We start from the raw sequence: 72,089 nt of genomic DNA, 5'->3' as shown, positions 1-72,089 counted from the left end.
TCTACATGAAAAGGATCCTATAATTCTACTCTAAGTCATTTGATTCAGTTTTTCAGTACATCTTTGATGTGGAATTCATTAACTCTATCTTGATTAATCCTTTTCATACCAAAAAGTATTTATTCTTTCTAGCTCCCAGAAAATAGGAGCCTGAGCAAAGTGATTCAATGAAACAGGTGTCAGAGAAAATCATCTCGCCACCATAGTTTTTCTAAATGCCATCAATATCCTCACATTTATATGGAGGACAGGAGAGGACAGAAGACAGGGGTGAACGGAGAATGGTTGAGTATGGATGATGCTGTAATGCATGAGGGGGAGTGGATGGGGGATGGGGGTTGAGGGAGTATGTACGAGAAATAAATTTATGCAGTCCAAAGGGATTTCTTCCCATCTTCTTTTCTGCATGAGGGGATGGAGAGGGGGGATTGCCCATTTAATGAAGCGGCCTGGCTGTGGGTGTGCTGTGTCTTGCAACACTGCTTCTGACCCAGGGCAGTGGGCAAGATGCAGGGATGACCCATCATCCAGGAGAGCCAAGATAAGAGAGAGGAAGGAGGGTGGATGAGAGTGAAGTATGTGGGGATGAAATAGGTGGGAGTGGTTTTTATGCCTTTGTTTTTTTGGCTACCTCCCTTGTAAGGGGGAAAAATCCTTTGGTATATTTATGTATGTATATGGAGGTGAACTCCACATTGGACACAAGATTTCTTCTGTTCAGCTTCAACTATTTCCTTTTTTACAAAAGATAAAGGGATCACAAGAAAGGACTGTCCCCTTCCTCTTCCTCCTAACAAACTATCTACTTAGGGAAAAAAAAATCCATTATGTTCTGGATCTGGTGTGGAGAATTATTGGGTAAAGGTTGAATAATGCTGGTGAAAGTACCGCTTCTTGGAGGACTCCAATTTTGAGTCTTTAAGTCATAGGAATTTGGTTGTTTTGGGTTACTCTGCACTGTCTACCAGCTATGAAGCTTGTTAGCTATTTCTTGTTGTTGTTGTTGTACATATATATATACCAATGGCTATTTCCCCCTTACAAGGGAGGTAGCCAAAAAATAAAGGCATAAAATCCACTCCCACCCATTCCACTCCCACATACTCAACTCCCAATCACCCCCTCTCTCTCTCTTATCTTGGCTCCTCCTGGATAACGGGTCATCCCTGCATCTTGCCCACTGCCCTGGGTCAGAGGCAGTGTCGCAAGACATAGCACATCCAGAGCAAGGCCACTTCATTTGATTTAATGGTTATTGTTGTTATAGATGTCTCTATGATCTTTTTGTTTATTACAAACAGATGAAAACTTTACCAAATGCTCTGTTTATGTCTATTGCCATCATAACTGTTCTTTCTGGTGGACTGGCCCTCCTTGAATCCATGTACGTTTGAGGAGATGGGTACTTTAATTACATTTCTTTCTGTGATCAGTCTTTCCACCATCTTGGTTATGGGGTTGCAATGAGACTGGTCTATAGGATGCTGTTTTTTTTTTGTTTTGTTTTTTTTTTCAATATGACTATTTTATGGGCTCTTCCAGATTGCTGTAATTTTGTAGTACAACCAGGAGTGGTTGAAAACATCAGTCATGGCCTCTCATAGCCTGAAAGCAACAGTCTGGGCTAAAGTGTTCTAGATAGATATTTGAGATTTTATTTGAGTCATCTGAGTGGGAATTTTCCAATATCTTACTTGCCCTTTCCATATCTTTGTTGGAAAAGGAAGGAATGGTACTCTCCAGGTTGATTTTCTACATCACTAGTTATTTTCCTATTTTCTAGAATTGTAGATTTAATTTTTTTTTGGAGAAGTGCTTTAACATTGTTTATAGTTTACGGAATATCAAAAGAATAGGAGACAGGACCCAATAAGCATTGGTCCTTTCCTGTATACTACAATTAAGTAAATACATCTCTTAGTTGTTTTCCCATCTACTCTATTTGTGTGCCTTCCATAGTTTTCTTTCTTCTTCTTCTTTGTTTTGTGATGGCTTTGTTTTGTTGTTGTAGAAGTTCTTTTGTTCTGTGAGTTTAAAGTTTTATTCTCCCCCCTTTTTTGTGTATGCGGGTGGGGGTGAGGGGAGTGTGTAGGGGAGGTATGCTTTTAACTGATTTATGGCAACAATCTCCAAGTTCTTTTCTATTCCCTGTGTAATGTTTCCAATTAGCTTTTTTATATTTGGTGAATCCCAGGAAGGATTTTCACTGTTGGGAAGAGAAAGGTTTGAACATTAGTAACGAATATTTCAACCACCTGAGATTTCCATATATCATTCTCATTTCCGAGACAGCAAGACTTACAAAATATGCTCAATAATCTCAACAAGGGAAGCCTCAGAGCAGATTTGAAAATAAGCAAGCAGCTATAGTACTTGATGGTGAGAATCTTGAAGTTGAAGAGAAGAATGTTTTAGACCAATGCTAAAACTGACTAAAGATAATGTTAAATGAAACAGAAAACATTAATGTGACTGGTTAGAAAATGACAAATATAATAACACCATGAGTCTCTACCTTAGTGCAAAGTTTACAATCTGTGTCAAATTCACGTCTCAAACTTTTAAATTGACAAAGGTGATGGAGACAAAACTAGGGAGTCCACTAAGAGCAAGGGAGATATAAATGCCAAGAACAATGATGAAAGACTGAAAGAGGGCAAATTGGGTACGAGAACATATTGTAAAGAGATTTTGTGGAGGTGATAAAGGAGCCGAAGTGGATTTGTGGAAAAAAAAAAAAGAATGGGAAATGAAACATGGAGGAGGGAGACCAGATAAGTAGTAGAAAGACAAGACAGAAGTTAATAGGAGTGATGTGCCATAGAACAGTAGTCATGCAACTCAGGGAAGTGGCTGAGAGATGCTCTTGATTGGCATTAGATTCCAAATAGCTGACTGATAGACAAATCTATCATGTCTGTAGAAAAAAGTATTGCATATGGGTAGAATATTTAAGTATCACCTTATCTTTGAAGTAATTCACCACTCGTTCCACTCCTGCCCAGGTGCCATGTGCCCAACGCAGTTTTGCCACATGAGGTGCTACCTGATGATTAGATAATAAATACTTAGAATAAATGTTACACAGGTATAGTCACTGTGGTTAAATGTGCAAATGTATGATGTGGTGCTAAAATCAATGGCAATTTTGACACACCTATCACAGTATAAGTACAAATATAAAATTAGCTTAATACATGCCTAAAGCCCTTTCTTCATTATAAAGGGAGTGAGCAATTCAAAGTACACACCCACACCTATTTCACATGCATTAAAACTTATTTCATGCCCCTCCCATTTCACCACTTCATAGATGAAGCATAATCCCTGCCCCCCCCCCCCTCCCAACCAAACTGATTGGGTTGAAGGCATAACAGGGTCTGACAGGACAGCTGTAGTTAATTCATCATCACTGATTCAGTATGTGGTGAACTCCCTCCTCAACCACTCAAAATAATCTATGGAGCTGATAACACTATCCCTTTGTGCTCCATCAAATTTTTATCAATTCGCATATTCCCTCCATTCATTCCTACCTTTTGCACTCTTTCTTCTATGCTCTAGACATTCCTTATGCATCAAAGGCCCTATCTATCCCATCCATCCACCTCAATTTTGGCCTTCCTCTTTAATCTACTCCATCCATTTCTCTCCACATTCTTGTGAGCCTTTCATCACTCATGGGACCAGCAACAGGTACTTGCTTGTGGTGGTCCTTCAAGATGGACATTGCAGCTGCCCATTTTCAAAACCTTTAGGAAAAGGGCAGGATGCTTTTTGGTCCTTTAAGGATTTGGAAAAGGCTTATGATAGGGTAGACAGAAATGCACTGTGAGAGGTCCAGATATATGGATAGGAGGAAAGCTTTTAAGAGCAGTCAAGTTTTTACAAGAGAAAGCCTGTGTTAGAATTAGAAATGGAGAGAGTGAGTGGTTTGAGGTAAAGATGGGACTTCACCAGGGAAGTGCCATGTCACCATGGCTGTTCAACATGTACATGGATAGGGTGGTGTGAGAGGTAAATGCAAGGGTAATGGGCAGGGAATTGAAGATGGTTAAAGAAAATGGAGAAAAATGGGAGATAAGCCAGTTGTTGTTTGTTGATGACACTGTGCTTATAGTAGGATCAGAGGAGGGATTAAGAAAGTCAGTGACACAGTTTGGGAAGGTATACCACAGGAGAAAGTTGAAGGTAAATGTGCAAGGTGATGAGATGTACAAGGTGATGAGATGTACAAGGGGAGAGGATGGGAACAATTTAGAAGCAAGTAATAAGGGAGAAAGACTGGAGGAAGTGGATAGCTTTAGATACTTGGGGCCATATTTGGTGGGAAAGGGAGGAGTGGAGGTAGAGGTAGATTGTAGATTGAGAGAAGCAAGTAAATGCCTTGGGGGATAAAAAGTGTAATGAGAAGTAGACATTTAAGGAATGGATGCTAAGAGGAGATTGTATGAAAGGATGATTGTGCTGACAGCACTGTATGGGGCAGAAACATGGAACATAAGAGAGGAAAAGTTTCAATGTGCTTGAAATGAAATGAAATGAAATGTCTGAAAAGTGTGGTAGGGGTTACTCTGACTTGCCACTTATTATTATTATTATTATTATTTTTTTTTTCATAACAACAGCTAACTATCAGTAACTGTTCCCCTCCTCCCTCTTCTTCCTTATCCTCTACCTATTTACACAGACAACATGTCAAAGTTTCTTCCCAGGGAGATCTTTGTGAGGGCCCAAGGATGACTGTTTGCTGCTGTGGTTCTGCTGGTTTCCAGTCAGTGAAACTATATAAAACATTATTGTTATTATTATTCTAGGTGGAACTATACCTGTGCATACAAATGTATAATTAACAATCATATATATTCTAAAGGAAAACATTCATGTGTCTCAAACAAACCTGTGCAATGATGTTATTATCTGCGAGTAAAATCTCCATATTCTGCAATGTTCCCTTATCTTCACTGGTCAGGTCTTCCAAGCTGTTGCTTTTCGGAAAATCTAATGAATAAACACATACATCAACAAGAATACAAATAAATAAATAAATGCATAAGAACATGAAACTAAAATACAAACAAATAAATAAATATACATGAAAAATAAACACGAAAAAACAGAAAAGTTATGTGCACAGCTACTAAAAGACATTAGAAAGTCCTATAACAGTTCTGTCACATTTTTCACTGTTGTTTAATACATTAGACTACACACTATTGAAGATCATAAAAGTAGCTTTTCATAACACAGGCAAGATAATGGGAAGAAAAAATCAAAGAATACTTGATCCACCCTAAATTAAATTATACAGGAGGAGGAGGAGGAGGAGGGTGGGTGGGGGGATGGGGAGTGAGGTAGTATGTGTGAGCAATATTTGACGCAGCAAGAGGGGGTTTCTCCCCGTCTTCTCCTTTTATGCATGGGGGGGACGGAGAGGGGGGTCACCGATTTAATGAAGCAGCCTTGCTGTGGATGTGCTGTGTCTTGCGACACTGCTTCTGACCTAGGGCAGTGGACAAGGTGCAGGGATGACCTCTCATCCAGGAGGTGCTAAGATAAGAGGGAGTGTATTCAGGGATGGAATGGGTGGGAATGATTTTATGCCTTTTTCTTTTTGGCTACCTCCCTTGTAAAGGGGAAAAAGCCTTGGTATATGTATGTACTATCAATCATTATTATTACTATAATTATCATTATTATAATATCTATCATTATTATGTATCTTGCTAGTGGGCAAGATGCAGGGATGACCCATCATCCAGGAGGAGCCAAGATAAGAGGGAGGAAGGAGGGGGTTGAATGGGAGTTGAGTATGTGGGGATGGAATGTGTAGGAGTGGATTTTATGCCTTTGTTTTTGGCTACCTCCCTTGTAAAATAAAAAAGCCATTGGTATATGTATTATCATTACAAAAATCTAATGGTAACAACACTGTTAATGGAGTAATTGGGTCTTTAAATTTCTTGGACAGTGAATGTTCCCCCAACTCCATGAAATCATCCAACTTTAACAATAAATTTTTATCCAACAGCACCCAACAGTTTTATCTAGACTTAAACCCATTCATACAGGCCTTTCCAGCTGAATAAAATCTTCTGGCATTAGATACAATAAATATGTGCCCTGAACCACCTCCTCTCATACTACTGTACTAGTAAAATGTCTATCTATATACCAAATGGCATCTTCTCCTTTATGAGGGAGGTTGACAGCCAAGACACACCCATCCCCACCCATAAAACATTTCCCTTTTACCTTAGTTCCTTGTGGAAGAAGAGTCACCCTGGCCCCTGCCCATTGCCTGGGTCAGAAACAATGCAGCAAGACACAGCACATTCACAACAGGGCCAGCCACTGTGCTTACAAGGTAACCCTACCTTCTTGTCCCCTCATCCAGTAATAAAGAATATGTGAAGAAATCTCTTTGGGCCGCATTAATTTGTTTTCTATTCACAACCATTTTCCATCCATACCTATCATAAGAATGAAGGACACTGCAAGAGACCATAATACCTACACTAGGTAGTTCCATATCCATTACCATCTGTCATCTCCATCCATAAAGTTGTCTAACTGTTTCTTAAAACAACCAATAGTTTCAATGCTCACTACATGGTTACTAAGTCTATTCTATTCGTTGACCCTATTAGTAAACTAGTTCCTCCCTATTTCCTTCTTAAATCTAAATTTGTCCAGTTTAATCCATTACTGCTGTCTTAACATGATGACCTTGTTTGCATCACCCTTGTTAGTCTGATCCACTTGAACACCTCTATTAGATCACCCACACTATGTCATATGTGTCTTTCCAGAGTGTAAATTAAGGTGCCTAAGCCTGTTCTCGTAAGACAAATTTCTGAACCCTCTGTACCGATTCTACTGAATTTATATCCATTCTATAGGAAGGAGACCAAAACTACCACATAGTCAAGGATGGGTCTAACTAATGCCAGATACAGTTTGATAATTACCTTTGCACTTTTATCTGTAACCTTCCTAGCAATAAAACATAATGCTCTGTTCACTCTATTCCTGACATTAATGCAGTCGGGACTCACTAGAACTTCCAAGTCTCTCTTGCACTCCATTCCCTGCTACATGAGACCTTAAATACTTAAAACTATTCACTCCCTCTTCCCTTTCTCCTTTGAAACATACCTCCAGCTTGCTGCCATCCTCACCTATTGTATATCTCATCACTCTTACCCACATTTACTTTCAACTTCCTACTATTGCATACCTTCCAAAACTCAGTCACTAGCTTTCTCACACCTCTGACCCAGCCACAAGTAGTGTCATAAGCAAACAACAACTGGCTCACCTTCCACTTCCATCCAGCTTCTTTAATCATTTCCAATCCTCTCCCCATTACCTTCACAACTACCTCCTGTACCACTCCATCCATGTTGCACATTGAACAACCCTGGCACAGCACCTTAACCTCATACAATTGACACCATTTCCAACCCTAACAGTTCTAATATTCATGTAAAAGTTTTTTGAATGACCTTATATTATATATATATATATATATATATATATATATATATATATATATATATATATATATATATATATATATATATAAGATAAAGACATACTTAGATACTATCAATATCGAATATAAAAAAAAAAAAAAAAAAAAAAAACATCGCCGCAGACGCGAACCTATTGGCGTCACAGTTTAGTTTTCGTAAGCCTGATTAAAGTCAGGTCATGTTCAGTTAGGTTAGGCTATGTTAGGTATTCCCAAATATCAGCTAGGTTTACAAATTAAAGAAACACTGACGGCTATACCAATCGAATTTTATATCATATATGGTAAAGGCGATACCGTTATGCTGGCGATTTACAACACTTTCTACATGTAACATGAGGAAAATTCAAATAATCCTAGAATGTGTCATTCTTGCATCTAGTGTGAAAATTATCCATTATATTAATCTGGGAAACTGCAAGTCTCACCCAACTATACTTACTTTTCCAAACATCTTTAACAACTGCACCAGGTAAAACTTCTTGTGCTTTTTTACTTAGTTCAGGAATTGTGGAGATAACGTGTACTGTACGTCTGTGAGCCATGATGTCTACCCCACGTAGAGCTACCCATCCAAGTGACCCTCTTCTAAACGGTTGCTAACCACATACTGAGAGGTGGTCTTGCATCTGATATAGGTGTTTCAAGGGCAATTGTCAACTGAGCATATCACGGTCGTGACATTTTCCGCACCATCTTCGACAATAACACTGAGAAGCAATTTTCATAAAAGTTTTGTTTCTCTTTTTTTGTGCGTGTTAAACACAATTTTACGCTGGTTCTATATATGTATTTTTTCTACTGTCGACCGTTTTAGTGATATAGAAATTCATACTGAATAAAGAAATGTATTGGATACGGGAAAATACACAATTGCCCCTTACATTTTTTTTTCAGGTTTATACTATCATCTAGGAGGTGCTAAGATGGGAGGGAGGGTGGAGGGGTGTGGAGTGTTTTCGGGGGTGAAATGGGTAGGAATGTTTTTGTGCCTTGTCCTTTATGGCTACCCCCTTGGTAAGGGGGAAAAAGCCTTGGTATATGTATGTATACTATAAATATCGTTCTTGTCCATGCCTACTTGAAGTTTCAGGAATTCACCAGATTCATGTTAATATGTGTATGGTTTCTTTGTTGGACCTAAACATGTATCACATAAAATTCTGAAAGGTGCGAAGAACTGGATTGCATATAGACGGTACTTTGGGATAGGTATGGGTAACCAAGAAAAGGCATGTTACCCTCATGAGGTATGGGGAAGTTAGCGATCAAATAAGATGCATGCTTGAGAGGTACAAGAAAATAAGTGCTATTTGTTGTGCCGAAAGTTTGGCGAAAACCAAAAAATTATCACGATGATTGCTACTTTTGCATGAATTTATATTGAATATATAATTCAATAGTCTGAGCCATTTATGTAACAATGAATATCTTTTTCATAATTTTTACATCTCAAAATTATACAATGGGTTGAATTTTTCACTTTGCAAGACCATGTCAATTTAATGTAAGTTGTCTTTTTGGGATATATGAGGGGGCTATATAAGATGTATATAATAATAGTATGATAACAATAATAAATTTCTCGTTTATTGCTGGGGCAACAAAAGTGTATCCAAACTTTTTTGTAATCTCTCATGGACTAGTTTATGATTTTGAAAAGCTTAGGGTACGTTCCATGCACAAGAGCAACCTCTCCCACACCCAACAGCCAGAACTTGTGACTTGGAAGTGCTCCTACATTTTTTTTTTTTTGGGGGGGGGGGACTGAAAATGAAAAATAAAAAATATTACTAATCTTATATAGCACTTACGGAAACAGTAACACAGCAGTGGTGTGACACCACTACTGAATCATGAGACACTAACTGACTATGATCATCAGTCAGGGCCAATAGTACATTGGACAATGTACGGGTCATGCAGTGCAAGCACGTGAAGGTGGCGCCAAGTTGCAAGATTAAGGACATAATTATGTTTGCAGCAAAGAATATTCTCGAAACTCATTAGTTTGTACCGAACCGTAAATGAACTTGCAGTTTTATCTTGACAATCAATGTATACGAAAAATGACTGAAAAATACAAGTTTATGAGCTTGAGAGTTTGGGCAACTGAATTTTGGGAGGGCTATGCCCTCCCATAGGCCCCCATGGCACTACTCAACACCGCCAACTCAACACCGCCGACTCAACGCCAGGACAACTCAACACAGGGACAACTCAACACCGAGAGAGGTCACCGATAAAGTTATTCATTATTTACAGCTCATGATTATTAATATTTTTTTGCTTGTATGTATATATGTATAAATAAGTTTATTTAGAACCGTATATATTTGTATGTGTATACTCTAACCGGTATATGTATGTACATATATAATGTGTATGTTCGAACCAGTATATGTGTGTGTATGTATATAATGTACATATTTGTGTAAATGCATCTTCATACATAATTAAATGTATGTTCCTGTGTTTGAATGTATAGTTAAATGTATTCTTATATGCGTTTCTATATGCATGTAATATATATATATATATATATATATATATACGCATACATATGTATGTATGTAGATACATTACACACGCACACACAATATATTTTTATGCGACGTTTTTGTTTGAAATTTCCTGGCCAGGAAAGGCTAATCAAGATGCATATATCAAAGGAGGATACCGTAAGTTAATCCTAAGGTTAAAAGAGACAAACAAATAGAGATTGAGATAATCTGCCCAGATTTATTTTGAAAGTATTTTTTTTTTTACTTAATAAATGGCAATTTTTCTGAAATGGCAATCTTAACACTGGCTGTTTTCCTTGGGGAAATATTCCCAATGGTAATTTCCCCACTGGGAGTTTTCCTAGAACCCATCTTAAAAGTTAAATCAAACTAAAGTATATTATATTAAGAGTACTTTTTTTATTTTGTATTTTAAAGGAAATAGAAACTTTAGATACTTAACTAAGTAATTTATTTGTTATATAACATTTGAAACATTAAAGATTAATAAATAAATACTTGGCTTGAATCTTAAAGAAAACTGCTACAATTTAAAAACATAACTTTTTAAAATTAAATATAAGCTATTTACAAAGGATACATTTTCAACATAAGTCTGAAAGGTAATGAAGGAATTTAATTAAAATTGTATGCAATTCCCCTCAAATATTCTGTGGGGGCTCGTTCGGAAAAAGTGTAAACAATATGCCGAATTCTATCATCTGCCTTCATATACTTCTTCAGTTTAGGAGGGGGTGGATGTCCCCCAATCAACTGCTCAAAAAATGCATCGCGATTTTCTTTGCACCTTCTGCAGTCCTCCAAATAGTAGGATGCTCCATTCCGAGTTCTGTCTGTAGTCTCCTGTTAGCTGCTTCAGCATGATTATTTGTCCGATCTTCCATTTGTAATGTCCTTTCGTACACATTCCACATTTCAGGGGGGAAGAGTGGAGGTCTTCTGCCGTTTCCACGTCGATTTGGTCTTCCAATATAGTTATCTTCGAACCAATTCAGCAATGTTGCAAGTTCCTCATTTATGTCCACAGAGAGGGCATCAACATAAGTATCAATATGAGCGAGAGGAACAAATGCTAAACTTAATATCATCTTGGCTCTTAGGGCAAAGCTAGCGTCGTTGTTATACATAGAAGTGTAACCCATGGCAGTTATCTTTCTGTGCATATTTTGTGATAAATGGAAAAAAACATCCTTTTATTTCAACTTCTGGAAAGACTTCTTTCATCGCTGTAAAGGCTGCGTGCTCAAAGTCGCAAATAATAGATGTTGGGCTTAGTGTGGGCTCGAGATCTTTCAGCATTTCAAACATCTTTGAATAAGTTGATCGCTGCTTTTTGGCAAAAGAGCATAGATAATTGGAATTACACCATTGAATTTCTTTGCAAGAATAATGTAAACCTGTGAAAATAATCTTGGTGCTATTTTAAAAGTTCCATCGCCATACCAAGTATCAGACGATTGTAAATGTTGCAACCAACTTTCTCTTCCAAAAAGCAGAATTCTGTGTAATCCAGGACCACTATCTCCAATCAGGAAATTTTCTTCTCTCCCTTCTTCTGGAATGTAAATCTTGTACTGGTGTGGCAACTCTAATTCTTGAAGATCTACAGGAGTCGGAGGGGGGGGGGCACTTACGGCTCTCCTTTTGCGTTTAATCGTTTTTCTCATAGCTGAAGCATCAGGTAATGATCCAAGTGTAACTTGTGAAACATTAGTTAATATTTCACTTATTACTACACTTGGTTTTTCAATGGTGTCTACGGCGCGTCGTTTCAAGGCTGTGTAAGCTTTAGCCACTTCTACATTGGATACAGATGAATTATGGGAATGCTTGTTTACTTCCTTGATAACAGACCCAAATTGTGTATGAATCCTTGCATTGCACCTAGAACCTTGATCACAACGCCAAAATTTTATATTATTATCTATTTTACTAAACTTGTCAAACACAAACATATGTCCTACGTATGCAAATTTCTCTTTTCCTCTTTGACTAAGTATTTCCATTTTGGGTGTGATGAAAAAATTATATATATATTTTTTCACAAATATCTTTCAAAATTTCTAAGTCGTAGACCGATGTAAAGAGATGGACAACCAACACTGGTATTGAGCTATGCTTGCTTCGTGTTACTACTGTGGCAAAGTTGGTCAGTTTATATGACAAAAGAAGGAACGTGGCAAAGTGTCAGGTGTGGTGGGCTGTCACAGCGGGTGGACCAAGTATCCGCCTGTTGTTCGCGTGGCTGAAACGTCCGACGGGATTAGGGGCTCTGTGTTTATTGTTCATTACGACAAAGCGTGCTGCTGCTTTAGCCCATATTAAATCCCCAGTCCTCTTATTGATGTTATCATAGATGTTGATAAAAAACGGACTCCATCGCCTTTCTTTCCTGCCGATCCAGAGCCCCTGATATAGACGGACGTTTCAGCCACGCGAACAACAGGCGGATACTTGGTCCACCCGCTGTGACAGCCCGCCACACCTGACACTTTGCCACGTTCCTTCTTTTGTCATATAAATTGACCAACTTGACTTCAAACTATGTTCCTCTGAAGAAGCCACTTAGGCGAAACTAGTCAGGAATAAAATTATTTCCCTCAGCTCGTGTTCCCTTGCCTCCTATCCACATTCGTCACAATGTATACACATTATTATTATTATTATCATATCATTATCATTATTATTATTATTTTTATTATTATTATTTTTATTATTATTATTTTTATTATTATTATCATTATTAAGGCGAAGTGGTTTATAAAGCAAATGGTAAATCTGATCTAACGAAGTCAACTATGATATTCACAAATATGTTTTTCAAAATTATCATACATCATCATAACATTTACATTTCTTTTCATTGTCTCCTATCTATTTCTTCATTCTGATTACCACACTTTTGGTTCTTTTCATTGTCTTTGCATTTTTTTTTTCATTGTCTTTGCATTTTTTTTTTCATTGTCTTTGCATTTTTTTTCATTCGGGACAACTCAACACCTCTCCCGGTGTTGAGTTGTCCCGGTGTTGAGTTGTCCTGGCGTTGAGTCGGCGGTGTTGAGTTGTCCCTTCCCGGTCTTGATAGCCTATGTAACTCACATTTTGTGAATCTGCACATATTATGAATACCCATAAAATATTTAGCACCAATAATGGATTAACAATTGGATGTACAGATAACGAATCCATTTGGTATGCACACATGAAGATTCGTAAAAATGATAGGTTCATAATGTGTGAATGTCTAATTTGTTATCTGTGCGCCCAATATTCGTTATTGGTGCTACACATTTAACGAATATTCATAATATGTGCAGATTCACAACATGTGCACGACAGCCTACACAAAGAACAGTAAGAATGATAGGATATAGTTTCGCCTAGCCTATCCCTAGACATACCAGTTACTGTTTCCTTTTCTTTCTGCCCTGTATCCCTTGTTTTCCTCTTCCTGATCCTGTTTATGCCCATTTTCTTAACTAACTATTGTGGTCGGACTTCCCATTTTCATCATCGTCAAGAAAGCCAACTTCGGCGTGTCCAGTCATTTCCTGATCATCTTTTAACGTTTGGTGTCGTATTATGGCCTCAAACATATATGGCTGGACGGATAATGAACGAACTCCACTATCCAAGATCTATATATACCAGGTCTAACCACTTCCGACCGAATTTCGAAGGTGTTGGCGCAGCGGGCCCGTGACGTCACCTGGCTGCTCAAAGTGGGGTTCGCGCGTCCCATCGCTGTCAGTTGTAGCTGGTGCGTCGCTCGGGTATGTTGCTGCCTCCGCTCGCACCGCTCCACGCAATTAGTTATATTCTGACAATGAAGATCTATATATATATATATATAGAGAGAGAGAGAGATCTTGACAATATGGCTTATTGTGACATTAAGGGTTGTGGTTCAAACCAAAGAGTAAGTAAGCCAAATGTTAATTTTCATAGTTTCCCTACAAACACTCACACACACACGCACACACACACACACATGTGAACGTGTACACATATAAACACACACGACGATATCTCCCCTTCCCGTAAAATACAAATATATAAACGCACGCACACACACACACACACACGTGAATGTGTACACATACTGTATAAGCACACACGACAATATCTCCCCTTCCCGTAAAATACAAGTATATAAATACACACACACGCACTTGCAGAAAGTGATTCGGTGGTGCGGTTGGTAGAGACTCGTATATCTAGGATTATAATAACAGCAGTACCTGGTTCGGATCCCGCCCAGATATGAAAAATGTCATCGTTTCCCTGTAAATAAACACACACACACACACAAGTGTACACATACTGTATAATCACACACACACGTGTACACATACTGTATAAGCACACACGACGATATCTCCCCTTCCCGTAAAATACAAGTATATAAATACACACACACATTTAGTTAAATAAGTGACTCGGTGGAGCAGTTGGTAGAGACTCGGGCGTCGCAGACGCAAAATCGGTGATACCTGATTCGAATCCTGCCCAAGCATTATTTTTTTTCAGTATCGCTGCGCTTCGAATCGTTACTCCAACTCTCGTGGGCGGGGAGTTTGGGATGTGTGTGCGTGTAAGTTTATAGATCGGACATACGAGCTTTGAGCTCTTTTCCGGGAGGGAAATAGCTGTCGATCACGAGTCCAACACGTGATTCAAAAGACCAAGGTGAATCACACACACACACATGTGAACGTGTACACATATAAGCACACCCGACCATATCTCCCCTTCCCGTAAAATACAAGTATATAAACACACACACACATATGTGAACGTGTACACATATAAGCACACACGACGATATCTCCCCTTCCCGTAAAATACAAGTATATAAAGACACACACGCACACACATACACACACACATGTGAACGTGTACACATATAAGTACACACGACGATATCTCCCCTTCCCGTAAAATACAAGTATATAAATACACACACACACACATACATACGCACACACACACACACATGTGAACGTGTACACATATAAGCACACACGACGATATGTCCCCTTCCTGTAAAATACAAGTATATAAACACACACACACACACACACTGATAATAGTAATGAGCTAGAGAGAGAGAGAGAGAGATAACGGGGGGGAAATATAATAGTTCCAGTCTTCCTTAGCGTTTCACAGTTTTCTTCGGTGTTTCACAAAGAGAAAACGGAAGCAGCCAGATGACGTCAGAAGCTGCGCAGAACGGCTCAAACGGTTAGACCTGGTGTATATAGACCTTGCCACTATCTAACTCCTCTTTTTCAGATTCGATCAAATTCTGTGACATTTTCCTCAAAAGAACTCGCGAGTGTGTGCGTAAACATCACTAAACATCATTAATGCCACGTCCACACGGTCGAACACTGTCCGCTGGGCACGAGGGCTTTGCTCGAACAGCTCGACAACGAGCAAACCATCAAACTGTCCGTTCCCGGCGCCATTTGTGGGCAGTGGATGGAGGGCTGACATCGCTGCCAAACGCACGAGGTGAGGTGCGAGCAAAATTAGCAAACCCGCTCAGTACAGACCGAAGTTACCTTTACCACCATGTCCGCACCTAGTACTAGTGTGTACTGGTCTCGACAAGACGTGCTATTGGTGCTATGCTTTTCCTCATATTTGTCTCTTGTCTTTGTATATATGGCTCCACTTTCGAAAGGAGAACAGAAAAGCTGCTTATGTTCATTCTCATGAAATTGCAAAACAATTGTTCATTTTCATCCTGCAATTCACGTAGGATTGTCACTGAGCTTCCCATCAAATCACGTCTTTGTAACCACTCCCGTCACCAGACATGTCTCCGTGATTTCTTCTTTTTCTTTTTAATGCAGGCAGCAATTATAATGCTGTAAAGTGCTACCTTCTTTCCAAGTATGGCGGGAACCATGGTTTTCGTACCGCACTGAACCACTCCCTCCCAACCTCTGCTTGCGGCCAACTAACCTCCAACCACCATCGTCAGCCGTGTGGACACTTCGCGGGCAGAGTCTGCGGACTTTGCCCAGTAAGGGCAAAGTCTGCCAGGCACAGCTCGACCGTGTGGACGCGGCATAAGGCGCAATGTAATGTTTGACTCCTATGACGTTCCGCCGATGCGTGGTAAATGGCTGCGCATCTCAGAAATCTTCGGAAATCCGCTCTTGAAACACATATTTTAACAACAAAAATAAATTACTATTACGATGGTGCAATCGACTGGAATATTTTACAAAAACGTTTCTACAAGGAAGTGGGTGGTCTAGAAAGCACCCTGACCATTAAAAAGCTACAAGTGTCGTGAATAAATTCCGACTAAGCTATTAGTACAAATTAATATAGACATCTGTGGTTACGACCTTAGTCAATTTAGTGAATTGATAACTGTAGAATTAGAATTGAGATTGAAATACAGCAGTTAACCGCTTCGGTACGAGTTAAATTCTCGCGCCTAGCATCGGCTGCCATATGTACGATTCATCACACTACTCGCATTATAAAATATAATCACTGCTGTATTACTCGTTCTATTTTACTCTGGGTAATAATAAACACAGGAAACGTGATCAAACTAGTTCACAGAATCCGGTGATAATTCATGTACAACTAAAAAAAAAAAAAAAAATATATATATATAATCAGGACGCCGACACCGGCATCTTCGTGTACCCACTGACGCCACATGACGCCTAGGTAGGGGTCATCGTACCGAAGTGCTTAAGTATATCAAGCTATATGAAACCTGTATTCTAGAAGGCATAGTATATGAAAGCATGTATATCAAATTATACAGCTTTACTTTTTCGATTTAGATACAGTAGCCTATCATTTTTTTATACGAAAACATTATATAAAGCATTATGTAAGAGACGCCATAGGACCAAGCATGGTTGACTACCCTCTCCAGGAATGTCGAGTTACCGATAAACTATTTCCATCATTAATCAATTTTATTTACCACCTGGTGACTCCTCCGTCTTGAATATTGGTTCTGGTGTATTAACCATCTCTAATTCCTTTGTATGGGGATTATCCATTATATGTATCGTGCAACATTTTCACTTCAGTAAAAGTGAAGTTGTACCTCCCATAAACCCTTGGCAACGAGAGGTCAAAGGTCACTAGGCGTTCGGCGAGACGCCAGACCCCTCTTTGTGTAGTCCGAGACAAGATTTGAAACTTACCAGAAGCGTTAATGATTCGTGATTTGGGAGTGACATGAAATTTACCCCCAATTACAGACCTCATATAAACCCGATAGTGTAAAGTGTAAATGAGGTGGAGCGTATGCTAAACCAGGAGAGGACGCGTCTCCCCTCAACACGTACCTCCATCCTTCCCTCCATTCCCATTCTATCCTCCACGCCACGCCCGAAGTAAACGCACACATCACCACTACCAGAACAAAGACGAAGAAAATCACGATGTGGCCCCAACGCCACGGTAAGTTAAACTACTATGTTTTATTGGAATATCCAATCAAAACAGAAAAAAGATAAACAAATAAATGGTGGTGCTACTGTTGGACAACTTCTAGAGTGTCTAGAACAACTCATCTACCTATCTACCTTTCATCTACCGGCTCTCACCACAGGACATGTACACATATGCAGCATGCATACACTCGCACCAGACATCGGAGCGAGATGGTATTCTTGACCTCACGGGACCACAAGGGTCAAGCGTTACGGTCAACTCTATTTTTCATCATCTAGGTCATGGACCAAAAGGTCTCCTGTCGGCATGCATGCTCCGCCTTTGTAATGACCTCGAACGCACGCAGCTGTTCACCAAACGACTATCCAGATATTGCCATTCAATAATGAATATTCCTCAAGGTCCTTTTCTACCTGTCCAAATTCGGACACACATTGTATAGATGTTACACAGCAATGTATCATCTCTTTTCTTTGTTCTGTATATCAATTTAAACCTATCTAAATATCTAGTCTCGCTGGAAACAGCAATTATGTAAATAGTTACCTTGTCGGCAACCTTGCCACGATTGTTGTATATAAGGACAATGCTCTCTTCGGAAAGCGGGATACATAGAATAAACACAAGAAACGCACGGCCGTGTACCTTCGCCTCCAAGCCGCTCGCAAGAAGCCACAGCTACCATCACTTTCTATATGTTGTTTTTGCAACCCAAAGCAACACAACTATAGCGTAAGGTCTACCGCCATATGTGGCCTTAGTACCCTGGTGCACCCTGAGGTCTACCGCGCGACCGCGTTCCTCCAGGACGCTCCCCTCACCTGTCCATCAAACATGTGTCCTGCCCAATTACATAAAAAAAGTGACCTGTCCACGTGACCTGACCTAACCTAACCTATTTGTGTCATTCTTAGAAGATGTACGAAGTGTGTATCGCTAGAATAAATGTATGGAAATATATGATAACATGTTTATTTTTTCTTTTTTTTTCTTTTAGTATGAATGTAATTAGAAATCCAATTATCTAAGTCATTCCTAGGATATGTACAAATCATGTGTTTATCGCTAAACTAAATGTATGGAAATGGTAGACCTCACGCCATAGTGCTAACGGGAGGTAGATCTCACGCTATAGTGTGGTAGACTTCACGCTATAGTGTGGTAGACTTCACGCTATAGTGTGGTAGACTTCACGCTATAGTAGCACCTAAATGGTTACATACAAAGACATGATGCTTTGCCATTGTACTTTTCAGGGTTCGATGAGTCCCTACCGACCACAGGTATGTAGTTTTTTGCTTCTATGAACGTTGTAAAATAAATTCACGGGAGTATCCCAGAATTACCTCGGTGGGGCGGGCACCTAGATTAAACTTACACCGTCAGCATTACGTATTAAAAGGGATGGGAAATTTTGTCGAAAGTCATAATATCTTCCTCAATGATAATGATAATAATAACTAATGATAATAACCATCCAAGAATCTTAAAGGAAATAGAAAATGAGATTGTTATTCCATTAGAAATTATTTTCAAGAAATCCATCATATCCGGAAATGTCCCAAGAGAATGGAAGCTAGCTAACGTTACCCCCATATTCAAAAAAAGTGACAAAAAGAAACCAAATAACTATAGGCCTATAAGTTTGACTTCAATCGCAGGAAAAATAATGGAAACTATCATCAGAGATGTTATCGAACATCATTTAGAAAGTAACCGTTTGATAAATGATAGCCAGCATGGTTTCAGACGGAAACGTTCTTGCGTGACTAACTTACTCGAATTCTACAACACAGTTATCTCGAATTATGACAAAAGAAACAATATAGATTTAATATATCTAGACTTTGCAAAAGCTTTTGATACCGTCCCACACGAAAGACTACTTACTAAATTAGCTTTGCATGGAATAAGTGGTAGCCTATTAGGTTGGACTAGTAATTGGTTGAATGGTCGAAAACAGAGAGTTGTTTTAAATGGAAAAACTTCTAGATGGAAAAGTGTTGCAAGTGGAGTTCCTCAGGGTTCCGTTCTTGGGCCACTTCTATTCATAGTATATATAAATGATATAGACCATGGACTAATATCTACTGTTTCCAAATTTGCTGATGATACAAAACTGTGCGGAGTGGCAAATGATCACTCAAACCAATTAGATATTCAAGAAGATTTAGATCAATTACAGCAATTGTCTGAAAAGTGGCTAATGAAATTTAACACAAGTAAATGCAAGGTAATGCACATAGGTAAAAATAACAGTTAGTACGATTACAAGTTATTTGGAAATTCGTTGACAAAAGTGGATTGTGAAAAAGATCTCGGCGTAATTATCAGTAACGACCTCAGATCATCCAAGTAGTGTATTTCAGCCTCTGAGAAAGCAAATAAGATTCTGTGACTGATTGCGCGATCTTTTGATTTAAAAAGTCCATCACTCATTAACAAGCTATATAAATCGTTAGTTCGTCCACATTTGGAATATGCTGTTTCCGTATGGTCACCGAATCTCATTAAAGACATTGACAGACTGGAAAAAGTACAACGGCGAGCCACAAAACTGATTCCAAATATCAAAAATAAATCATACGAAAATCGACTAAAACATATGAATCTGTTTTCCCTAAAAAGGCGTAGACTCAGAGGTGACTTGATACAGGTCTTTAAGATTTTAAAGGGAATTGACAACATCAAAAGTGACCAAATTTTCACATTGAATGAGAATCAGACAAGAAACAATGGTCTCAAACTGTCCGGAAATAGATTCAATTTGGAAGGAGGTAGAAACAACTTTGCCAACCGTGTAGTGAATGAATGGAATAAACTTCCTGCACAGGTAGTGCAATGTAGTTCAGTTCGAAGCTTTAAGAAGCATTTAGATAAATACTTAAGTAAGATGCTGTAATGATTATGATTTATTTTATATTTTTTTTTTTTTATAATTTGTCTGTCTGATTTTCATTTATTATTAGTTATATGTCAATTTATTATTATTTACTATTTACCTGTTTGTTTATTATTTAAATATACCTATGCATTTATTTATGTACTTTAGTTGTTATTTACATTATTATAGTTTTTATTTATTGTTTTAATATTAATATGATTTTTTTTCGCATCCGACCTAGATATGGACCAAAAGGTCTCCTGTCGGCATGCTCCGCCTTTGTAATCCTTTGTAATCATGATGATAATAATAATAATACATACATACATACATACGTACATACATACATACATACATACGTATACCAAGGTTTTTTTCCCTTTTACAAAGGAGGTAGCCAAAGTCAAAAGACATAATTCCACTCCCACCCATTCCATCCCTACATACCCCACTCCCATTCAACCACCACTCCCTCCTTTCCTCTTTTCTTGGCTCCTGGATGACGAGTCGTCACTGCATCTCGCACATTGTATTGGGTCAGAAGCAATGCAGTAAGACACAGCACATCCACAGCAAGGCCACTTCATTTAATCGGCGACCCCCATTCTCCGTCCCTTCATGCAGAAAATGAGACGACGGGGAGAAATCCCTTCAGGCTGTGTCAAAATATAATTCATACATAACCACTCCTTAACCCCCCAACCCACTCCCTTCTGTGCATCACAGTCTCATCCCTATACAATCATTCTCCACTTACCTTATCTTCTGTCTTCTCCCTTCCTTCCTCAACAGACATCTACCTCTTGTTCAACGCCCCTTTTACTCCATCCATCTCATCCTCAGTCGCCCCCTCCTTTTCATTCCATCCACCTCTGCCTTCCACACCTCTTTTACTAATCTTTAATTCACTCATTCTTTCCATGTGTCCAAACCATCCCAATAATTTTTCATCAGCCCTATCTTCCAACTCCTTTTCCACTCCCGCTCTCCTCCTCACCTCCTTGTTTCTCACTCTATCCAGCCTAATAACCCCTACCATACTTGTTAGACATTTCATCTCAAACACATTTCAACTCTTCCTCTCTTTCCGTTCCATACAGTTCTGTCGGCACAATCACTCCTTCATACAATCTCCTCTTAGCATCCATTTCCCAAATGTCTATTTCTCATTACACTTTTTAATCCCTCAAGGCATTTACTTGCTTCTCTCAATCTACATTCTACCTCCACATCCACTCTTCCATTTCCCGTCACATGCATCCCCAAGTATTTAAAGCTATCCACTTCCTCCAGCCTCTCTCCTTTAATCACCTCCAATTTGATGCCATCCTCTCCTCTTGTGCATCACCTTACATTTATCCATATTCATCTTCAAATTCCTCCTTTTGCATAACTTCCCAAACTATGTCACTAACTTCCTCAATCCCTCCTCTGATCCTGCTACAAGCAGTGTCGTCAGCAAACAACAACTGGCCTCCCATTTTTCCCCATTTTCTTTAGCCATTTCTAGTCCCCTACCCACTACCCCTGCATTCACCTCTCGCACCACCCCATCCATCTACATGGCTGTTCAGTGTGTAGATTTTACACATTGAACAGCAATGGCAACATGACACATCCCTGGCGAAGCCCTACCCTTACCTCAAACCACTCACTCTCTCCATTTCCAATACTAACACAGGCTCTATTACTCTCGTAAAAACTCTTGACTGTTCTTAAAAGATTTCCTCCTATCCCATATATCTGCGGTACCTATCACAGTGCCTTCCTCTCTACCCTGACATAAGCCTTTTCCAAATCCATAAAGGCCTAAAAAACACCCTAAAGCTTTCTCACATATCTGTTTTACCACATAAATCTGATCTATGTGACCCCTACCTTTCCTAAATCCACACTGTTCCTCACCAATTACTCCCTCGATTCCTCTCCTAATCCTCTCAATCATAACCCTCCCATAAGCCTTCCCAACTACATTCAACAAAATAATCCCTCTGAAACTACTGCATTCACACTTGCCCCATTTTCCTTTGTAAAGTTGAACTATACAGGCACTCCTCCAGTCCCCCGGCACTCTGTCCTCTTTTAAACAAAATTAAATAACCTCACCAGCCAGTCCACCATCACTGTACCTCCTTTTTCACCCCGCATGACACCCATCTAACCCACTTTGATATCTGCTTTTACCTCAACTTTTCTTATTTCTCCCCCATTTTCCTCATTCCTCATTGTCATTTTCTTAGCGCTTCCCACTGCAACTACCTTTCCCTCCCTATCCTCCTTCACATTTAGCAACTCCCTAAAATACTCTACCCATCTTCCTCTTACTGCCGTCTCTTCCATTATCATCTCTCCATCTGCACCTTTTACTTTTTCTTCTCTACTTGATTCGCCTCCTCTTCCTCTCTTAATTTCTTCCCAATTCCAAAACATCATTTTTATTACTGTGCTTTCACAAATTTGTCATACGCTTACCCCATTTCACATCTGTTCTCCTCTTTGCCTCCTCTATCTTATGATTTACTTTTCTTATTTTTTCTTTGTACCTCTCATATGTTAATCTCGTCCTGTTTTTCAACCAACCTGTGAATGCTCACTTCTTCTCTTCTACAAACATCTTTGTTTCATCATCCCACCACTCACTCCATTTCCTTCTATTTCCTCCCATCTTCCTTGTTTCACACACCATCTTTGCACACCTTGTGACTCTCTCCTTGAACCATCCCTATTCCTCCTCCACTCCTACCTCTACTTTATCTTTCACTTCTTCACACTCTTCTCTCAACTTCTTGTACTCCTTTTCCTTCTCATTTAAGGAATTTATTCTAAGCACCTCCATATCTTCTGTCCTCTTTCTCTTTCTCCATCTATCCTTCACTCTCAATTTACCTTCCACCAAAAAATTATCTGATATTCCCCAACTCTCTACCCTAAGAACATGTACATCCAAAACTCTTCCTACTCTTCTCCTGGTTACCAATATATAGTCCATTAAAGCCCTGTCTACCATCCATCCATCCACCACCTCTCCCATGTGTACTTATGCTTGACTTTCTTCCTAAACACTGTGTTAGCTATCATCAACTCTAAAAACATCACCATCGACTCTGCACTACGAATTTTCCTTGCACTCCACACTTACCAACCACTCCGTCTATTGGTTCATCTCCTACTCTAGTACTGAGATCTCCCAATATCACTACACTGACATCTCTCCCTAAACCCTTTATGCACTCATTTAGATATATCCAAAAAGCGTCCATTCCTTCTGCACTCTTCTCACTGCTAGGCCCATGTGCACTTACAAAGATCCACATCTCCCTTCCCAGTTTCACGTTAACCTTGAAGAAGCCTCCTTCCACTCCACTACACACTTACCTATCTTTTAACTTATCAGTACAGCCACCCCTTCTCTCCCTCGCCCTCTCTTCACTTCCGACACCATCCCCACTACACTCCCAAGCCCAAACTCACCCCTCCCTTTCAACTTAGTTTCACTCAGTGCTAACGCATCCATCATTCTCCTCATAAACATACTGCCTATCTCTTCCCTTTTACTCTCATCTGTATCACACCCATTTAGGGTTACAGAAAGCAGGATATCTAGTCTTATCTTCCGCCCGTTTTAGTCGTTTTTTACGAATCAAGTGGGAATATTCGATGGCAGGATTCTTTATCTCGTGTCACAGGGTTTGGCGAAAATAGAAATGTATATTCAGAGAAATAGTACACGGCAATATTAAGAGTGGAGGGGTGGGCATGCAGAGGAACAGTCGCAGTATAATAAAGTAAGTACGAGTATAACAGAGGAACAGTCGCAGTATAATAAAGTAATACAAGTATAATTTCTCCCCTACCACAGGGCCAATAATGATGATACATACATACATACATACATACATCAAGGCTTTTTTCCCCTTACAAGGGAGGTAGCCAAAAAGGAAAAGGCATAAAATCATTCCCACTCATTCCATCCCTGAATACACTCCACCCCCATCCACCCTCCCTCTTATCTTAGCACCTCCTGGATGACAGGTAATCCCTGCACCTTGTCCACTGCCCTGGGTAAGAAGCAGTGTCGTAAGACACAGCACATCCACAGCAAGGCCGCTTCATTAAATCGGCGACCCCCCTCCGTCCCCCCATACATAAAAGGAGAAGACGGGGAGAAACCCTTCGGGCTGCGTCAAATTTTGCTCACACATACTACCTCACCCCCCATCGCCCCGCCCATTCCACCTCATGCATCACAACATCATCCATATACAACCATTCTCCATTCACCCCTGTCTTCTGTCCTTTCCCGTCCTTCCTCAACAAACATTCCCCTCTTCCCCAAAGCCCCCTTCACCCCATCCATCCATCTCATCCTAGGACGTCCCCTCATGTTCACTCCCTCCACATCTGCCTTCCATACCTCTTTTACTAGTCTTTCTTCACTCATTCCTTCCATGTGTCCAAACCATCCTAATACTCTTTCATCAACCCTATCTCCCAGCTCCCTTTCCACCCCTGTTCTCCTCATCACCTCCTCATTTCTCACTCTATCTAGCCTAGTAACCCCCATCATACTTCTCAGACACCTCATCTCAAACACATTCAAACTCCCTCTCTTATGTTCCATGTTTGTACCCCATACAGTGCTGTTGGCACAATCACTCCTTCATACAGTCTCCTCTTAGCATCCATTCCCAAATGGCTATTCCTCATTACACTCTTTAATCCACCAAGGCATTTACTCGCTTCTCTCAATTTACATTCTACCTCCACCTTCACTCCACCTTTGCCTGCCACATTTGTACCCAAGTATCTAAAACTATCCACTTTCTCCAGTCGCTCTCCCTTAATGCTCACTTCCAGTCTACTGCCACTTTCACCCCTTGTACATCTCATCACCTTACTTTTACCCACATTTATCCTCAGCTTTCTTCTATCACACTCTCCCCCAAACTCTGTTACCAACTTCCTTAATCCCTCCTCCGATCCTGCCACAAGCGCAGTGTCGTCCGCAAACAACAGCTAGCTCACCTCCCACTTTTCTCCATCTTCTTTAACCATCTCCAATCCCTGACCCACTACCCTTGCATTTACCTCTCGCACTACCCCATCCATGTATAAGTTGAACAGCCAGGGCGACCATCCTTGACGAAGTCCCACCTTTACCTCGAACCACTCACTCTCTCCATTTCAAATCCTGACACAAGCTGTACTACCCTCATAAAAACTCTTGACAGCTCCTAGAAGCTTTCCTTCTATCCCGCATATCCGCAAAACTACCACAATGCCTTTCTGTCTACCCTATCGTAAGCCTTTTCCAGATCCATAAAAACCCAAAAAACATCCTTCCCCTTTCCTATAGCTTTCTCACATATCTGTCTTACCACAAAAATCTGATCTACACAACCTCTACCCGTCCTAAATCCACACTGTTCCTCACCAATTACTCCCTCTGTTTCTCTCCTAATCCTCTCAATCAAGACCCTCCCATAAGCCTTCCCAACTACACTGAACAAGATAATCCCTCTGAAACTACTTTCACACTTGTCCCCTTTTCCCTTGTAAAGTGGAACTATACAGGCATTCCTCCAGTATTCCGGCACTCTACCCTCTCTCCAGCAAACATTAAATAACCTCACCAGCCAGTCCACCATCACTGTACCTCCTTTTTTTTTTTTTTTTTTTTTAGACATTCTGCATGGCATCCATACAGACCAGGTGCCTTACCTGCTTTCATCATCTTAACAACTGCCTTTACCTCATCCTTCCATATTTCTCCTCCATTTTCCTCACTCATCACGGTCATTTTCTTAGCATTTCCCACTGCAGCTATCTTTCCCTCCCTATCCTCCTTCACATTTAGCAACTCCCTAAAATATTCTGCCCATCTTCCCCTTACTGCCTTCTCTTCCATTATCATCTCTCCATCTGCACCTTTTACCTTTTCTTCTCTACTTGATTCGCCTCCTCTTCCTCTCTTAATTTCTTTCCAAAACATCTTTTTATTACTTTCAAAATAACAATAATAATAATAATAATAATAATAATAATAATAATAATAATAATAATAATAATAATGATAATAGTAATAATAATAATAATAATAATAATAATAATAATGATAATAATAATAATGATAATGATGGTGATGAGGATAATTATGATGATGAGTTATAAGAATAAGAAAATCTTGTGGATATTTAAAAGTAAAAAGACAATGTAATTTGATCTTGTATATTTCAGTTATCTCCTTTATCTCATATTTGTTTTATGTTTACATTATTTCTTTTCAGATTGTTCCTATTATTAGAAATGTATGGAGATTACACTAAATACCCATGTTTGTCTGTCTGTGGGATAGTCGAAGTCGAACAAATGACATACACTATGAGGATAGTGGATATCTTGAGAAACACTCCAAACTGGCTCACACAATGTGGTTGCTGATTCATTGGTCAACCCTCATCAAATTTTGCTGCCACCTCTTCATATAGAAATTGGATTGATGAAGAATTTTACCAAGACCACCAATAAAGGATGTCCAGCATTTGCTTTCATTAGGCAGATATTCCCACAAGTCAGTAATGCAAAATTTAGTACAGTTATTTTCGATGGCCCTCAGAATAGAAACCTAATGAAGGTTAAACAGTTCGATAGAGTAATGAGCGAAACAGAGAGGAATGCATGGCAAACATTCAAATAAGTTATGAAAAATTTCCTTGGAAACAAAATGTTTCAGAATACGTGTTCACTGTTCAAGAACTGATGCAGTCAGGCTCTGGGAGCACGTATGTTATAATGTTAGTAAAAATGCATTTTTCAAGATCGCATCTGGATTATTTTCCTGATAACTGCGGAGACTACTGCGAAGATCAAGGTGAAAGGTTTCACCAAGATTATTAGCACTATGGAAGAAAGGTAACAAGGACGATGGGACATGGACATGTTAGCAGATTACTGTTGGTGTCTTAGAAGTGACTTACGTGGTAAAAAAGACGAGAAAATAATTAATGAAGTCTTTTCTTCCACACCGGTGTATACTTCTGCATATTTTAATGTTAATAAAACCAATAGTATTTAGTCATTAATAGCAATCTTCAGTGTAATTCAATAATCTGAGCTGATTGACCAAAATCATTATAATTTTTGATTCAGCATAACCGGACCACTCATATTCAATAAAAAAATAAATGAAAATATCCTTGCACGTTATTATTACCAAGTAAACTGAATTATTCATTAAATTTTCGATGTGCTTGAGATGAAATGTCTGACAAATATGGTGCGGGTTACAGGGTTGGATAGAGTTTTAACACGTGTGAAAGGGAGCTAAGAGATAGGGGTCATGAAAGATTATAGGGATGTTGTGATCACGTGGAAAGAATGAGTGAAAAGAGCTAAAAAAATAAAAAAGTGAGGAAAGCAGAGAAGGATAGCATGAACTTGAGGGGACAACCAAAAATGAGATGGAGGGGGGGGTGAAAGGGGCTTTGAGCAAGAGGGGAATATCATGGGATAGGTGTGATTGGAGGGTGGTTGTGTATGGATGATATTTTGACACAGGTCTTCTCTATTTCTGTATGAGGAGGCAGGATTACCATGTAAATGAAGCAGATCTGCGGTGTCTTGCTGCCTTGCTTCTATCCCGGGCAATTGGTGGAAGACATGTCCTTATATCTAAAAGGAGCATAGAGGAGAGGGAAACAATGGGAGTAGAGTTGGTGGGAGCAGGTGAGTGCCTTAGCTAGCAACCTCCCTTATAAGTGGGAAGAAGCTTTTGGTATATGTATATATAAATAGATTATTCATACTGCATTATGAATGACGACGCTGGGAAAGCTACCCAGCCTGGGGAGGTTTTGTTTAGGGCACACTTTCTAGCCCCTTCCCCATGTAAGGTATACAGCAAACCCTAATAAGGATGCTCATTTGTGTAGACTACTACCGAGCTGTTCTGCTCACTGTTCTCACAAATTGTGACTACTGAACTGACCCTGCCTACCATGCAAGCCGTGACCATCGACTTCCAGAGGTCACCGTTTCCTGTCCCCTCCACTGCCACATACCATCGCAAGAGGGGTGATGATTATTAGTTGAAAAATTAAATTCTAGTTAGGAGAGATGTTGACCAAAAATACGGTCAAGTTTTAGTTACTGCCTCACTCTTGGCAACTCCCAAGTGAGAAAGTCACCGTCCCATGGAGTTGCTCCTCCTTTCTAAGTACTGTATCCAGCCCCAGAGCTTCACCTTGAGATCTTGTTATCCTCTTCTTAGTATTGAGTTGAGGTGAAGAGTAGCAGGACTTCAAAATAGGATTCATGATGGGTGCTGCATATCTGGGGAAGTTAACCTTAATTTCTCATGGGAGCCAGGAAAAGTCCTGCATCCACATGGAGTTAAGACAAAAGGGAAAGCAAATGGATGTTGGATGGATGCGAGGGATGGGTGAAGGGGAGATGCATGCCTTGGCTGACCTTTATTATGGGGGAAGGGTTTTTTGGTGCTCATATATTTATGCATGGTATGTATAAAACATAGGCCAGAACTTACTATATAATATCAGAGTACTTTATGTTTAACCATGTTTGCTTTTATGCAAATTTCAACTTGTTTCTATATTTTTCATGCACAGTAGGATAATGAAAGCATTGGTTTATTCGCTGGTTTCATATATTCTAATTTAATGATTGTATAAAAAGTTACATTCTTTCATGGCATCACAAGCACACCCTTGCACACAGTACAAATAAACCAACTCCACTAGCTGACTATAATGTAATATCACAGTTGTGATTGCAAGTGGTTTGAGGCCATGTAAAAAAAAAAAAAAAAAAAAAGTATCTGTAGTATGGTGGGAAATAACACCTAAAAAAAAAAAAAAAAAAATTCCCACCAATACTACTGCTACCATACTTGCCACCATTACATGCAATATCATATGACATATTGAGCATGACTGCTTGAAATCTACCTTTGGTACTTAGGCCATTATTTTGCATTTATTCTACTCAATGAGTCTTTTCCCTGAAGTTGGTATATACAAAACAAAAGATAGCAGATAATGCATAAATGGCCTTAAATAATAACATAAATATCCTCATATATATACACACACATATATATATAGTATACAATATGTACACTTGCATATTTACAAATTTGATACAGTGAAATGCTATGTGTCCACAGAAAAGACACATTTAGGTCCATTGTAATTTTCTCAAAAGTGATATAGCTCGGCAGTCAAACTTTTCTCACAATTACCTAACAGCATTTCTCTTAATGCATCAAAAAATACTTCAAAGATGGGCTTCACATTTGGCATCCTGAACCTTAACATTCTTTCATACAGCAATATTATACATAAAAAAATATATCATTTCCATCTATTTTGGAAGTGTAGAAAAAAGAAATTATATCAATACTGTATGTTCTACCTGAACACTGAACTAAACCATTTGAAAGAGAGGAAGACCAATCATGACATCGGTTTCATAAGCTTGGATTACATCTTGCCAAATCAAGACTTCTGCAAGTTTACCTCAACGCCATGAACCAGAAACAGGAAGCACAGCTATTTAGCCTTCTTCCTTAGAAAATAAAAGATTGATGTTTAGGAAGACTATCCAATTTGTGTGTAATAGAACAGTTTCTTTTTCCTACTGATTATATCCATAACAAATTTAAAAAATGCTCCCTATTAAGCTGTGCCCTGAAAATGCTACCCTCTATCCTCACATACTCTACCTTCACAGGTTAATGGGAGTATGGCCCATGAAATCAAAGCCCTGCTGTGGCACCATCCCTCGATGAGGGAGATTTGATCGAGCCCACATTGGAGGCCCAGAATCCCTTGGTTCCTGCCTCATACGACAGCCCTTGCCCATGAAGGACTGTCGCTGCTGCTGGAGAGGAGCACCTAGGCGTGGGTTACCCTGCTGCCCTATGCTTTTCAAGTAATTGGAAAATTCACTTTGGTTTCCATTTCCCATTCCAATACCCATTTCACCATTTCCCATCTTATTAAATCTCCTGCAGTCCGAGTTAGGACCTGACCTGTTGAAACCTCTATTCATACCATTTCCCATCATCCCCATGCCATTCATTTGCTTTCCATTATTCATTTGGTCCATATTATTCATCATACCCATACCATTTAATCTATCCATGTTGTGGCCATTATTCATTCTATCCATGTTATCCATCCCATTACCAAACCTATCAACATTATTCATGTGCATACCATTCACATTTCTGTTCATGTTCATTCCATCCATATTCATACGGTCCATATTACTAATTCGTTCCATGTTCATCTGCTCCATGTGCATTTGGTCCATGTTATTCATCCTGTCCCTATTATTCATAAGGTCCATGTTATTCATTCGCTCCATACCATTCATTCTGTCCATACAGTTCATCCTATCCATACAATTCATCCGATCCACATTGTTCATGTGGTTCATTCTGCCCATGTTCATCTGGTCCATGTTGTTCATCCTGCCCATATTATTCATCCGATCCATGTTGTTCATCCTGTCCATGTTGTTCATCCGGTCCATGTTGTTCATCCAATCCATGTTGTTCATTCTGCCCATCTGATCCATATTGTTCATCTGGTCAATGTTGTTCATTCGATCCAAATTATTCATCCGATCCATATTATTCATCCGGTCCATGTTATTCATCCGGTCCATGTTATTCATCCAGTCCATGTTGTTCATTTGATCCATACAATTCATCTGCTCTACGTTATTTGTATTAGCCCTGTTCATGTTACCCATCCTTTCCATGTAGTTCCTCCTATCATTATTCATTGTATTCATCTGGTCCACATTATTCATCCTATTCTGACCATTCTTCTCCATGTGGTCCATTTTCTTTGCCCTATCTCCATTCCCAACTATTCCACCTTCATTCTGACATATTCCATTCACTAGACCTTTCTTGTTGCTAATATCACCATTGTCAATACCATTCACCAATCTATTGACACTGTTCTTACTATCCGTTTCTCTTCCTTCCTTTGGACTGCTTCGACCATTCTGAACATCTGCAATGTTACTCGGAATATGTTCAGATACTTCCCTCGGGTCCCTTGACTTTGTCCTCGGGTCCACAGTTCTCATATCTGTGTCTCCTCTACTGATATTGAAGAAAGTTGTAGGTACCCTTCCAGCTAACTCCCCTCCAGGTTTTTGTCGCAAGTCAACATCACCATTGTTATGAGGAGGTGGAGGGGAAGATCGCACTGTTCCTATATTAGCTGCAACAGTGCTTGGAATTTTGATTGGGAAACGTGGCTTATATTCTTCTGGGAGAGTATCTTGAGTCAAAATATCAATATCCTTTTGGCTAAGTTCCTTAGTAAGCATTGAAGAGAGTCGTTCCCTTAGGGTTGTTACATCTTCTGAGGGCTCTCCATATTCACTTAGCTTTTTCTCAAAGTCTTTGGGCAAGAAATCAGGTAGATCTCCAGAAAAAGCAATGAAGAGCTCAACAACTTGTTTCAGCTCTAGTCTGTCATAAAGAATACCTTCCTCTTCAGAGCATCGTTCCCTGAAAGGTTTCATTGTAGTAGAATCAAGTATATCCTTCAGTAACTCCAGGTTATTAAGGATATCGGGGGTTGTAGGAGGTGTGCTGCAACGAGAGGGTGAGTTGTTTGTTTGGTCCTTGGAGGTTCCTTGCCTGGATTCATCTGGAGTAGTCCGTCCACTACCAGGAGGAGTGTTGGCAGCACTTGATTCACCATCCTGACTAGACCTTTCTGTACGCTGCCTTTTAGTGGGAGGTGTGCTTCTTCCAGTGATGACATCTTCGTCTTGATTTAGGATATTTGCACGTTTCTTTGCTTCAGGTGCAGGTGCCCACTGAGCCAACATTTTACGTGGGATACCAACACTCACCATCATCTCCACCAGCTGTCGTCGTGCAGAAACTTCTTCAGCTCTGCGCAGAAGCCGGTAGAGATTTCTCTGTAATATTTTCTTAAAGGATCGTACATTGTGGTCAAAAAGTGTTGGTGGTGGGGACCTTATCTGCTTTTCAATTAGGTCAGTGACCTTCTGTCTGATGTCTACCTTGTAGCATGCCACTGTGATTAGAGATTTAACCCCAACAATGTAAGAGGACCCACCAACATAGGGTGTTGTTACATGATCCACCAATGCCTTAATTCCTGACACCACAACCTCTTGTCCCTCCTTATCCAGGTCAGGATATCTCGACACATCTGCAAGTAAATGTGCCACAAGGGCTGCCTCCAGGAATCGTACAGCATGGACAGTAACTCCTTCATTCTCTCCACCACCGAGGAGTTCGAGTATCACGTTGCGAACTTCTTTCACAACAGGCCATGCTGCTAAAAAGGTTTCTTTGTCCAGTTCACCTGTGGATACGAAGTGAAGGGCATGGCGATACACGTTGGTAAACACACGTGCAGTCCTTTTGACAACAGCAACATCATCATCCTGAAGTAACGTGGCTAGCCCAGCAACAAGGTTTGGCTCACTAAGCATCGCCACATACTCCATTGCATCACCTGCAAGAAGAAATTAAAAGATTACTAATCAACATTATTCACTAAAAAATCAAATATCAATGAAAAACAAACATGTCAAGGGCGTGCACGCGAGCTTGTGTGTGTGCGTGATTCACCACGGTTTTGGGTAATGCACTTTACACACATCCCCAAATCCTTGCGTAACCGAGTTGGAGTGCCGGCTCGCAGAGCAGTTATGCTGTAAATGTTCAGCCCTGGGCGGGACTCGAACTCGGATCGCTGAATTAGCGTGTGTGTGCGTGTATATGTATATGTATGTGTGTGTGTGTGCGCGCGCGTGCTCGCTGTTAGAAAGGAGGATATTGCAAGAGGCCAAGGCCACATTAGTAAACATAAAGGTCAACTCAAGGCATCACCACCATGGTCAGCTATCCGTTCGTGGGAAGTTTCTTATATTTGTTATACTTAACAAGTTGGAGAAAAATTATGTGTACAGATACATTAAAACCGATGATAATTTTAAAAATAATGATGAAATACTGCCGCAAAGAATCCCGATAAGCCCCATTTACACGAAAAAATCCTTTTCTGGAACACTCATTTTCTATTCTCCGACTTGAGCACGAAATTACAGAGACTGTTTTCGTCCCTAATTCGATATAATTTTGTCCTTCGACCCGCTTCATGTCAAGAAGCCATTCCATAAGTTCCCGACGAGAAAAATCACAGATAATAAGCGCATAGGAATGAATTCGTGGTTGATGATATATAAATATGTCAAACCTAGCAAATGGAGCACTATACTTTCTCTCTCACAAACACTCACAATAATGTGTACACAAATCGTGTACTTTGTGTGAACGATCACACGCTGGCAACAAGCTATCAACATGTTACTCCAGTAAATCAATATCTCAACGACATTATTCCCAGAAACCTACTCTACCCCACCGTCAGTAATCACAGAAATAAATTCAACCAAATTTATCACCGCGAAGATAGTTTTCTCCTTGTATCTCGAAAAATCTAGTCTAGCAACACGCATCTTCTCGTTCCTATTATCGATAATTCCATATTTTAAGCATTTCTAATAGAGAAATAACTGTACATCATTGTAAATTGTAGAAAGATTATTTTAGCTACTGAAGAGAATGAAGACCGACAATCAAAAGAACGACCTGAATATCATATTTACAGCTGCATACGTGACTTCTGACGAAAGCCTTGAAGACAGAGTACAGTACTCAATATTTTGGCGAGTTCTTGCTTACGCGTGCAAGGAAAAAAAAATTATATTCCCGTTCATACAGATGTGTGCATATATATATATATATATATATATATATATATATATATATATATATATATATATATATATATATATATATATATATATACAAAAAGATCACAATGTCAGTTTCCGCCGTTAGTGACTCATGGTGACAAGTCCCCTCTGGCCCCTGATTGGCTGAGTGGTGACATCATGGGAACGGAGACGACCGACTGGCTGAAAGCCCGTAGGGCTGGCACCGAGGATGTCTGCGAGCTCGCTTCGCTCGCCCGAAGGGCCGAGCCCCCGCGTGGCGGGGTCGGGCGCAGCCCGTTCCTCGTGTATATATGAATATATATATATATGTGTGTGTGTGTGTGTCTGTGTTCACATGAAGTGTCGTCATCCCACACTTCGACAGAGTGACATTTCTTCATGTGGGCCATCTTGGGTTTAAGATTCTTGGGTTGTACAAGTCTTTGACAATAAGCATAACCCTCATTCAACCTAATATTTATTCCACTGTTGATATTTGGTGCACTGGGGGGTGACAATTCTTCAGGTGGGATCTCATGGGGTGACGATTCTTCATGTGAACGTTCAGGGGGTGACAATTCGTGTGACCCTAATATATGTATATATATATATGTGTGTGTGTGTCACCACCATTCACCATTGTCTTGGATCACGTGTAGGACTCGTGATCGAGTTATTAACCTCCCGGATAAGAGCTCAGAGCTCGTATGACCGATCTATGGGTAATACTGTGACCTTACACGCACACATACCCCCAACTCCCCGCCCACGAGAGTTTGAGTAACTATATATATATATATAATATATATATATATATATATATATATAATATATATATATATATATACATGTTACTTGTTTTGTCAGCCACGATAGTGATCTCTGAGAAAGTAATTTCCTCGGCAACTGGTTTGTTACAATAAATACACCATTGGAGACTCATAATGATTGCGTGGATTTGGAGCTTTTAATATTTTTACCAATATTATCGTTAGACCCTGCTTAGTTCTTTACAAATTAGTTTTATCTCTCTTCCTCCCCCTCTATCTCCCTTCCGCCCCTAATCAATCTTTCTTCCTTCCCCTCCGTCTCTAATGTTTATCGATGTCATGCAGTATTATATAATCGTGTACTCATACTTTATATCTAACATACATGAAAACCGACCGTAACTTCGTCTTCATAAGGCAACACATTTGATTCCTGTATCAACAAAGCATATACAGCCACTAGCAACTCGCTGACTTGTTCGCAGGGGGGAGGGGGGCGACCATCGCTTATACTGGAACCGTCACATGGCGTAATATGTTATTCATTATAATTTTACTCATTACATACCACGTGTTTTCCATACATTAGCTCTATTTTGTCATAATATAAAAAAGTGGGCCAAAACAATTAGTGATACATTATTTGGAAATCCCAGACCATATTTAACTACCAAATATTCGTTCACTGAAGGGCAACCTTGAGAAGGGGCGTGGTCAAGTCAACGGATTCGTGCACTCCGCCCCGTAGTGGCCGGAGCTCCCAGCACTGCCTGCTCATGAACTTTCAACCATGGCTGCTGTACATGGACTTCTGTTCCAGCTGTCTCTGGAGTTCATCGGCTACGGGGTGGGCCGAGGACCAAAGGGGTGATCGATCGGTTTGCCCTTTAAGCACCATCTCAGTGTGTGTGATTCACCATTGTCTTGGATCACGTGTTGGACTTGTGATCGACAGATATTTCCCTCCCGGAAGAGAGCTCATATATGACCTATCTATGGGTATTGATGTGACCTTACACGCACACACACGACTCCTCGCCCACGAGAGTTGGTGTTTGTGTGTGATTCACCATGGTCTTGGATCATGTGTTGGACTCGTGATCGACAGCTATTACCCTAACGAAAAAGAGCTCGCTCATATATGACCGATGTGTGTGTGAGAGATGAAAGAAGAGAGAAATGAGAAATAAGCGAGCGCTTCCCTCACCTCAAGTAAAATAGTAACCTATAAACAAGAACAGATAGTGGTCTGAGACCCACTTTGTTTCACGACAACTTTGCCTCAAGTGTTCTGACAACCCGGGAAAGCGGCACATAGGTGCTGCAACCCCTTAATCAACCCATGTTCCCACGCGGCGTCCAAATTCCCACCAGCGAGTCCAAACGCCTTCCCATTATCAGTTTGTTTCTGTCAACACGGGAAGGCCTGGCCAGGTAAAAACCCCAGGTACCAAGCACCTTGAATTGTACCTGTGACTATATTAAAACAAAAGGAAGATTTCTGGAGACCCCTCCACCCGCCTAAAAACAGGTTGTTTGTGGAAAGTGTATTGACAATGTTCGCTTACCAAATACGATTAGAATCTGCAGCTCTCCCCACTGGCTTAAAGCAAGTATGAGATATTCAGTGATCCATTTTCACGCAACTTTGTTTCGGACTATAGCCTGAATCACGTTGTCGTATTGGGTCACTATACAGAGAGAGAGGGGGGGGGCGGAGATGGAGAAAGACGGGGAGCGGGAGGAAGATGGAGGGGAGGTGGAGGAAGAGAGAGCGGTAGAGGGGTAGGAACAGAGTAGGGGAGGTAGAGAAAGAGAGAGGGGGACGTAGAGAGAAAGAGAGAGGGGGACGTAGAGAGAAAGAGAGAGGGGGACGTACAGAGAAAGAGAGAGGGGGACGTAGAGAGAAAGAGAGAGGGGGACGTAGAGAGAAGGGGAGTTAGAGAAAGAGAGAGGGGGAGGGAGGAGAGGTGAGGGGAAGGAAGAGAGCAAGGGAGGGGGAGAGAGGGGAGGAAGAGGAGGGAAGATAAAAGACAAGAGTGAGAGCTTTAGACAAATGCCACCCATCCTTCCCCCAAGCGTCTGCTATTTCTGAAAATGACAAAATTGCTCCCATAAAGACCCGTCTGCAGACCTTTGAAGAACTTCGTGAATACAGATCAACCGACATACGTTTTGTGGAGAACACTGTTTCTTTTCAAGTTCCATCCAGTCATACTACGTCGACGAGTGTGTTGTCACATTTTATTCGTGTGTTTTGACAAACGGTCCCAGTTTTATCAAGGGAGTAACATACAGTTTCTTCCCTTTCCCAGTCACGCACGTTATCAAAATCCATTTATTCTAACCTGATTTTCTTCAGGTGATAGTTTATCTCCGTACTAACCTGCCCACCAATCCTGTGCCTGCCCTCAATCATCTTTGATTAACTTTCAATTCGAATTCAAACGTTTTCATTCGCATTTTCGGTATAAAAATACTAGAACGTGTCCAATAGTTTTTGTGACCGAAATAAACAAGATTTCCTTTGCTAAACAATGACGAATTACCGTTTTTTCTACGTATTCGTCCCCCCATATACCTAGACTGTATAAACAAGTGTTGTGGAACTAAACGGACCAGGTACGAACCGTGGCGTGAAGCACAAACGATTCCTTACGCAACTCTTCCCGCGTCGCCGTCGACGTATATTCATAACGTCTGGCAGGGGCTCCCAGCGTCGTCTTGTTTCGCCATCCATTCACTGGTGGGTGATAACGCATTACCACTTCGTCTACTCTCTCTCTCCCTCTCTTTCACGAATTGCGAATATTGTGGCAAGAATTTGCGCTGCGTTGACGGCTTCAAAAGCTTTCACTACAACCGCAACTTGCCATTGTCCCTCTTAAACACGAGGATGGATGGTTGTGTTGTGAGTGTACGTGTCTCATCATTATCTACTGACTGGCCTGAACACGGAGTTCTCATCTGGGAAGATAAATGCTAATGATTCCGACCATGTAATCCTGAAAATGTCTCGCCCCAAAATAAATGAATAAAAAATGTTTCTGCTTCAGCGCCAGAAATACGAAGAATCTTATACACTCGTAGAAAACGTTGGTGGCATTAATCGCAAGTGTGCTAGTCTCGCAATCGCTTGGTTGTGGGTTCGATTCCCGTACACCTCTCCGCTTACGAGTAGGGATTGTTACCTGCCTTTAACAGCGCAAGGGTATAGATCAAAGGTGACTGCTTCGGCCGTAGCTACGCACCTCTTTATCTTCCTCACATTCCCATAAAAATTATAAATAAAAGTGAAATAGAGGGTCACATACTCTTGCCTCTCAACTCGGGAGCAACAATTCCAGACAGTAATATTATACATATATATATATATATATATATATATATATATATATATATATATATATGTGTGTGTGTGTGTGCGCGCGCGCGCGCGCTTCGTGCTCAAAACCACTTGTCCCACATATCAATATTTATATTCCAAAGTTCGAGCCTTTCGTGCTATTGTCGATTAGATAGCCCTGACTGTCGCGTTTTCACTACCGTTCAGGATGTATCTAAATAATGAAAAATATAGTAATAAAGAGATAAAGCTGACAATTTGTGCGTTATTCACATCAAGATAAACATACTGCAAAATTGTCTAGCTAACTTCATAAATTTGGTCGTACCGTCTTCCTCTATTCCGAAAAAAGAATAATATAAAATAAACTCTTCTTTCATGTCTGCATTTCTTCAACGCTACTACTCTTCCTCCTTTGAGATTTCCCAATCCCACATAATTAACCCCCTTCGTTTTTCCGCCTATCAATCTATGCTGCCTCGCCCGAGTCCCAGTTTGCCCTTTGGCTAAAGTGACCAGTTTGGGCAAAATAGTCACATTTTGGTTTGGGTACGTGCGACTTCGTTCAGAAAGAGTGAAAATGTCGACTTGATGAAGTCAAGGTTCTTCATCGCTTATACTTCCATATGCCCTTGACGTTGCCACATCACGCTCGACCTTCACGCGAACAGCAAGTAATAAGTCAGCATCTCCACTCTGTTTTAGCCTTTCCACCAAACCTCCTCAAATATACATGGACATACACAACAGGTCCAAACTAAACTATACTCTTCCAGTTTCCTTATCTAATTTGAGTTTGGATATCTTTTCTCGTGTTTCTGAATGATTAATTCGTAATTCTACAATATTGTTTACCTTTTTCTTTTTCGAACTTGTTTCAGTTACTGTTTAAATTCGGCCAAGTTTTAATCTATGAGGAAGGTTGTGTTCCATAGCAGTTTCTATTTAAAGTGAACAGTTTATATTTCCACGTCTTCCCTTTGATGCCCTACGCCGACTTCAGAATACCCTTTCACATTAAGACTACATACACACTCGTATACACGCAAACGCATGTAAACACTCAACAAAGTTGTATTCACACACTGCAATCCGTTTGCAGACACGTGCATTTGACACTTTTCAACACGCCAAGACTATTCTTAAGAATACTTCCGTCTGAGGTTCTATCGAAGTCTACGCGCTTCAAAAAGTGACTAGCATGGTAATAAAAAATCTAGAACCATCCAGGAATCTAAGCAGTTTGTTGCAGATTACTCCATATGGTAATCTGTGCAAGAAACAATTTGCTGTAAGATGCACACCGAATAAAACAAATATTCTATTTGCAATAAATCCATCAGGACGTGTCGAAACTTGTTCGTACAAGCGAACAGTGGAGGCCAGATCTTCCACGCGCCTACCCTGCCCCCCCTCCCCCCGTCCCACTCCCAGCTTCGCTAATCGAACGTACCTTCCCTTCACCCACCAACAAACTAAACACGCGAGCCCAGGCTAGCTTGCAGGCAACTTCATTTATGAAAAAATAAATAAATAATATAAAGGATGGCAACTTGTACTATTTATTCTGGCTAGCGACAATCGATTTTATTCAGGCGAAGCAAACCTCGCAGAGGACTTAAAAAAACAAGTCGAAGGTTGGTCAGGTAAACTAAAATGTTTTTGGCGTTTACCCCACCACTCCTCCACTGTCTTGCGTACTCCATTTAAAATTGTCCCAGCCTAGCCGAGCCCTCAACTGAATGAAATCGCCAGCTTTTGCTAGACCAAAACAGCGGATAATGGAAAAAAAATCTTCTTGCCGAGACCAAGTCTGTATCAAGCCTATTCCATCCCATTCCAGCATCAAAGCTACGCCACCTTCATTACACAGATCAGTTTCATCTCATTTCTGGTAGAAACAAATTTGCACAAACGAAAACATTTATTTCCGTTTTTGTCTAATGTAGTAAATATCATTGTTCAACAAAACCAGAAGCAGTTAATGTAGACAAGAGCTTAAACACAATAATTATAATACAGAGGCAACGCTTGCGACATATGGCATGCGTCGTTGTCTTAACAAGACGTCATTAGGGCAACAAGTGGCATACGACGCACGATGACAGGTGGACGGTGGAATGTGACGCATGCAACTGTATATCCCTGTCGCCTAATGTTGCCTGCCTACTAACAAACTCAGCCTTAGCTGCATCAAAAGAATATAAGTGAAAGTAAACAAGTAGACGAAAAAAAACAACTAGCTGCAACGCTGCTGTGTGGTAACACGTTCCCTCGGTGAAGGCCGTTTTCAACAACGCCGGCCTACCGCGCCTTATGTAGTGCTGTCAGGAGAGATGGGAGACCCGGTGCCCTCTTATTCCATTTTTACTTTTCTCCTCAAGGGCATTTAGCCTCCTGCCTCAGATGTCGAGTCGATTTGAGGGAGAAAAACCTGGGCAAATTTCAACGCGATGCTTAGAATGTGCGAAAGGGGGGGGGAGGGAACGTTACTCTTTGCAAATTTTGTTCAGGAAAACGCAAGGTATTTTCTTTAACCTAGAATTCTAAGGCTCTCGATCCTTTTTCCCAAAAAGGAAGAAAGCAGAAAAAATAGAACAGTAAATTAAACGAAAAAGAGGCAAAATAAGAAGAGCAAGCAAGAACGACAACAACAATAAAAAGGAAGCAGTTTCCGTTCTCCTGTAGTGAAAAGTCCCCACGACTAAATATAGCTTCCCTGCCTACACATATACGCGCGCGCTCAAATACTTCAATTCTATCTTCTGAAACCTTAAAATGAAACAAACCCTCATTCACATACCCACAGACCATGCATACATATACCAAAGGCTTTTCCCCCCTACACGGGGGGTAGTCACAAACCAACCTACACCAAAGCTATATGCATATCCAAGATACAGACCTAAGCAACTAATGCGTAGCCTCTCTTCCTACAAAGCGACCTCCAACCAGGACAATTTTGGCTGCGGCATCTGTCAATTTTACGGTACATCAAGTAAGACAGTAATAACACGTGTCGGTCACACACTGGCGAATAGTGTGTTTGAGTTTACTTTAACACGCAAGGTGGAGACGATGAAGACTTTAGCGACAGTTAAGTAGACGAAATATAACTAAAATCTGATCGAATTTTGTAACAAGAACCCCCCCCGCCCCAACACACACACACGGCCTATTTATATGAAAAAAACTAACTAACGGACATAGCAAAATGCTAAGACAGATTGCTCAAAGGATTTTAGGAAACCACTTTTCACATGGACACGTCACTTTATGGAGAGAGAGAGAGAGAGAGAAATAGGCCGACAACACAAGTAAAGTCTGACAAATGTACGAGATGGGTCATTTTCAACCCCATAAATGCACGTTCACTCACTCACTCGCTCACTCGCTCACTCACTCACTCGCTCACACACACACACACACACACACACACCCACACAGAGACTCGGTGGCGCGGTTGGTAGAATCTCGGATTGTCAGTACGACGGTACCCGGGTCGAATCCTGCCCAGGGCTGAAATTATTTCAGTATCGCTGCGCTTCGAGTCGTTACTCCAACTCCCGTGGGCGGGGAGTTGGGTATGTGTGTGCATGTGCATTACCCATAGGTCGGTCATACGAGCTCTGAGCTCTCTTCCGAGAGGGAAATAGCTGTCGATCACGAGTCCAACACGTGATCCAAAGACCAAGGTGAAACAAAGGTGAATCACACACGACTCAATAGTTCAGTCGTACCGTTCGTCACTACGGGGGTCCGAGTTCGAACCCCGCCCAAGGCTGAAATTATTTCGGGATTGCTGCGTTGCGAGTCGTTACTCGAACTCTCGTGGGCGGTGAGTTGTGTGTGTGTGTGTGTGTGTGAGGTCACATTACCCATAGATCGGTCATATATGGGTCTGAGCTCTCCTCCGGAAGTGTAATAGCTGTCAATCACGACTCCAACACGTGATCCAAGACAATGGTGAATCGCACACACTGTTCTCACCATACATCAAACGCGTGCCACTGAAACAAAAACACCCCGTCTCTCTGATTGCAAAGGTCAGCCTTTAATCACTTCGCTAAAGGCCTTTATTCTATTTACAAATGAAGTCCTGGCAAGGACCATACCAGATGGAACTTCTACAAGTAGTACCAGTAATATTACACACACACACACACACCCTTTTGCTGCACACATTGTTCCGAGTCCCAATTGAGTTTCCCCTGCTCCCACGTACGTTACATTTCTGTTTCCCTTCTTTTGAGCAAGATTATAAATTAATATACATATATTAGGCATGCACACATTATATATATATATATATATTATATATGTATGCAAGCAATCACATCACCGTGATACAAAAATGAAAAATAACCACAGGAGAAAGGAAAATTGTAGACAGTAAGTACTTTCGTATATTACATCTTCAGACTAAATGCATCTCTGTTAGTTAGAGGGCAGGATAGATAAGATGGGGGAGAGGGGGAGGGGGAATTTGGGGGTTTAGTGGAAGGAAAGAATGAAATGGAAGGAAGTCGGAGATTTGATAGATGTGGGGCAGACCCACTTGCTCGCTTCTTTTTATAGTCACGTGGACTGTGTGTGTGTGGTGCATCTCTGTCATCTAGTCTGAAGATGTAATATACGAAAGTACTTACTATCTACAAGTTTCCTTTCTCCTGTGGTTATTTTGCATATTATATATATATATATATATATATATATATATATATATAATATATATATATGCACATATACGTGTGTGCGCGTGGGATTTCTAGTACATGAACTATAATTTGTGAAAGTATAAGATTGTGGACACTGCGACACGGTTTATTCTGACGTTTCGGACCGTTTGCTTCGTCTTCAGCTTTCGAAACAATTTGCCTCTTGATCTATGGCGCTTTCAACTTTCACTCCCTCCCTTTCCCGAAACCCATTTAATTATAATAAATATATATATATATATATATATATATATATATATATATATATATATATATATATAATCAGTGGAGGACATCTTCCTTAATGAAAAACACACCACGGTCTGGGAGAGAGATAAGAGATGAATTGGTAGGGAGACCTTAGTGCCCTTGAAGACAAGATCTCATTGCCGAAGGACAGTACCTTATCTGAATGAACGAATGTGTGTGTGTGTGTGTGTGTGTGTGTGTGTGTGTGTGTGTGTGTGTGTGAGAGAGAGAGAGAGAGAGAGAGAGAGAGAGAGAGAGAGAGGGTAGGGAGGGAGGGAGGGAGAGTTGGGGGGAGAATATTAGAGAGAGCGAGAGTGAGAAGCAAGGAGGGAGAGGGAGGGAAGGAGGGGGAGGGGGAGAGAAAAATGTCCAAAATGTTAACAACACCTTCCCCACACGAAATTACTTCATAATTAGCTTACTGATATTACATGGCAAGAACTCATTAACATCATAATGATTAATTCAATATTACTATAACAGCTTTGCTCTTGGAATAGTTAAACCATGCTAAGAATGTGACATAAATGCACGTTATATTTGTTTCCTTCGGCGAAAGGGTCACTAATCTATCCTTCTCTACCATTTTATATATAAAAAAAAATACATATGACACCATAATGTACGCATCCTTGCGTCATTTTTTTTCAACGCAGTAAACATTTTCAATCTCTATGATGTAACGAGGCTAATCACACATTAATTCATACCAAGAACTCGATCCATCCATTTTATTCTGGTTATCGTATAATTCTTTAATTCAGACGAAGGTGTTACATAGTGGAGGGCTTGAACATTTTCCCTGCGATGGCTACATACAATTCAACAAAGAAATTACAAGTACATCAAAGCATTTCTCTCTGTAGTTGAGACAACATTCAGACGAGCAAGTTTCAAACTGCGAAGTGCGTCGGCAACTGATCCCAACCGACAGCCGTTACGGCAGCAGACGTTTCCGATGCAGCAAGAGCGAAACTTACCTGCTTGTGTACCAGCAATTTCTGTGTTCAATTTTATGGGGCCTTACTGGAAACAAGACTGGCGGGGTGTTCAAGTACACAGTGTTAAGTTTCGTCAAATGTGAATGATCAAATTTCAAAAACAAAAAGAATACAAAACTATCTACCCTGTCATAACCACATTTTCACACACAAACACACACACGCGCGCGCGCGCGAAGTGTACACCTATACACGTGAATTAACGCATACATGACACCCACAAATAAAAACTACCAGATTTTTTTTAAAGAAATGGGACGATGTTGGCATAAAAAATGTTCAGTGTCAACAAGTATCAATGTATTATTAGTGCAGTGTGGTGACATCTAATAGTAGCCACACTAAAAGATTAGTCCAGTAGAATAAAGGAGAATTAAGTTCTTGACAAGTGCTGTGCCTATGTGTGTAGTACATAAATTCTACACGACCTACATATACATTCATCCACTCCGCGTTATGCTCTCTTCACCCTTTACTAGTATGTACTGGCATCGTACGTCTGGCAATACATTACCCCACAAATGCCCACCCCACCCCACCTTCCCAACGTCCTTATTCGCACACATCCAACTAATGTCATGGTACCCTTTGCCCTCCTCGTCCTTCGCTGAAATCACTTTATCCCCACTGCCTCCCTCTCATCCAAATGCACAGTACTTACTTACGTGGCCTCCGGGCCCAGTTGATACTGCATAACCCCCGCACCCTTCAGCCCTCAAAGTTCTTCTTCGATCGCAACTGCAAATCCCTCGAGGGTGGAAATGGAGGAAAAAATCAGAAAGAAAGGAAGGAGGTAGTGAGAGAGAGAGGAAGGAGGCAGAGAGAGAGGAAGGAGGTAGAGAGAGAGGAGGGAGGTAGAGAAAGAGAGGAGGGAGGTAGAGAGAGAGAGAGGAGGGAGGTAGAGAGAGAGAGAGAGAGAGAGAGAGAGAGAGAGGAGGGAGGTAGAGAAAGAGAGGAGGGAGGTAGAGAGAGAGAGAGGAGGGAGGTAGAAAGAGAGAGGAGGGACGGAGGGAGGTAGAGAGAGAGGAGTGACGGAGGGAGGTAGAGAGAGGAGGGAGGGAGGATGAGAGAGAGGAGGGGGGAGGTAGTGAGAGAGGAGGTAGGTACAGAGAGAGGAGGGAGGTAGAGTGAGGAAGAAGGGAGGTACAGAGAGAGAGGAGGGAGGTAGAGAGAGAAAGGAAGGAGAGAGAGAAAGGAGGGAGAGAGAGGAAGGAGGGAGAGAGGAGAGAAAAAAAGAGACGGAGAAAGAGAAAAAGACGCGTGCACACATACAACTTACGAGCAATACATTATCGTTAAAAGGTGTTAAATCGGAGAGGAAAAAGAGAAATAAAATGAGAGGAAAAGAGAAAAAGAGACGCGTGCAAACATACATAATTCCCGCGCGATACATTACCTTTCAAATCTATTAAAGTCGTCGCCAGGTGATGAAACAACACCCCTCGTTCTATTCTACCCAGTCCTGGCTGTGCAACAAGAGGCCTATCCATTGCCTCTCCCCTTACGCACGTGTTACTCGAGTGCTGGCCTCTCAAGCACACGTGCAGCGCGCACGCCGAACTCGTGCGTATGACTACTCTCGCCAACGGTTTCCAGTCACGCGATTCTCTCGCCCTCCCGAGACCATCCCCTGTCCGACTGGCTATTGAACCTCGGACCTTCTTCACCTTCTTGCACACACTCCAGGAATGTTGTTGCAGGGACTATATCGCCCATTCTTTAAACTAATGTCCCAGCAACGGTTTAGACACGCAAGCTATATTTATATTTTTGGATTGTTCGCATCCAAGGGTCCGCCACGTAAATTAATAAAATAACTTGTCGATAGCCATAATCCACGAGGGTTTAATCATGAATTCACACAAACGTGCATGTCGAAATACAATTCTTTCAACTGGTTACGGCAACCTTTCTAAAAAAAAAAAAAAAAGCGAAACGTTTTAACAGCTTTGAATTGGAAAATGTTTAACAATTTTATTCGGGTGTGGTGGTATCAGACCAGACGGGTCGTGGAATATTTAAACAAAATATATCCGGCACATGCTAAACGTAAAATCGATAGCACATAGTTATGATGATAAATGGGACCATAAAAGTACATCTACCTGTGTTACCTACTTTTTTCAGCAAAAGAAATGTTTCCATGTATATATACACGTATCGTAAAGGAAGGAAGCAGGTTTTCTTTGATGCATGTTGAATTGAATACAACAGCATTCTGACAATTGTCCAATTTCTTTATATTTTCTATTTTTCCTAATCAGAATTTCTACTGCTGATGGGTAGGCTATGGAGATCTCCATAGCCCACCCATCTGCAGGAAAATCCTGATAAGAAAAATAGAAAATATAATGAAGTTGAACAATTGTCAGAATGCTGTCGTATCCAACACACACACACATATATTATACACACACACACACACACACACATATATATATATATATATATATATATATATATATATATATATATATATATATATGTATGTATGTATGTTGAGACATTGTGACAGGTTTGAGGAAGAGGACACGGGTCTAGGGCCGAGTTTATTCCTGACCGGTTTCACTTACAACAAAGCCGTAAGCGAAACCGGGCAGGAATAAACACGGCCCCAGACCCGCGCCTTTCTCTTCCTCCTTCCTATATACTGTATTATATATATATATATATATATATATATATATATATATATATATATACATACATACACACACATACATACATACACACACACAGTCATCAAAAGCAACCGGACATATACGATCACAACTAACTCTTCCTCCATACGCACATGGTTCCACTTTCACATATGCTGAAAACCCACGGAACGACCCGGGGTGACTGTGCGTTATTCTGTGAATGTTGTTTGTTTAGACTCCAAACAATGACTGGTTTACAATTAGCTCAAATCTGACTAACACACAGAGAAAGTACCCAATGAACCTAACTCCAAACTCATATATTATACTTTCCTGTAAATCTATCGGCGCGCCGTTGCGCGTGTAACGTCTCGGGCTAGACACTATCATGCAATTAACTGTTTGCGCAATAAAAAAAAAAGTGTACTGCATCACACCATTACCAGTTGGTCGGCCTTAATTAACCTTTAATCACTCATGTGGGGAGTGGGCAAATGGTTGTGGACTACGAGCACGTCACGTGACCATGGTGAATATTCTTCGTCACACAACGCACGCACGCATGCATATACCAAAACATTATTTACTTGTAGCAATATAGTTTTCCAAAATGTCATTTTTTCTCATCTCAAATGTATTTTTTGCAAGAGAACTTCGCAAACTCGTGGTAATGTACTTCAATCACGCTGAGAATACCGTTTGGACTCCAATGTTGAAATTAAATATTCAAAGAAATTTTCCACTTCCTTCTGTATTGATTGGCACTTGAATCATCCTCGTCCATTTCATCCATGTACCAGCCTTCGGTATCGGAAAAAAATTAATCTCGACTAATCCCTTAAATACATTTATTTTAATACTGTTATTTCCCATCGCTGTTTCTGATTACTTCTGTTGTCAAGGCTACCAATTATTATAATTTTATTTATCTATTTGTTTATTTTTATTTATTTATTTTATCTTATATATATATATATATTTTTTTGGGGGGTACGTGAATTAGTTATGCTGGAATAACGTGGAGCAAACGTTTTCTTTACCGGTATTTCTGGAACATTCTCGTCGACGGACTTTGCCCCAGCGAGGAATACTGTACATCATCGCATTCTTCCTGCTCCGTGAAACACGACGCGACGTCGTCCACTCCGTTCAACCTTGGTCGTGGATCCGTGTCATTCTTTAGCCAGTGGCTAGACATTCCAGAAGAGTACCAGACCACCTGTCTAATGTCTGAACGCTTACTTTCTCCACACACAATTTGATCGTGCGTATATTACGTGCGCGCTTATGTTTTGTTTTTCTGCGTTATGCTTTACAGGATCCGACAACCTGATAGAACATCTTCCCTTGGAAGCTTCAGAATAATTTATTTCCAACTAAATGATTTGGGAGAAAATTTTCAGTAAATGATTGATCATCATGGCGTACACAGGAACGAGTCAACCGATCTTTTTTTTTTTCTTCCTTCTTTTCCTTTCAGATGATGAACACTTGCAACACCACCGGATTTTGGAAGAAGAAAAACCTGTTTGTTTGCGATACCCGTTTTCTTTAGCCTATGTTAGTTCAAACCCTAATGTTTTGCGAGTTTCACAAACATCGTATGGCGCTCGAGTCTTTCAACAGTTTCAGCAACACGATATCAACAAAATAACGGCTAGAAAAGAGTTCGATCTTCGCGACTAGAACAATTGATATGCGTGATATGTAGTTATCAATTCTATAAATAGCGACAACACAACGACCCCAATACTACGAAGAACGAACAGACTATAACCAAAAAGAAGGCATTGCTGGGTTTTTGTTTGGCCCACTGTAATAGTGATTTTCTTTTTTCAACTACAACTGAAGATAACTTGTATGATTGATAAAGTTTCCCAAGAGTCCTAAAGTTAAAATCTAGGTTTACATTTCTATTGCCACAAGAGCGTTCGAACCTCCTAGTGAAACGCTTTAATTTTTGCCCTGTTCACATTAGCGGCTTGAACGCGCGGAAAACGCGGCGGTACCACATAGTCGAGGAAAAAAGGCGCGGCTGTGTGTGAACGACCCCACTGACTTACAATGAAACCGAACCGTTCGTGTGAACAGAGCCTTATGCTGATACCAGGCCATTTTATTCTGCCGAGGAGAAAAAATTATTTTCTCAAACTGTCGCGGTCGTCGTAAAAATAGGTAAGACATCTTCACCACAGCATTACGATATTTGTTAAATTCTGGTCTTATTTTGATCATTCACGTTATTTCTATGAATAGGTGTCGCAATAAACAATTACGAAAGAAAATAAAAAATAAACTACGTAACAAGCAAATAAACATGTATTCCAGAATAAAGCCTCTACCCAAACAACAAGCACCCGACCGCTAAATGCATAAATAACGACTCTGAACTGAATATTTGTAGCGCATTTACAGCCAAGATATAGAATACATTATATATATATATTATATTATATATATATTAAATCAAATCAAGCCCCTCCACAACAAAGCATGCCGGAATCCTATACCCAGTCCCGATGGCAACAGTAATAACAACGAACATACGAAGTCAAGCGTATTACACTCGATTACATATACCATCCACCGTCTCATATACACACAGCACGCATTGCATTTCTCTGACAGACCTCTAGAAGCGGATGTAATTTTTTATTTTCATATTTACAGAAGTGAGGATAATTTTTCTAAACCTTATCCCGTGTATCAAAACATACTCGGTAGCTATCATCACAGGGTTCAACTGACAACAAATGCATCAAAATACGTATAATATTACAACTACAACAGTTAATTCCAGCTCATCATTGGGGACAACTTTTAAATGTATCAAAATACGTGCATGATTACAACAACAACAGTCAATTCCTAAATTACCATGGCGTACCTAAAAACCGTTAAACTACGTTGAACTTCGCCTGAGCGTCTCACGGCTTGAACAAGACTCAACGGAAATCACGCTCGGGCAAATAGATACTTGGCTGGCCCAGGCATGCACTCGCATGTACCAGATGTTGAATGTTACATACACGAAACTCTTGTGCCTGTTGTTGTCGTTGTACTCGATCTGTTTTCCCGTGTGTATGGAATGTCTTTATATATAAAGGGTTGAGCTATGCCCATGTTGTCTCTCATGTCTCCATTTTCTCAAAAAATATTTTTTTCTGTTGTCTGTCTGGATCGCTTCTTCATCCCACAAATTACAATAATGAGGAAAGTTGTACTTTCTAGCATCCTTCAGATATCTTTTTAGTTCCGCCATGTACTCTTTACATTCTTCATTACCGTATTAATATATCATCTTTGTCGCTTTCTTCCACATCTTTGATATTTCTCAACATGACTTTCAATTCGCTTCTTTCTATTCTAGTGAGGGCAAACTTAATCCATCTCGACACATATCCCAAGGGAGAACGGTTTGAAAGGTTATAATGCTTTTCAAACCCCAGAAGGGGCTCAATCTCGGGACCAATGTTAGCAGTCCACGACGCTACCACTACACCAGCAGGCCTCTGTGTGTGTGTGTGTGTGTGTGTACAATATTTCATATTTATCTTCCCCCACCCAGTTTCTCCTTGCCATCTATACACTAATGCTCCCCTACATCATCTCTTATCCACCCTTCCTTAAACCCTTACACGTTCCTGCATCAACCCACAGCCTAAGTATCTAGTATCTATCTTCCCCTTTAGTGCATAGATGGTCGTTTTACTACCATAACCTGATAATTAATCATACTCGGATAAGCGCTCCTTATGCATACACCAAGATATCTAATATCCCGTCCTTTGGAAGTTCATAAACACACGACTGAACATCATTTTCCTCCTAACCTCCCCATCGCTATTCCAGGCTACCATTATCCCCACCAATACCCTGTTTCCCAAATCGGCACCTATTTTCCCGGACTACACGAACTATCTCCGTCACTCTCCCAGCTTCTCTTCATATTGACATCATTCGCTGCCTCGTTTCATTGTCTACATACATATTAGGGTACGATTACACTAGTCAACGGATGGGTTGGATTTCGTGCCTATGGATGGATTTTCGTCCAACGTTGGAGGATTTGGGTTGGAATCCAAGTCTTGGGACGCTCAACGCCCAGTACCGTTGTTGTCCACACCTCGGAAGAGATCCGAAGGAAAGAAACTGAAGATATATAATAATAGTATTCATATTTACGATATATATATACATATATATATATATGTATATATATATATATATATATATATATAATATACATACATACACACATATACAAATTATTCAGTAATAAGAGAAATTATCGTTTGACTACTAATGTAAACATCGCTAATTTTTCTTACGCGCGAAAACTCTTCTCACCTTTTGCTTGGAGTAGAATACTGAAGTTATCATCCTCTAATAAAGATACTATAAGAGGTGCTTTCTAATGCGAGCCATCCCGACTACAATTATGAAATAATGATAATATTATCTGTCACTGAGTCACCCCTTCAATTACCATAATTAAGAAATAATGATAGTATTATGTCACCGAGTGAGCCTTTCAATTACCATTTTCTATGAATGACAAATGTCTTCTGCCTAGTGCTTGATAATGTGATTCACCATGGTCTTGGATCACGTGCTGGACTCGTGATCGACAGTTATTTCCATCCCGAAAGAGAGCTCAAGCTCATATGTGACAGATCTATGGGTAATGTGACTTCCACGCACACCCAACTCCCCGCCCACGAGTTGGAGTAACGACTCGCAGCGCAGCAATACTGAAATGATTTCAGCCCTGGGCGTGTGTGTGTAATATGTGCAAAAATCGTCAAATATGCGTTTTAGAGATCGAGAGTCGTTCAAAGTTATTTGGAATAGAATATTTGAGAAAATGGCATAGGCATTGGCTCTGCCAATGAGATTCCTCATTCTGGATAGAGGGCGGGGCTTGTTGTAGCCCCTTTACGTGATTGGTTAGTATCTCTCTACACGGTAAGTCTGGACGTACGTGCAACACTTATTATAGGATGAACGAAAGCTAAAGTTGTATTTAATTAAAGCCTTTCGTCGACTAGTGCAAACCCTACCTTTCCCAATGCATACAACTTTTAATTCTTCCTACTACTCAGCCTAATCGCAAGCCGCGACGCAGGCCACACAGCACAGGGCAAAGGCAGACTTCCTATAGCTGAACTGAAGTACAGTTTGAACTCTCGATTGAAATGCTAAGTTAATCTAGAAGCATTTCAAGTGAAAGGGAAGTCCTACCTGCGTCCAAGTTGGCGCTAATGCTTAAATCTTTCTTTTACCTACATGATTTCAGCATGCTAGTCCCTATGGGTAAAAGCGCTGGATACCACAGCAATCAAAATAATCTTCCCATTCAGTTTCTCTAGACTTCCCCGCCGTCGTCCCGCGCATTACCACGCGGCTCACGACATAACCGTCACTCCCATTTTCATCGAGTTTGTTTTACACTGTTGCATCGCGCATTGGGAAGGTCCGTCCCCGAAGCAGTCCACAAAAAGGCAATTTTGTGTCGCCATGCAGGAAGACCGGCCCCTCTTTCCCAAAAATAAGAACAAAGAGAAAAGTGAAACTATCCCCTCAAGATAGAGAGAGGAGGGAGGGGGTGAGATATAGTGAAAAAGGGGGGGGGGAAGAGGTAGAGGGGGAGGGAGAGAGAGGGTACATGCACGCCAGAAACTTACCTTACAAAGCAATTTAAAAGACGAAAAAAATATATAAAAGCTAATTCTAAAACACTGGTGATCCACGAGGATTTTACCTGGAGAGCTGTGGGTGAGATACCGAAAATTATTAGAAAAATATATATAATCTACATAAAAAATCCAAACTACTGAACCATGTTTATGTTTAGGATTGCCCTGTCACTATATTCGTTACTAAATTATAACTTGGATCTTCATGATGAGACATGCAACTTAACGGAACAATAATCAGGGGAAACCCGCGCGGTTTAGGAACTACACCAGCTCTTCAGAGCACAACTCGCTAAACGAGTCACAGAGACAGAGAGAGAGAGAGAGAGGGGGCTTATTGTCAAGTACGCCGGCATAATATGCACGTCGTGATGCAACAATTAGTACTTTACCTTATCTAGCCTCAATTTCCTTTAATAACATAATCTGGACTAACGAGAGTCGCAAGGGGAAGTGCCCCGCTGTGCTGTTTAATTTGATCATGTGAAGTGAATGTTTGAGAGCTTTTACATTTGGAAAAAAAATTATGCAACTGGCGTGTCAATTTCAACGGGCTGATTTAAATCGCTCGCCAGTCTATAATAGTCTTGTCTACGTCAAACAATTTATGAAACAATGCCATCGACTTCTACCATGCACATGTAGGACGAAGGAATAACTGCATGTCATTCTACTTATGATCCACATGCCCTTATTTTAGTTAAACAATTCCTATTGTGATGGCAATCCCTGCTCATGTCAGACACCCTGGTTTCGCTCCTCTTTCAACTGAAACTGGAAAGTCAATGGGGCGGGAAACGCTTCCGCAGTTCAATCATTACTGTCAGCAACCAAATCGATTCTCTAGCGTGAAGGGGTAATTCCGACCGTTATAAGTAACCGATTGTCTAGTGTGCTGCAAGGATTTTGTACAACACTTTTCATAGGAGTCTACTAACAGCCAATTCCCATTAGTAATATAATGTACCATCCAGGTGACACCTTCATATATGTCTGCTACAAATTTATTTGTATAGTCTGCTACAAATTTATTTGTATAATCTGCTACAAATTTATTTGTATAGTCTGCTACAAATTTATTTGTATAAATTTCCGTTGCACCATTTCGGTAACAAAGATATTTTTTTTGGAATGTAAGAAAAATGTGTGGGCACCGGAAAAAATATACACGCCCATCGTACTCTCATAGCACTGTGCTAAACGGATATCATGCATTCTTTTCTCTACACATCGTAGAATCGTCGCGAGGGAAACGGACGGGGGTCTGTCGTTGTAAACAAGAGTACCAACCGTACGCGAAAATCCAGACCTGCAGCTGGCAGGGGTACCCGCAGCGAGATTCCATGCACCATAATGCAGCTTCTCTTCGGTGACAGAATAAATATACCAACTATTTAAATAATTCATATATTTAATTTTACCTCTTTTAATGAACTGGCTCGTCTAATTTTGTCTTCTACAAAATACGGAAAAGACGAGATTGAGAAATCACACCGACGGCTTGTCTCGAAGATGACCAAGCTACACGTGCATATGTTGCAACTGTTTACTTAAGGGGGCTCTGATGTATTTACAATAAATCTTCCTCGCTATAACACTCATCAAATAAATGTACAACGCAGATCTTACGGCAAATGTGATGGATCTATTTACATATGTTTTATACACTTGGTACCATATGTAGAATGGTGAAAACGATCGCTTTCAAAACACACGCACGCCACACACAGAGGGAGAGGAGGGAGTAGAGGAAAGGCAAGGAAAGTGGAAGAAGACAAGATGGAAGATGGCAAGAGGAGAGTGGGAGAGAAGGGGAAAGGAAGGAGGAAAATTGGTCAAGAGAGAAAGATGATAGGGACCGAGAATGTAAACGAAGAAAAGGGATAGGGGGTGGAATGTGAAAAAGTAACAGATAAGGAGAATTTTTTGGAAAAGGAGATAGGAAAGGGAAAAAGGGAAGAGGCAAAAGGAGGAGGGAAGGTGAATGCGAAAGGGGAAAGGGGAGGCGAAAGGAACATGGGGAAGGGGAAAGACAGGAATGGGAAGGGGAAAGGGAGGAAGGTTAAGGGGGAAGAAAAGGGGAGGGAATTGGGAGAAGCGAAAGGGGGGAAGGAAAATGGAAAGAAGAAAGGAAAGGGGAAGTCAAATGAGAGAAGGGAAACTATTACGGGAGGAAGTGGATGAGAGAAAGGAGGAGAGGAAGGCGGAGACTGAAGGCAATTGGAAAGAGTGAAGTGAAGGGGAAGGCAAAGGATGGAAAATGGAACGAGGAAAAACTCGTATCAAATGTTTCTTAACCATTTCCTTTCTCGGCACCCACAGTTGCCAGAAATATGGCTTACAGAGCATTAGAATTTATTGACAGGACGGTTACAAAACTGCAGAGGTAATCATTAAACTATTTGGCAATAGTTAGAACCATCCTTTGTTGTACAATTTTGGTCTCCGTCCAACAGAATGGATATCAATTCACTTGAATCGGTACAGAGGAGGGTGACCAAATGAAATGAGTTAGAAATTTACCATACAAAGACCGGTTTAGGCACCATATGCTCTATAGAAAGACGAAGAGTGAGGGGTGATCTAATAGAGGTATTCAAATGGGTCAAGGGCTCTAACAAGGGTGATGGTTACAAGGTCATCATATTAAGACAGCAGGGCAGGATTCGTAGTAACTGATTTAAGTTGAAAAAAAAAAGTTTCAGAGAGGAATAGTTGAGAACTGATTTAAAATAGACTTGGTAACCATACAGCGAGCGCTGAAACAATAGGTTGTTTTATGAGATCAGAGAACTTTATGAATAGGGATGACGATGGTAAGGCACGGAACTGCATAATGTAAGCCCCATGGTCTCTTGCAGTCTTCTCAATTTATGTTCTTATTTAAGCAAAACAGTACCCCCCCCCTGCTGCTGCAAAGGCTACAGTCGTTATATCAAGCTGCGTTTACACCAAGCGAATTGAATCTATTCATGAAGAATCAACACGATTCATGAATCGTGTCGTTTATTCGCCACACTAGTTTCAATGTAACCGTTCCCACCGGGCGAATCGGCATGATTCGAATGGACTCGATTCGCCTGGTGACGGTTAACTTGCGTGGCGAATCAACAACACTCTTCATGAATCGTGTAGATTCTCCATGAACTGAATATATTCGATTCACCTGGTGTAAACGTAGCCTTACTGCATCGAGCACTTTTAAGGCAATCCCAGAAACACCTTTTTAGATGAATGTCGGCCAACGAGTTGCGATGGTAACAAAAGACAAAATGACTTAGAGACGGCCGGAGGTTGGAAACGAGAGGGGTGGGGGGTTAAGGAGGGAAATGAAAGTACGGAGCGCTGGGGAAAAGGAGATGGAAAGGAAGGGGACGGTGAAAGATGGAGAAAGGGAGAGGACAGGGAAGGGTGGGAGGATGGAGAGGGAGTGGGAGGAAGGAGAGGGAGTGGGAGGGAGGAGAGGGAGTGGGAGTGAGAGAGAACAGGAACGGAAGAAGAAAGTTGAAGGGAAAATAGTTAAGAAAATGAAAAGGGTAATGAAGGAGAAGTTGGACAGTAAAGGGGGGAAAGAGAGGTAGGGAAGAGAAAAAAATGTGTAAATGTGAAGTGGGAGTCAAACTGGCAAAATTAATAATGAGAAAATGACGGGGATGGAGGAAGCGACGAAGAAGCGTGGATAGGAGGGGGGAAACGGTGGGAGAGAAGTTTTGATGGGCAAATGCCACAAGAAAACGTGCGCGTGCGCACATACAAGCACACACACATATATTAAACACGTCACACAATAGTAACCACGTATCTGGTCTGTTCATCAAAAAAATACTTCTGCAATCCAGTTGACTTTCCACATAGCCTGCAGTCACTGAAGTTCCTTCATGGTGCACACAAATGTTCACTTCAGGCTTTACAGGTCTTCCAATTACCTGTGGAGATAAAATGCAGAACATGAGAGCTTCAGCTACACTACAAAGACACTCCCTTTAACAACCTTTAATTCAGTTGCGTCGTAAGATCGTGAGTTTTCGTATACGATTTAGAATTTATACCCTTTCTCCGTCGCTACAATGCCCCTCCCCCCACAAAAAAAAAAAAATAAAATAAAAATATCAAATCAATCAACTCCCAAAACCAAGTGACAAAATCAAATAAAAATATCAAATCAATCATCAACTCCCAAAACCATGTCAATGGAATGAACCATGGAACTGGAGAAATATCTACGACAGCGACCAAAATTTTGTTGATCCAACTCGTCACTGGCCTTGCCTTTCTTGAAATCCTATGCTCTACGAAATCCCAACACAACCCCTAAACCTTTAACATTCACACACACACACACACACACACGGAGAGATAGTGAGAAAGGGGAAGGGAAGAGGTGGGGAGGGGGAGGGGAAGGAGAGACAGGCTATGCATTTGAAAATGCGACTCCTTCCGAGAGAGATCGACATTGATTAGTTTCTAGTCGAATCCACACTTGACACTTCTACTGGTACTACCTTCAACATCAACTCAGGCTGCTGCAACCGAATTCGGTAACCCTGGGGCATCCGAAGGCACACCTACGTGACAAAATACACGAATGACGCACACAAATTCGCCTTGGCAACGGAGGATGGTCATCGAAGAGAAAGGAATCGAGTTAGGCCTAAGTATCAATGTACTGGCGCTTAAAACGTCCCTGGAAGTTTACCTTAACAGCCATTTCGTGTATTTTCACGAAGTATACTCGAATACTCAATACAACCCATACCCGATAATAAAACTTGTTCATAACGCACGCGATTACTAACGCAAAACGTGGGCAATTTGATGGAGAGCTCAATCGATGGAACGCTTGGATCTATCTGGTTGCATGCCTGGGAGAGTTCTGCTAACGGCTGAATTAGCTCTAACCCAAAGCCTAATCTACTTATGCATTTCCTACACTCGCAGTGACTATGTTTTCGATTGAACGATTCCTTCGCCAGTTTCAACAGAGATGACAAGCGAGAATGTGCTCAACACGGAAACGAAGGTAAAATGTTTTTGGTCTCCTTAGAATTGATCGGCTTCCTATTCAAAAGCGTGTGTACATTGTACATTGTATGTAAAGTGTATGTACACTGTACATTGTATGTAGTGTATGTACATTGTATGTAAAGTTTATGTACATTGTACGTGGACATCGACATGGGTGACACACACACACACACACACAATATATATATATATATATATATATATATATATATATATATAGTTTATGGCGTGGGAATGGACGATATGTGTATGATGGGGCAACTTTAATAGTCATGTAGGTTCATCGACCTACACTGATCCTGGGCAGCGATACGAGCAACTAAATGCGCTGAGGACACACTATTTTGACAGACGTCTTGTGAAAATAAAGTTCTACAAAATAATAATAATAAATATATAATTAAAAAATCATCAGAGTTTACCCGAAACAAATTGCCACTTGATGACAACACGAAAAACCCAAGACAATATGACCAAATTGCGTGATCCTGTGAAACAACGAGGGCAACGACAGAGAAACTAACTGACGAGCAGAACCCGACGCGTACACAAAAGAACGATTTTCGCATTTCCAAGGCTTCACAAATTAGTCCAAACTACAGGAGAAATTCCCGACATTATGGTCAACATAAATCCTACAAAACACACCTAAATTAACCATGCATTCGCACGACATAAAGAAGACGTCCCAGAATAAATTCATGTCATACACTCGCGCAACCTACTTTAGGTGATATCACAACCGTCACATGTCGTAAAACTTTTGATGAGTCATCGTCGGCCTCGACCACAAGAGAAAACGTAGATCAAAAGAACCTAGGGGGGGACAGCAGTATTATACCATAAATGGTTGTCGTTACGTTTATCTGGTTACCGGCCGAGAATTTTATTCAGCTCAACAATATTTATGGGCTAGTGAACATCAGTTTGAATAACCAATATATTGACACTAATTCGAGCAGATAACACTGTGCGCGCGCGCGCGGTGTCTACGTCGTAAATATATCCAAGAAAATATATACATATATATATATGCAAGGTAACTACTTAAGAAAATAAACAAACAGAGCAGAGCACTTTCGTATATTACAACTAGTGTAATTTACACTGAAGATGTAATATACGAAAGTGTTCTGCTCCGTTTGTTTATTTTCTTAAGTGGTTACCGTGCATTTACAAAACACACGTTCCTAGTGTTTTTATTGCACACACATACATATACATATATATATATATATATACATACACCATTATGTGGTTGTCCCGAGGTCTAGAGTCGCGCATAGGTCTACACTACTTTCTTTTGCGCATGGAATCTATAAATGCACATTTAAATCTACATACTGTAATCACACTAGTAGCAGAAACAATATATCCTGCACAAGTGCCCCCACTAACTTATTCATACTTCTGTAGGCCAATGCTCCTCACTTTGATGAGTTTGTCCCATGGGCAGATTGGGCTGAGGATAACCCTCCCAAACCCACCACCTGTTTCAGATAGCCTATCAACAACCTCACTCGATCAGACAAGGCCCAAGGGTCTAAGAGTGTTTTTCCAACCTTTTTTCAGACGACCCCCAACATCATCCTCATAAGACAGCGACCTCATTAATCTATTTTTATATGTGGTTATTGTATTGAATATAATAAAAAAAAATATATATATACGTCTTAGCGAGCCCAGGGTTGGGAAACATTGACCTAAGAGACGGTGACTAAGCGGATTTTCAAACAATGCTATCGATTCTGGTGGACATAGGTCAGTAAAGCACCTCTCACTCCCGACGCACACTGAAAAAGACAAACAGCCGACTCCCCCCCCCCCCATTACACACACGCCTCTTCCTGAAGGTGTGGACCCAAGGGGCCGGTACCTAGTCTCCTGGACAACCCCCGGACATCAGTTGCCGGTTATCTAAAGGCCATGGACCTGCCTGTAAGACCTGGTGCACCGGATTGATTGATCCCATTTTTCTTTTTTTATACGAAGAGTGATTGCCGGCGACTGCTGTGGCGAACTGACCCCACACAGAAAATGGATGAAATACTAACGTATCTTCCCGGAGAGATTTACGGAAGGGAGTAGGAAGCGTTGCAGGATCACGTAGAACGACGGAATTCCGACGAATCTAGAGAAGATATACGAATGATGAATATTTACAAGGCAAATATTAGATACATAAATGCACGTGTTACATAGGCATTTCTATACACACACATCTCTTCCCACCAATAAACGGTCACTATATGCCCTTTCCATGAATTTTTACTCCCTAAACAAACATGCATAAGGCATAACGAAATTACCTGCTTACGAGTTTATTTTCCACACACACACATGCACATTCCATTCTCGTAAACCATCTTGCATTTCCCTCGGACCTGCACCAACAATGTCCTTCCTAACCTACGGAATCACTAATCAAGTAGGGAATCATTAAACAGTACTGAATTTCACATATATTTCGAATTTGAGTTTCCCCACGTTTATTTTATTATTTTGTTGTTACTTCTACTGATACTATATCCTTCCTATCCACGCCATCTTTACATACTTCTCTTAGCACCCTTCACAGCCCACCCCTCTCCCCACCTTTATTACTGCACAACCGTTTCTCTTCCAACCGCCACTGCAAGCCTAGGCTCCAATTCCCATTTGATTTCAGACACGATGTCCAATTTGTTTCCTTATCTATTGCAGTATGCTCTGGTTTAAATCTGTATTCCATTCACCCACTTTCTTGCTATATCTTGGCATACAAATCTACCTGTATTTGCCATTCCCTAATGGTCGCCACCACATCAGTTATGAATGACCGTTACGTTCATAGCTCCACTATGAATAAGTAATCACGACACACACTTGCTTCTTTCATCTCTCCATATTAACTAAACTACGTAACATTTAGTTAATTTAGGTGTAATAATCAAATCGACGATACTTGACACAGAAATTGTACACGTAGTTACATTATATTTGATCTCCAACAACCACAAGTCTGATACGCGTCTAGTTTTGAGGAACGACAGGTTAGGATTTGTGAGCCCGGATGCCCTCCCCCACCCCCAAACGACATCAACGATCTCTACTCACAGATATCTTCATTAATTCCATGTATTTTTACACAAAATGTGAGCTGAAAAACAACCTCTGGTTTCATGTTACCAGGCGACTTGGAAACCGACTCAGTCTCAGTCTGTCGCTGCTTCTAACAAAACAAAACGAGACCAATGCCATCTGTCAGCTGCGTTTTTTTTTTTTTGTCAAAAGAATTAAAAAGTAAAATACGCTGTAGTTTAAAAACGCCAGAAAGTCCCATTACCCGATTCTGAACGTTTAAATGCATTATGTTCCTTAAAGCAGTGTACATATTACGTCCACCCAATACTGACAGTGCAGGAGTGCGAGAGAGGTGGGGGGCTATAAGAAAAGAGAAAGAAAAAAGGAGAAGAAAAGAGGAGGGGATGGAAAGGGTAGAGGATTAGAGGGAGGGGAGAGGAGGGAGTGGGGACAGACGAGAGAAGAGGAGGGAGGGGAGAGGAGGGAGCGGAGGGATGAGCAGGGAGGGAAGAAAGAGGAAGTTGTAATAATTGTTGCCTCGAATGTATGACAACCGCAGTCACATTTGCTAATAACGGTCCTCAAGCCTTCCCCGGGGATTTTAGGACTGAAAGAGAAAGAGAAAGAGAAAGAGTGTCTTGCAAATGCGCATGCATGGTATCATGTAGTGTGAACGTTCTAGAAGTAACCGTGATCGCGTACATGCTTGAGTGGGCCGAGAGCATGTCTAGTTGCCAGATGCACAGTATTTCCAAGCGGTACGTATAACATTTTTCTAAGCGATACATCATTCCAGATTGTGGACAGTTTTTATGCAATGTGGATCAAACTAGTATCACCTCTCCCATCTGATTAAACTGTTGCCAGATGCCGTAATAAAACGAGGTATAAAGTTATACGTGTTTCACACACAAATGTCCAATAAAATTCATGTGTACATGAAAACGGACACAATGACATGTACATTGTTATATTTGGTTGGTTGTTATTATTAATAAGAGTATTACGTGTCACCATAATTTCGACAAAATCCTGGAGCTGGCCAACCGATGCAGTGAATCTCAACGTTCAATCTTCATGCATGATCGATTTACGAGAAATGTGGTAGGCGCGCTGACATATAAGTTCTCCATTTTATATTCATGTCCTTAAGTGGCCTGTATAATCCTACGATATTTTTTTTCTCGCAAATATTCACCATGATTTTTTTCTGTGTTCGAACATTCCATGTCTGACCGCAAAACAGTTTGATCGCCTTTATTCAATCCATTGGCCTGGCCCCTAACACGATTTGCATAAATACACTACCTACCCACCCGTCTTGCTTCAACAACCATCACACTTTATCAAATGTGTCTACACTCCTTAATTTTTCGAATCTGCCGTCTACACCATAAGTACTTACCAACGATCATTCAAAATTATGGCCTGTATTCATATTCACGTATCTTACAAGACTCGTCAATGTTTTCTACTCCGATAAAACTACAGCATTATTATCATTATTACTATTATCATTATCTATCTTAAATCCTACTCGGTGTTCTAATATCTATTTTCATAAGAGAAACAAAATTAAGGAAGTTGAAACTAGATTGCGTACGGAAGAAAAATTCCTCATACCACATAATCCCTAGAAAATCTACAACTATCTCTGACCGCTTCCAGGTTAGCTGCGGAGTTGCACTGCATTGCCGTGGATCCCACGTCATGGCTGAGAAAATGTCGGATTTCTTTAATGATCTCATGCGTAGAGCATGGAGTGGGAGGATGCGGAAGAGCATGAAGAAATGTGGGTGATGGAAGAAATGTGGGATGGGGAAAATACGTTAAACCGGCCGGGCTGAGAAAAAAGGGATGGTTGTGAGAACAGTGATTGAGAGGAACGGGAGCGAGGAGAGTGGCAAGATGGGCGGATGGGAAGAAGAGGAACAGGAGCAAGGAAGAGATGAACAAGAGGAAAGAGAGGAACTGGAAGAGAGAGGACGGGTAAGATAGGGTAGTGCGTGTGGCAGAGGAGAGAGAAGGGAAGAGGAGAGGAGGGACGAGAGGGAGGGGAAAGGAAAGAAAGGAGGGACGAGAGGAGAGGAAAGAAAGGAGGGACGAGTGAAAGAGAGGAGAAACGAAATGAAGAGAAGAGGAACGAGATGAAGAGGAGAGTGACGGAAGAGAGATGTGGGACGATGGGAGAGGAGGGACGAGAGGAGAATAGGGTCGGGAGGGGACAAGGGATGGGAGGGAGAGTGGTGAGATAGATGGGGAGGGACGAGAGGGACTAGAGGGAGAGGAGGGACGGGAGGGGAGCAGGGCGGACGGGAAGGGAGTAGGAGGGACTGGAGGGGAATAGGGGGCGGGAAGGGACGAGGGATGGGATAGATTGGGAGGGACGAGATGGAGAGGAGGGACAGGAGGGGAATAGGGGCGGGAAGGGATGAGGGATGGGAAGAAGAGTGGCGGGATAGATGGGGAGGGAAGAGAGGGATAGGAAGGACGAGATGGAAGGAGAGGAGAATAGGAGACGGGGGGGGACGGGAGGGAAAGTGGCGAAATATGAGGTGGGAGAATAAAAGGCGGCGTGAAGAGGGGAGGAACAAGTGGGGGGTTGCACAAGAGGAGGGAGAGTAGAGAGGTGGAGAGGGAGAGGAGGGACAGGGGAATGGTCTGGATGAGGAAAGGATCAAGAGGGGAATGGATGCAGAGGACTGGAGGAGGAGGAGGAGGAGGAGGCCAAAAAGTGAGGTAGATTAACAAAAGGAAGGCCATATTATGTGGCTAATGAGGGGGGGAACGACAGGGGGAAAGGGGAATGTGGGAAGGACAAGGAGAAAGGGGAAGGAGGGAAGGACAGGGAAAGGGGAATGAGGGAAAGACGGGGGGAAAGGGGAATGAGGGAAGGACAGGGGGGAAGGGGAATGAGGGAAGGACAGGGGGAAAGGGGAATGAGGGAAGGACAGGGGGAAAGGGGAATGAGGGAAGGACGGGGGGAAAGGGGAATGAGGGGAGGACAGGAAGAGGGGAGGCAGAGGTGAGGTGAGAAATGGGACAGGAAGAGGACAGTGATATCGTCAACACCAAGAAAGAGAAAAACTGGAATGGGGACAGAGGGAAAAAAGGGGAAGTGGAAAAGGGGACATAAGTGAGGGAAGAGGATCTGGAAGGAAAGAGAAGAAAGGGCATGAGGGATAGGGAGGGAAAGGGGAGGTAAGGAAGGGAAGATGGAAGTGGAGGGGCACGAGCGAGAGGAAGGGATTAGGGGGAAGGGGGATGGAGAAGGGGAATGGGGAGGGAGAAGGAGAAGGAGAAGGGGGCGGGGGAAGGGAGGAGCGGGACAGGAGGGAGGGAGGAGAGGGACAGGAGGGAGGGAGGAGAGGGACAGGAGGGAGGGAGGAGAGGGACAGGAGGGAGGGAGGAGAGGGACAGGAGGGAGGGAGGAGAGGGACAGGAGGGAGGGAGGAGAGGAACAGGAGGGAGGGAGGAGAGGGACAAAAGGGGAAGGGCATGGGAGAAGAGAGGCAGGAGGGGAATGGGATGGGAGGAGAGGGACAAAAGGGGAAGGGAGAGGTGGAAGAGAGACAAGAGGGAAAATGATGAGGGACTTGAGGGGAAGAGGAAGAGGAGGGGGACGAGAAGGAGGAGTGGGACAGGAGAAGGGGCAGGGAGAAGAAAGACAGGAGGGAGGGGGGAAGGGGGAGGAGAGAGTGGAAAGGGACAGGACGAAGAGGGACAGGAGGCGGACGGGAGGGCATGGAGGGGATGGGAGTGGCAGGAAGAAAGGGGGGACAGAAGAGGGGGAGACACAAGAGTGGAGGGGAGGAGAGTAGGGATGGGTAGGAGAGGGCCAGGAGGGGGTGTGGGAGAGAGTGCCAGGGGTGGAGGGGGTGTGGGAGAGAGTGCCAGGGGTGGAGGGGGAGTGGGAGTGTGCGTCAGGGGTGGAGGGGGTGTGGGAGTGTGCCAGGGGAGGAGGGGGTGTGGGAGAGTGCCAGGTGTGGAGGGGGTGTGGAAGAGAGTGCCAGGTGTGGAGGGGGTGTGGAAGAGAGTGCCAGGGGTGGAGGGGGTGTGGGAGAGAGTGCCAGGGGTGGAGGGGGTGTGGGAGAGTGCCAGGGGTGGGGGGGAGTGGGCAGGAGGGGGAGGAGGAGAGGGACAGGGAAAGAAAGGACAAGAGGGGATGGAGAAAAGGAGGATAAGAGGTAAAGGAGAGTAATGGCTGGAAGAGAGAGAGAGAGAGAGAGAGAGAGAGAGAGAGAGAGAGAGAGAGAGAGAGAGAGAGAGAGAGAGAGAGAGAGAGAGAGTGTATAGGAGAGACTAGGATAGAGGAGGGGCGAAAAAGACGGCAGGCCGAAGTAAAAATTAAGTGGAGAATGTGTTACATGGCAACGGATTTAGTAAACGAGGCAATGGAAAGAAAGTGGGTGAGATGACGAGAGGAAAGAGGAGAAAATATTGAGAGAAAGGAGAGGACAGTTATGAAATGGAAAGTGGGGAGGAGGGGTGGAACGTGTCACAAGGATATGAGAAACGAGAATTGGGCGGAACACTGAGAGATGGGATGGACAAGGGAAAGATGAAAGGGCACCATAGGAACGAGTTTGTGAAGGACGATACGGAAAGAATGGTAATACAGGAAGATGGGCCAGAAGGGGAGAAGACAGGAACGTGAAGGGGGAACATGCGGGGGGAGGAAATGATCAATAGGGGGGATGAAGAGAACAGGAGGGGTGAAGGGAACAGACGAAAGCGATGGGGCGGGAATATGTATGGTGTGTGTGTGTGTTATATGCCACATACTAAGTGGGTATAGGTAGTAAGGTATAAGAAGGGATTGGTGTGGATAGAAACGACCTGAAAGTGGGATGGGATCAAAGCCAAAGGGAATGGAATTCTAACAACACTAGGGGGATACTGACTATTGAAAAAAAGTGGTGGAAAAATGTCCCAAGAGTTTAGGAGACCCGGAGGTGAGGGAGGGAGGGAGGGAGGGAGGGAGGAAGAGAGAGAGAGAGAGAGAGAGAGAGAGAGAGAGAGAGAGAGAGAGAGAGAGAGAGAGAGAGAGAGAGAGAGAGAGAGAGAGAGAGAGGGGGGGGAAGTCTCAGACTGGAAATTGGAAATTACTTGAGAAGTGGGTGAGGGATTGGAGAAGTGAGAGTGAATTAGGAATAGAAAGGGCTGACTTGTGGCATGGGTTAAAATGATGCTCAAAAGGTATGGAATGGGGGGGGGGCAGGAACCATGGGCAGCATTGGGATGGAAGGGGAAGGAGTGGCTGCTTATGTGGAAGAATAGATGGAAGAGAAGTGTGTGAGTGGAATAGAATATTGTTATTGTCTCCGGGAGGATAGGAATGTGAAGAGGGAGATGGACGATAACACGAGGGAGGCTCAACACCACGACGATTACAGGAAATGCTTGGGATTTCATAAGTACAGAGGGAGGAACACGACAGCAACAGAGATGTAGTGTTGCGCAAAAGCGGACACGAGAATCGAAAGTTAATATGGGAATGGGGCATGACCATGACACAAAGACGAGGGGGGGGGGGAAGGGAAGGGAGTGAATAACATGGGACGGATGAGTGGAGAGGATACGCGAGGCTTTGGGGCATTTGGATAGAGATTGGATGGCAAGGGTAAGTTTATGCTGAAGGAACACCAGAGGCTGGGAGGAAAATTTTAAAACATGAGGCGGGGAGGGCAGGAGAGATGAAGAGAGAATGTTCTGGGGAGGGGACGGGAGGTTGTTTGGATAGTGAGAGGAGGGAACAATATGATGCTCGGGGGGAGAGAGGGAGGGAGGGAGGGAGAGAGAGAGAGAGAGAGAGAGAGAGAGAGAGAGAGAGAGAGAGAGAGAGAGAGAGAGAGAGAGAGAGAGAGAGAGAGAGAGAGAGAGAGAGGGGGGGGGGAGGAGGAGAGGAGAGGAGCCGGTAAAGAGTAGGGAGAGGACGGGAGACGAAGTAAAGGCGTGTGTGGAGGGGAGGGGAGCGAGTGGGGAGGGGGAGGGGGAGGGAGAGGGATCGTGGAGGGGAGCGGAGAGGGATCGTGAAGGCGAAGCGAATGAGATGAGAGGTGGAGTGTGGGAGAACGAGTGAAGGGGTGACCAGGTAAAAAAGGACTCGACAAAAAAGTAATAATAATAAAATAAAATAAAATATGGGGGTTGGTGGGAATGCGAGATCTACACCAACAGAAAACGCAAGGCGGAAACGAGGTGTACTAAGAAAATGTTTGTTTGGCGATAAGCAATTCGGGCGAGACAACGAGAACGAAGTGACGAGGTTGGGGCAATAGTGAAGCCCACGTACCAACATTACGAGTTCGGGAAGCTATTAATTTCCTCTCGTGTTAATGCAGAAAAAAACGATGGTTTAAGGGAACTGTTGGGGGGGGGGGAGGAATGGTTTCGGGTTGAGATTCCTACAACCACCCACGTCTTGATACTCGTCACACCATGATCTACAGCTATCGACCCGTGCGGAGCTCCAAAGATCACAAGTAGACCTCCTTCACCCAAAAGACACACGAAACCAATTTCCTTGCAGCCCCCCCAACCCCCATTTCAAATAGGACTGTCCACACACCACTAATTCGAAAATTCCTAGTCCCTTCCTTCGGTGGGGGCCCTGTGCAGACTGTCACACCCTTGTTATGCAGCACAAACTCTTTGGTTTCAATAACACATAACCCACGACATAAAAGAGATCCCTCAGCTTTACCGAACACCCACTACTAAACAAACGACACGTATACACAGTATTACATACTCTGAATCAACACTCAACCCAATGCAAGACAATTACAACAAAACTCGATACAGCTGCGGAGATGGGTTGCGGCCCCCAGCAGTTCCGCACGTCTGTTCCCTGCCGCTAGAGGCTCCGTCTGCGTCCCGCCTCGATCCAGCTCACAACGCGCCGGTCACTCGACAACCTTGGCACCAATGTCTTGCCAGTTCTACAGCAGGATTTGCTTGCCATATTCCAGCAACCACGCCCTTGTGCATCAAGCCTACATTTGCCTTCAATTTCGAGGTTTAGACCAAAAACGCACCCCTACGTGGTATGAAATAATAAGAGCAGTAGACACGACCTTTCCCTGGCCCCTGACTGCGCAGTCTTTCCTCCCTACATAGACAACTGCGAGCAGGTCCTGCCGTACCAGCTAGCAGCACGTCTACCTGCTCGCCAGCGGCCTACACGAGACAGCTGGGGGGCGGGGGAGAAAGTTATTTTGAACATGGCCAGTCCATGCCAAGTGTGCACCGGTACCGAACGTACTTCCTAAACTAAGCGACTGCGTGCCCCTAACCAAGCACCTTTCGAAAGATTGCCTCCCGCCACGCGACCATTTTTGAGTACTTTCACCAACTGTGGGAAGAAGCCACGGAAATATGGTGATGGCCACAATGTTCGTGACCAAGGGGTGGGGAACCTCCATCCCTCGCACTTGGGTTAAGCACGCAATGTTTCATGGACACTTGTTCAATGAAGTACAACTGAGAGCGACAGATAGAAAAAAAAGGCAAGCGAGAATGAATAACGATGAAGAATGGAAGCAATCGCGGGTGAGGATTAGCAGAAATAGGTGGTGTTGGTGGGGGGGGGCATTCGACAAAGGGAATGGCGCGAGTACCAAATCATTAACATTTGTCAAATAAATTCGTCTGGCCTGTATATTAAAAATACGCACGGGAACAGTGTGGTGAGATTACTATGGGATGAATGAGGTCGTTGAATGGTGTGCCACGTGTAAGCGTTTAAGAACGAAGGTAGATTATATAAAGCGAATCAATGAAGTTAAAGAGATCCAGTGATGATATGAAACAATACTTTAGAGGTGGCAAAACGAATGTACCTACAAGTTATGTATGATATACAGACTGCTTACTTTAAGGCTTAAGCAACAAAATAGTCAGTGCGAACACTCCAACGAGTGGGTTTGCCCATGCAAATGATGGCTACATTACAACGCAGGCCAGAACGTCGCATGCTCCATAGAAGCAACGGGCACGTGGGCGACGGCGCGTCCCATTACGTTGAGAAGGCTTTCTCTTGCTACAGCCCATACGCGCACGTCGCGCTCTCGCATGCCATGGAGTTTGAGGAAAGGTGCATGGAGTTAGGACAACCAACACAGACGGGGGCGAAGGGAAGGGTAAAATACAGTTATCTCCAAAGCTGTTCCAAAGGACCACAGCAAAAAAGGAAACTGACTTTATACTACGTGCTTCTGCCCTTGCCAAACCTACCATTCTACACTCCCCGAGATCGGACATAAAAATTACACTAAATAAAACACAACATACCATAAAACCTATACATACAATCTCAAGCTTCCATGCATAGCTTAACCAATGCAAAAGTGGCCTTAAAACTAAGCATGCACTCATAAACCCCCTCACTACGCTACCCTCATCCCATACCAAGTGCAAACTCTGCCAAAGTCAGTTGTGGGTTAAACCATCAAATCCTGGAAATACAACACGGTCAAGAACAATGCAAACACACGCACGTTGAGGCACATTCAATCACGTTGTACTACGGTACATCACGTGAAGGCGTGATGCATCATGACATTGTCACGTGGTTGGCTGACGCATGGACCAGGACCTCGAAAGATCCCCCATTCGCTGCGGTGTTACCTTCCCTGGCAATTCAAGCAACATTGAACAATTATGCAAACATATACCAGAATAAAACTCCTGGCATACGGATGGAACTAGGTTAAAGACCGGAGAGTAGATGGAGGAGGAGGAGGCGACGATACAGTAAGTAGAACTCCGGAGGGTAGTTAGAGCGTGAGGAGGGGGCGAAGTGGTAGGATGAGAGGGTGAGGAGGATAAAATGCGAGCGACTGGCGGGTGGTCGGGCTAAGAAACGTGCTTGGAGTGAGGGAGGGTGATGTGAAGGTAGTGGAGGAAGGACAGGTAGGGAGGGGACGGGGGAGGCTAGGATCACGCGTCGGGAGACATGACGTGCTTGTAAAGTGAAGTGTACGTGGTAATAAAAATCAAAGATGGTTCTAAGTACTTCAGTCCTAAAAAAAAAAAAAAAAAAAATGCTCATAATCTAACACGTAGGAAGTAAGGACAAAGCTAGACGAATTTGCTATCACCGATGTCTACATTAGATTAGGATACGATCATCTCATGACCTTGCACGTGCAAGGCTTCACTTCAACCGTACACTCGCTGAGCTGATCCATAGATCAGAACACGCAATACAAGAAACGAAGGGTAATATGCTTCAACAATGGTCGCTCCTAAGCGTGGGGCGTCGCCAAGTGATCGTCCATGAATAAATTTTCATGTCGCAGCCGTACAACTCACACACAAATCAATAATTTTGCTTCCCGCGAGATGAGAACTCATGATCCCCTGCCGGAATTGTAATACCACATGAAGTGATGTAAAATATATGAAGCCCACAAGGCTACTTGAAAGATTGTAAAAGCAATTCTTGGACCGTTGCACAACGTTCGCCCACGACCAAGACTGTCAGGTGTACCAACCCTCCCGCAGTTTTACAGTAATTACCCGTACTTGTTGCTAGCAATGCTATTCATTCCTATATACCATGTTTATATATACCATCCCTACCCACTAACGAAAATTATAATAATAACAAAATTAAATAAATACAAATCAGGCTTATAGCCACCAACGGTACGGTTGGACGCCATGGCCGTTGTCCTCGAACTCAATAATAAGTAGTTCCTAACAGGATTTACGTTAATCTGAAATTTCTCCATTACAAATGCAATGTATTCCTAAACTACGTTCCTACGTTCACTTTGTACACCATATCTAGTGAGACTTGAAGTAACACAGGGAAACTTTCACCGGATGATGCCATGGTGGTGGTGTCTTGCTGAGCCGACTCCCCGACGCTGGCCAATACTTTACCTTATATCTCTTAACGCAGTATCAAATCTGAGGGAAAACAACAAAATATGAGTTGATAACCCTAAATCAACTGAGAATTAAGGCTGAATCAACTCAAAGATCCTCTAATTGTGGGATTACGTAGGAAAAATCTTGAGGAACAATCCCACGACACGTCTGACCGCTCTGGCTTCCCTTCTCCCAATGACGACAACAGTAAAACGGGGTCCACACAGTCATGACGTCACGCAGGGACTCCCAAGTTCGTTTGAAATTATTTTTTGTAGTTTTCTTTAATCTCATAGAAGTCGCTATTGTGAAATATATTCACATATATTTCCTACGTCTAAACACAATGTTCGTTACACTATACATAAAATGTGAAAAAAATCCAGCCACGGTGAACTGTAAGTTAGTTTAGGTTTGATTATTGTTCAAACTCGATCTAATACGCATTGGACACAACCTCGTTGACACATGATCTAGAAACGAATAAATTTTACAAATATATTTAGTCACCAGATAATGGTATTAAGGTCTTTGTGAAGAGTTTTGAACCGTTGTGCACACACACACACACACACACACACACATATATATATATATATATATATCTATATATATATATATATATATATATATATATATATATATATATGTATATATATATATATACACACACACAATATTACCACAGAAGAGAAACTTGTAGACAGCACTTTCGTGTATTTACTTATTCAGTGATGTCAAAACGTTCTGACTATATATATTTTATTTGCCAGTGGTTTTACTGCAATATTAATTTCACGTGTTTCTTTGAATTACTGCACACACACACACACACACACACACACACACACATATATATATATATATATATATATATATATATATATATATATATATATATATATATATATATATATATAAATGCACCCATACACACACACCCGAAACAAGGAGAGATTCCCTCCCATTTTGACCGATGGAGACAAAGGTTACTAGCAGACGCGCGCGCATATAGTGGGTCGCACCCTGAAGTACCTGATCCGGGAGGTCATCGCCGCTGCCTGACTACACTACATTTTCACTAGTCCCACAGATTCTCCTTAGAATGCCATCTCAGTATACGGGAATCGAAGAAATAGTCATAACTGAACCCTGGGAGTTTCATTCAGTTAAAGAAAATCACTGCGTTAGGTGAGGACCAGAACAGAAAAATGAATTCAAAAACAGTGAAAGGGATGAGAATTTGGCCGTTTAGCATCGGGGAGGATGAAATTGTTAGCCTTTATCGTGAATGGGTGAGCTTCCATCGAGAAAGAAAAATGCACAAATATGAATCGGCTCCAATCATTTGTTGCTTGACATGCTTACATGACGTTAGCAAGCCCGGTGATGCATTATTAACAAAATGTTAAATAAAACATGACCTATGTATCGCCACAAAGTTGATAAAAACAATTTTGTATCCCTGGCCCACTAGGAAACTTGTAAACAAGACGCCA

At 41.7% G+C, this 72,089-nt stretch overlaps 2 protein-coding genes across 3 annotated transcripts in view; both read right to left on the bottom strand.

Moving 5' to 3' along the window:
• Positions 1 to 8,296, bottom strand: part of LOC143032118 (glyoxylate/hydroxypyruvate reductase A-like) — a 26,003-nt gene extending 17,707 nt beyond the window's left edge. The window contains exons 1-3 of the mRNA XM_076196578.1: positions 7,980 to 8,296; positions 4,901 to 5,001; positions 2,963 to 3,046 (exon numbers count right to left, since the gene is read on the bottom strand). Coding sequence (XP_076052693.1) covers positions 2,963 to 3,046; positions 4,901 to 5,001; positions 7,980 to 8,082 — 288 coding nt within the window. The 5' untranslated portion in view covers positions 8,083 to 8,296. The remainder of the gene's footprint in view (positions 1 to 2,962; positions 3,047 to 4,900; positions 5,002 to 7,979) is intronic.
• Positions 8,297 to 29,044: 20,748 nt separating this feature from the next.
• LOC143032107 (uncharacterized) lies at positions 29,045 to 70,806 on the bottom strand. 2 transcript variants are annotated; one of them, XM_076196564.1, is made up of 2 exons: positions 70,603 to 70,806; positions 29,045 to 32,928 (listed from the first exon to the last, which is right to left on the bottom strand). In XM_076196564.1, the coding sequence occupies exon 2, from the start codon at positions 32,918 to 32,920 to the stop codon at positions 30,134 to 30,136; it is 2,787 nt and encodes a 928-aa protein (XP_076052679.1). In that variant the 5' UTR covers positions 32,921 to 32,928; positions 70,603 to 70,806; the 3' UTR covers positions 29,045 to 30,133. The 2 variants fall into 2 exon arrangements, with proteins under 2 accessions (XP_076052679.1, XP_076052683.1); XM_076196568.1 differs by lacking the exon at positions 70,603 to 70,806 and adding an exon at positions 67,499 to 67,520.
• Between the last annotated feature and the right edge of the window lie 1,283 nt (positions 70,807 to 72,089).

This window comes from Oratosquilla oratoria, chromosome 1 (genome assembly GCF_046742065.1).
Source record: "Oratosquilla oratoria isolate Oo_2021 chromosome 1, ASM4674206v1, whole genome shotgun sequence".
NCBI classification, from domain to species: domain Eukaryota; kingdom Metazoa; phylum Arthropoda; class Malacostraca; order Stomatopoda; family Squillidae; genus Oratosquilla; species Oratosquilla oratoria.
Note: the sequence above shows the minus strand (reverse complement) of the source record. Positions and strands in the feature narration are given on the sequence as shown.

What these genes read in the sequence shown, in the direction of transcription:
- LOC143032107 (XM_076196564.1), bottom strand. Translation starts at nt 32,920, where the DNA reads ATGGAGTATGTGGCGATGCTTAGTGAGCCAAACCTTGTTGCTGGGCTA.